Below are 72,089 nucleotides of genomic sequence, written 5' to 3' on the forward strand. Positions count from 1 at the left end.
CTGGCTGACTACCTGGTCCCACATTGTACAGTTCACTGGTCTTTGTAGTTTTTACTTGCATTTTCTGACTTAAAGCCATTCCCTTCTGTAATCATGAACTTAGATCTACACTCAAAAATCTTTTTAAAAAAACACTTAAATATAGTTGATTTATAGAATTTTGTTAGTTTCAGGTGTACAGCATAGTGATTCAGGTTTTTTTTTTCTTTTTGAAAATTATACATATTCAATTATAGGTTATTATAAGATTGAATATAATTACCTGTGCTATATGGTATGTCCTTGTTGCTTATCTATTTTATGTATAGTAGTTTATATCTCTTAAATCCATACCCCTAATTTGTCCCTCTCACCCTCTCTCTCCTCTTTGGTAATCATAAATTTATTTTCTATGTCTATGAGTCTGTTTCTGTTTTATTTATACATTCATTTGTATTATACTTTAGATTCCACGTATGAGTGATACAGTATTTGTCAGGGGTGGTCCTGAGGTGGTGGAGGACTAGGACGGGGAGACCACTTTCTCCTCCACAAATTCACTGAAAGAACATTTGAACGCTGAGAAAATTCCACAAAACAACTTCTGAATGCTGGCAGAGGACATCAGGCACCCAGAAAGGCAGCCCATTGTCTTTGAAAGGAGGTAGGAAAAAATATAAAAGATAAAAAGAGAGACAAAAGAGAGAGGGATGGAGATCCATCCCAGGAAGGAAGTCTTAAAGAAGTTTCCAAATACCAGGAAACACTCTCACCGGTGACTCTGTGGCGAGCCTTGGAACCTCAGAGGGCAACATAACTGGGAGGAAAAATAAATAAATAATTAAAACCCACAGATTACATGCCTAAAGGCAACTCCCAGCGGAGAAGCAGCTCAGACGCTTGCATCTGCCACTAGCAAGCGGGGACTGGACAGGAAGGTGGGGGCTGCATTGCTTAGGGTAAGGACTGGGCCTGAATGCCCCGAGGGCAATCTGAGGGAACTAACAACTAGAGATAGCAACCCAGATTTCTCCCCCCCCCACCCCTCCTCCCCCAAAAGCCCTAACCTAATACACGGCCAGGCCTGCTCACAGAACAAAGGACTGAGCAGAGCTAGCTGGCTGCAGAATGGGCCCATCCCCCGCCGGAGACAGGCAGGTGAGGGCAGCCAGAGCTGGAAGGGGGCAATCGCAGCCCCAGAGAGGCATCATCTACCAAACTGCAAGCAGGCTTCGTTCCTAACCAAGACTCCTTGGGATTCTGGACGGTTGACATCCGCCGGGAGGGTTGCAGCCAGAGATAATCTCCCCAGAGGAGACACATGGCACACAAGAGAAGGCATGCCTGTTGTACACCTAGAAAACCAAGCGGCAGGGACAGGGAGGTGATAAGTTGCAGCCCCAACTGAGGGCGACCATGCTTGCCAAGCACCTGGTCACCTGAGCTGCTCCGACTGGCAAAGGGCACAAAATGCAGGCCCAATCAAGTCTGCACCTTTGTGGAGTACCTGAGAACATGAACTTGAGTGGCTTAGACCTGGGAAGTGCATTCAACCCAGGGCCCACCTCAGACAGTTCCCGGCAGAGCAACCTAGAGCCTGAGCAGTGTAGACTGGGAAAGCACACACTCCAGTGAGCGGGGGCAAACCCAGTGTGGCCGAGACACTGGGAGCACTCCCCACAGACACCAGTGATATTTGTTTGCAGTGTTCCTTCCTCCCCACAGCGCGACTGAACAAGTGAGCCTAAAAAAAGTGACCACCACCACCCCGTTGTGTCAGGGTGGAAATTAGACACTGAAGAGGCCTGCAAACAAGCTGAAATAAACAGAGGGAACCGTTTTGGAAGTGACAGGTGAAATAGATTAAAACCCTGCAGTCAGCACTGACTATATAGGAATGGGCCTATCGATCTTGAGAAGTGTAAGCTGGATCAAGGAACTATCTGAAAATGAACTGACCCCACACTGTCCACAACAACACCAGAGAAAGTCCTAGATATATTGTTACTATTATCATTTTTTAAATTTCTTTAAATTTTTTAAAAATTTTAAGTCCTCTATTACTCCTTTAATTTTCATTTTAATAACCTATTACTTTGCCAAAAAAAGACCCTATTTTAAAAGCAAACTTCGTATATAATAATATTATTTATAATTTTTGTGACTTTGTTTTTTTCTTTAATATTGTATTTTTGAGAATCTAACCTCTACTCTAGATTTTTTAACCTTTGGTTTTTGGTATTTGTTATCAATTTTGTACCTTTAAGAACCCAATCTTCAGTACCCATTTTTACTTGGGAGCGAGATTACTGGCTGGATTGCTCTCTCCCCCTTTGGACACTTCTTTTTCTCCACCAGGTCGCCTCTATCTCCTCCCTCTCCCTTCTCTTCTCTACCCAACTCTGTGAAGGTTATTGGCTGGATCAGTCTCTCTCCTTTTGATTTCCCCCTTTATCCTCCTGGCCACCTCTGTCTCCTTCCTCCCTCTTCTCTTTTCTGTATAACTCTGTGAACATCTATGAGGGATCCAGACTGTGGAGAGCACATAGGGAAGTGATTACTGACTAGCTTGCTGTCTCCCCTTTTGATTCCCCCTCTTCTCCTGGCCTCTATCTCCTTCCTCCCTCTTCTCTTCTCCGTGTAACTCTGTGTACCTCTCCAGGTGTCTCTCACTGTGGAGAAACTTTACATCACTAACCTAGATGTTTTATCATCGGTGCTGTATAGACGGAGAAGTCTTGAGGCTACTGTAAGAATAAGACTGAAAACCAAAGGCAGGAGGCTTAAGTCTAAATCCTGAGAACACCAGAGAACTCCTGACTCCAGGGAACATTAATCAATAGGAGCTCATCAAATGTCTCCATACCTACACTGAAACCAAGCACCACCCAAGGGCCAACAAGTTCCAGAGAAAGACAGGCCATGCAAATTCTCCAGCAACACAGGAGCATAGTGCTGAGCTTCTATATACAGGTTGCCCAAAGTCACACCAAATGCATTGACATCTCAAAACTCATTACTGGACACTTCAGTGCAATCCAGAGAGAAGAAATCCAGCTCCACCCACCAGAATACCGACACAAGCTTCCCTAACCAGGATACCTTGACAAGCCACACATCCAATCCCCACCCACAGTAAGGAACCTCCACAATAAAAAGGAACCACAAACTTCCAGAATACGGAAAGGCCACCCCAAACACAGAAATATATACAAGATGAAAAGGCAGAGAAATACCCAGCAGGTAAAGGAACAGGATAAATGCCCACCAAACCAAACAAAAGAGGAAGAGATAGGGAATCTATCTGATAAAGAATTCCAAATAATGATAGTGAAGATGGTCCAAAATCTTGAAAACAAAATGGAGTTACAGATAAATAGCCTGGAGACAAAGATGGAGAAGATGCAAGAAATGTTTAACAAGGACCTAGAAGAAATAAAAAAGAGTCAATGTATAATGAATAACGCAATAAATGAGATAAAAAACACTGTGAAGGGAACCAACAGTAAAATAACGGCAGCAGAAGATAGGATTAGTGAGGTAAGAATATAGAATGGTAGAAATAAATGAAACAGGAAAAAAGAAAAAATAATTAAAAGAAATGAGGACAACCTCAGAGACCTCTGGGACAATGTTAAATGCCCCAATATTCGAATCATAGGAGTCCCAGAAGAAGAAGACAAAAAGAAAGGCCATGAGAAAATACTTGAGGAGATAATAGTTGAAAATTTCCCTAAAATGGGGAAGGAAATAGTCACCCAAGTCCAAGAAACCCAGAGTCCCAAACAGGATAAACCCAAGGCAAAACACCCCAAGACACATATTAATCAAATTAACAAAGATCAAACATGAAGAACAAATATTAAAAGCAGCAAGCGAAAACCGACAAATAGCACACAAGAGAATTCCCATAAAGACAACAGATGATCTTTCAATTGAAACGCTTCAGGCCAGGAGGGAATGGCAAGACATACTTAAAGTGATGAAAGAAAATAACCTACAGCCCAGATTATTGTACCCAGCAGGGATCTCATTCAAATATGAAGGAGAAATCAAAAGCTTTACAAACAAGCAAAAGCTGAGAATTCAGCACCACCAAACCAGCTCTCCAACAAATGCTAAAGGATCTTCTCTCGACAGGAAAAACAGAAAGGGTGTATAAACTCGAACCCGAAATAATAAAGTAAATGGCAATGGGATCATACTTATCAATAATTACCTTAAATGTAAATGGGTTGAATGCCCCAACCAAAAGACAAAGACTGGATGAATGGATACAAAAACAAGACCCCTATATATGTTGTCTACAAGAGACCCACCTCGAAACAAGGGACAGACTGAAAGTGAAGGGCTGGAAAAGGACATTCCACGCAAATAGAGACCAAAAGAAAGCAGGAGTAGCAATACTCATATCAGATAAAATAGACTTTAAAACAAAGGCTGTGAAAAGAGACAAAGGACACTACTTAATGATCAAAGGCTCAATCCAATAAAATACAACAATTATAAATATATATGCACCCAACTTAGGAGCACCTCAATAAGTAAGACAAATGCTAACAAGTATGAAAGGGGAAATTAATAATAACACAGTAATAGTGGGAGACTTTAATACCCCACTCACACCTATGAATAGATCAAATAAACAAAGTTAACAAGGACACACAACTTTAAATGATACAATAGACCAATTAGACCTAATTGATATCTATAGGACATTTCAGCCCAAAACAGTGAATTTCACCTTTTTCTCAAGTGCACATGGAACCTTCTCCAGGATAGATCACATCCTGGGCCATGAATCTAGCCTTGGTAAATTCAAAAAAACTGAAATCATGCCAAGCATCTTTTCTGACCACAATGCAGTAAGATTAGATGTTAATTACAGGAGAAAAGCTATTAAAAATTCCAACATATGGAGGCTGAACAACACGCTGCTGAATAAGCAACAAATCAGAGAAGAAATCAAAAAAGAAATAAAAATATGCATAGAAACAAATGAAAATGAAAACACAACAACCCCAAACCTATGGGACACTGTAAAAGCAGTGATAGGGGAAGGTTCATAGCAATACAGGCTTACCTCAAGAAACAAGAAAAAAGTCAAATAAATAACCTAACTCTACACCTAAAGCAACTAGAAAAGGAAGAAATGAAGAACCCCAGGGTTAGTAGAAGGAAAGAAATCTTAAAAATTAGGGCAGAAATAAATGCAAAAGAAACAAAAGAGACCATAGCAAAAATCAACACAGCCAAAAGCTGGTTCTTTGAGAAGTTAAATAAAATAGACAAACCATTAGCCAGACTCATCAAGAAACAAAGGGAGAAAAATCAAATCAACAAAATTAGAAATGAAAATGGAGAGATCACAACAGACAACACAGAAATACAAAGGATCATAAGACTACTATCAGCAACTATATGCCAATAAAATGGACAACTTGGAAGAAATGGACAACTTCTTAGAAAAGTACAACTTTCCAAAACTGAACCAGGAAGAAATGGAAAATCTTAACAGACTCATCACAAGCATGGAAATTGAAACTGTAATCAGAAATCTTCCAGCAAACAAAAGCCCAGGACCAGATGGCTTCACACCTGAATTCTACCAAAAATTTAGAGAAGAGCTAACACCTATCCTACTCAAACTCTTCCAGAAAATTGCAGAGGAAGGTAAACTTTCAACCTCATTCTATGAGGCCACCATCACCCTAAAACCAAAACCTGACAAAGATGCCACAAAAAAAGAAAACTACAGGCCAATATCACTGATGAACATAGCTGCAAAAATCCTTAACAAAATTCTAGCAAACAGAATTTAACAACATATTAAAAAGATCATAAATCATGACCAAGTGGGCTTTATCCCAGGGATGCAAGAATTCTTCAATATCTGCAAATCAATCAGTGTAACACACCACATTAACAAATTGAAAGATAAAAACCATATGATTATCTCAATAGATGGAGAGAAAGCCTTTGACAAAATTCAACATTTTATGTTGAACATTTATGTTGACAAAAACCAACATATTTATGATAAAAACCCTCCAGAAAGCAGGAATAGAGGGAACATACCTCAACATAATAAAAGCTATATATGACAAACTCACAGTGAACATTATCCTCAATGGTGAAAAATCAAAAGCATTTCCTCTAAAGTCAGGAACAAGACAAGGGTGCCTACTCTGACCACTACTATTCAACATAGTTTTGGAAGTTTTGGCCACAGCAATCAGAGCAGAAAAAGAAATAAAAGGAATCCAGATTGGAAAAGAAGAAGTAAAACTCTCACTGTTTGCAGATAACATGATCCTGTATATAGAAAACCCTAAACTCCACCAGAAAATTACTAGACCTAATCAATGAATATAGTAAAGTTGCAAGATATAAAATCAACACCCAGAAATCCCTTGCATTCCTATACACTAACAATGAGAAAGCAGAAAGAGAAATTAAGGAAACAATTCCATTCACCATTGCTATGAAAAGAATAAAATACTTAGGAATATATCTACCTGAAGAAACAAAAGACCTATATATAGAAAACTATAAAACACTGGTGAAAGAAATCAAAAAGGACACTAATAGATGGAGAAATATACCATGTTCATGGATTGGAAGAATCAATATAGTGAAAATGAGTATACTACCCAAAGCAATCTATAGATTCAATGCAATCCCTATCAAGCTACAAACGGTATTTTTCACAGAAATAGATCAAATAATTTCATAATTTGTATGAAAATACAAAAAAACCTCGAATAGCCAAAGCAATCTTGAGAAAGAAGAATGGAACTGGAAGAATCAAGCTACCTGACTTCAGGCTCTACTACAAAGCCACAGTCATCAAGACAGTATGGTACTGGCAAAAAAGACAGAAATATAGATCAATGAAACAAAATAGAAAGCCCAGAGATAAATCCACGCACCTATGGACACCTTATCTTCGACAAAGGAGGCAAGAATATACAATGGAGAAAAGACAATCTCTTTAACAAGTGGTGCTGGGACTGGTCAACCACTTGTAAAAGAATGAAACTAGATCACTTTCTAACACCATACACAAAAATAAACTCAAAATGGATTAAAGATCTAAACGTAAGACCAGGAACTATAAAACTCTTAGAGGAGAACATAGGCAAAACACTCTCCTCCATAAATCACAGCAGGAAGCCTGTCTTTTCACCTTGCTTCAGAATGAGAGAAAATAATAGCAAACGAAGCAACTGACAAAGAACTAATCTCAAAAATATACAAGCAGCTCATGCAGCTCAATTCTGGAAAAATAAACTACCCAATCAAAAAATGGGCCAAAGAACTAAATAGACATTTCTCCAAAGAAGACATACAGATGGCTAACAAACACATGAAAAGATGCTCAACATCACTCATTATCAGAGAAATGCAAATCAAAACCACAATGAAGTACCATTTTACGCCAGTCAGAATGGCTACTATCCAAAAGTCTACAAGCAATAAATGCTGGAGAGGGTGAGGAGAAAAGGGAACCCTCTTATACTGTTGGTGGGAATGCAAACTAGTACAAACACTATGGAGAACAGTGTGGAGATTCCTTAAAAAACTGGAAATAGAACTGCCATACGACCCAGCAATCCCATTGCTGGGCATACACATTGAGGAAACCAGAATTGAAAGAGACACATGTACCCCACTGTTCATCACAGCACTGTTTATAATAACAAGGACATGGAAGCAACCTAGATGTCCATTAGCAGATGAATGGATAAGAAAGCTGTGGTACATATACACAGTGGACTATTTCTTAGCCATTAAAAAGAATGCATTTGAATCAGTTCTAATGAGGTGGATGAAACTGGAGCCGATTATACAGAGTGAAGTAAGCCAGAAAGAAAAACACCAATACAGTATACTAACACATATATATGGAATTTAGAAAGATGGTAATGATAACTCTGTATGCAAGACATCAAAAGAGACACAGTTGTATAGAACACTCTTTTGGAGTCTGTGGGAGAGGGCGAGGGTGAGATGGTTTGGGAGAATGGCATTGAAACATGTATATTATTATATGTGAAATGAATCACCAGTCCAGGTTTGATGCATGACACAGGGTGCTCAAAGCTGGTGCACTGGGATGACCTAGAGGGATGGGATAGGGAGGGAGGTGGGAGGGGGGTTCAGGATGGGGAACACATGTATGTACACCTGTGGCAGATTCATGTCAATGTATGGCAAAACCAATACAATATTGTAAAGTAATTAGCCTCCCCAAAATAAATAAATTAAAAAAATATATAGTATTTGTCTTTCCCTGTCTTATTTCACTAAGCATAATATTCTCTAGGTCCATTCACATTGAAATGGCAATATTTCATTCCCTTAATGGCTGAGTATTATTCTATTGCATATTACACCCACACACATATAATATCTTCTTAATCCAGTCATCTTGGGTTGCTTTTGTGATGGGCACTTGGGTTGCTCTCATGTTTTGGCAATTGTAGATAATGCTTCTATAAACATTGTAGATAATACTTCTATAAACATCTTTTCAAATTAGAGTTTTCATTTTTTTCTGTACCTAACACAGGAGTAGGATTCCTGGATCATATAGTAGCTCTATTTTTGTTTTTGTTTTAAGGAATCTCTATACTGTTTTCTGGTGGCTCAGATGGTAAAGAATCTGCCTGCAATGTAGGAGACCTAGGTTTGATCCCTGGGTCAGGAAAACCCCCTGGAGAAGGGAATAGCAACCCACTCCAGTATTCTTGTCTGGAGATCCCATGGACAGAGGAGTCTGGTGGGCTACAGTCTATGCTATCACAAAGAGTTGGACATGACAGCGACTAACACACACACACACACACATACACACACGTACTGTTTTCCATAGTAGCTGCACCAGTTTACATTCCCACCAACAGTGTCAGAGGGTTCCCTTTTTGCCACACCCTCTCCAGCATTTATTATTTGTAGGCTTTTTGATGATGGACATTCTGACTTGTGTGAGGTGATACCTTGTTGTGGTTTTGATTTGAATTTCTTTTACAATTAGCAACATTGGACATCTTTTCATTCACTGTTGGCCATCTGTATGTCTTCTTTGGAGAAATGTCTATTTAAGTCTTCTGCATTTTTTGATCAGATTATTTGTTTTTTCAGTATTGAGTTGTATGAGCTGTTTGTAGGTTTTTAATATTAACCCCTAGTTGGTCTCATCATTTGCAAATATTTTCTCTTATTCCATAGATTGTCTTTTCATTTTGTTGATGGTTTCCTTTGCTGTGCAAAAGCTTGTAAGTTTGATTATGTCCCATTTGTTTGTTTTCGCTTTTAATTCTTTTGCCTTGGGAGACTGATCTAAGAAAATGTTGCTATAATTTATGTCAGATAATGTTTTGCCTATGTTCTCTTCTAGCAGTTTTATGATGTCATGTCTAATATTTAGGTCTTTAAACCATTCTGAGTTTTTGTATACAGTGTGAGGGAGTATTTCAATTTCATTGATTTACACATAGCTATCTAGTTTTCCCAACCCCACTTGTTGAAGAGATTGTCTTTTCTCCATTGTATATTCTTCTCCCCTTTGCTGTAGATTGACTGACTATGGGTACCTGGGTTTATTCTGGGCTGTCTGTTTTGTTCCATTGAACTATATGTCCGTTTATTGTGTCAATACCACACTACTTTGGTTACTGTAGCTTTGTAGCGTACTCTGAAATCTGGAAGGGATAGGCCTCCATCTTTGTTCTTTTTCATCAGGATTTCTTTGGCAATTCTGGGCTTTTAATGGTCCTATATAAAATTTCAGGATTATTTATTCTAGTGCTGTGAAAAATGTTATGGGTATATTAACAGGGATTACATTAAATCGGTAGATTGCTTTTAGTAATATGGCCATTTCAACAATATTAATTCTTCCAATCCAAGAGCATGGAATATTTTCCCATTTCTTTGAATCATCTTCAATTTTTTATAAGTGGTTTATCGGTTTTAGCCTGTAGGTCTTTCGCCTTCTTGGTTCGATTTATTCCTAGTGTTTTGGTTTTATTTTTAAGCTATTTGAAATGAGATTAAAAAAAAAAAAAGCCTTCTAACACAAAGGTCTTGAAGGGGTTCATTGATATGTCATCTCTCAGTCCATTTGGAAGTATTATTTCATTTAAATAATGAATAACTTCTCTTCTAAGAAACCTACAGTACAGAAATGTCCAGAGTGTCTTCCCTTCTGTGGTGCTCAGAATGTGAAATTTTGGAGCTAGAAGGATTCTTGGAGATTTTGTGCAATGGTCTGCTTTTACAGTTGAGGAAACTGAGGCCCAGAGAGGTGAAGTATTAAGAAATCACCAGGTATTGGGCAAGGTGAGACTCAACCTCCTGACTCATGGCTGATTTCATGTTCTATACTTTCTGCTGCCTATGAAAGCAGAAAAGAAAACCCAAAATATCCATCTTCCCAGCCTTCCCCATCCCAGACTCAACAATCTGTTTCTAAAGTCAAGTTGTAACTGTTTCTGAATCACAGAGCAGGGGCAGCCCCATCCCATCACTGAGGCAATGTGACCCTCTTGGCAGGGATGCTGTTGCTGTAAGGGGTGGGCGGAGCCCAATTACTCCCCAGGGAACAGCCCACAAGCTCTTGCTTCGCAAGTGAAGAGGGCTCTTCTCTCCCTCCATAATGTAGTCTAATTGCGGCTTCCCTGCTAGCCTCTTGCTCTGTGCCAAGCTCTGGCTCCTACCCAGCTCCTCTTAAGGCAGAGCCAAACCCCAGACTCCCTTGTCCCAGGAGCTGGTCCAGAAAAGTCTTATAGTCTTCAAGAAGGAGCTCTATACCACAGCCTGGGAGGGTCTGGCCGCCCAAGCTCTGGCTTCCTGGGTAAGTGTCCAGGACTCCTCCTCTGTACAGAGACCTGCCCCAGCTCAGCAAACAAAGGACAAGGTGGAGGAAGGATAGGTTAGTCGTGGCACTGAGGAATATAGGAATATTGACTGTACCACTATACCAGTATACTGAGAATATACCCCTGCTGGAGAGAGGTGTGAGAGCGCTTGCTCTGGCTTACCACTCTTTCTTCTGAGACTGGGAGGAATTCTGAGTGTCACGTGCCTTGGGTTCAGACAAGGAATAAGTCCCTGGGATCCTGGGACCATGTGTCTGATAGCTAGGCCTCTGCACACTGCAGGTACTGCTGGAACTGGGAGGATGTGAACAGGTGCAGGTGACTTCTCTTCTTCCCAAAGAGGCTTTGCAGGTTTTCTCCACTCTTCCCTTCCTTGGAAAGAGCAGTACCTAGTGTGTCCAGTGATGGCCTCTCTTGTGTCTTTGAGATTTATTATCAGAGTTGCCAGGATGGGTTGGTTAATTCTTTGATTATTTATGGTAGCTTTTTCTGGCCAGTTTTCAAAGGGCAGGCAGGACATGTGGGATCCCACCTTTTCCTGCAGAAGGCCTATGTATCCTCCAGACACAGGTTCACCTCTCAGTCTTTGAGCCTCCATCAAGGGTAGGGTAACATTCATTCATTCTCTGCAAGCCTATATTTTTGTAGGCTTTGGCAACATTTCTCAAAATGGAGAACCCATGGATGCCTAAGCTATGCCTGCAGACCCTTGGGGATGCTCAGGCCTAGTTAGAGAAACACATTAAGTTAAATTGTTTTCTTTCATTTGGGTTGATCAATCAGCATGAACATTGTAAACACAAAGAGAAACTCGGACCCTGAAGGAAGATGGTACTACCTGACTATAAGGTAGTTTTCCATGACTCAGAAGGTACTGGGGCTAATAGTGATTTTTTTTTTTAAGTTGTCAGAATGAGACAAAAATTTAAAAACCCCTTTTTAGGATTAATGGAACTTTACCCCCTCCAGACCACTCCTGCTTCCCCAGGACTTTCATGGGTTTCCAGATGCTATTTTAAGGAAAAGGATTGTGGAAGAGTCTTTCCCCTATCCAGCAAGACCTCCCTCTGCAGCAAGAGCAAGAGATGGCCTGGTTGGGGCTTTGATCCCATAGCAGGGTCAGACTAAACAAAGGTCACCCACTGACCACACAGTTCTGAGTTGAGAGGGCCTTGGAAACCCTTTCTCCCAAGGCCATCTGATTTGTGACTGTATTGTCAACATCCCATTCCATTACTAGACACAGTTCACAGTTCAGTTGCTCAGTGATGTCTGACTCTTTGTGACCCCATGGACTGCATCATGCCAGGCTTCCCTGTCCATCACCAACTCCTGGAGTTTGCTCAAATTCATGTCTGTTGAGTCAGTGATGCCATCTAACCATCTCATCCTTCGTCATCCCCTTCTCCTGCCTTCAATCTTTCCCAGCATCAGGGCCTTTTCCAAGGAGTCATTTATTTGCATCAGGTGGCCACAGTATTGGAGTTTCAACTTCAGCATCAGTCCTTCCAATGAATGTTCAGGACTGATTTCCTTTAGGATGGACAGGTTGGATCTCCTTGCAGTCCAAGCTAGACATTTCCTATTAATGCACAGTCTTTGCATCCCAGAGTTGGTCTAGAATTTTTACTAACTGGTTTTGCTCTTGACATCTAGGACCATGTTGATTTTTAAAAGCCCCCAGAATATTGGGGACCAGGGTATATAGGCCTTATCTGAGCTCCTTTTTTAATATATGGATGCAAGAAGTTCATTGTAGCAGACAGTGAATGTACCGATTTGCCCCTGAAAATGCACAGATGGGTGAAATGGGAATTTGGAGAAGAAGCACAGATGGAGAAATCTTTTCATTTTGATTTGTCACTGAGCAGAGACCTGGAGTTGCTGAGGGTGTCAAGACTCACAGATGCAAACACAGGGAGGAAGAGTGATACAGACACATTGCAGGCACAGCTGGCAGGGAATGTGTTTCTGTAGGGTTCAGACACATGAAGAAGGATACAAGCAGGTGTGGGATGGACACTTCAGCACAAATTCCTGGTGTCCTCCCGTGGGGACACAACTGAGTGCCATGAGATGGATAAAGACTCAGTGATGTCTCCAGATGAAAAACTGCTATTTCCTGTCTCTGCCCTTGATGTGCTGAGCCAGGCATTTCTCTCTGAATTTTGCATGAGACTTGATCAAGTGAGTGTTTTAGTACAGTTGCTTCTCTTGAAATCAGTTTTCTTTAGGGTGCCACCTAAATGTAGATATTATAACTTTGCTTTTGTGGGTTCTCGCTATTAAAAGTTTAATACAAAGTTCTGGGCACAAGGGCTTCCCTGATAGCTCAGTTGGTAAAGATCTGTCTGCAATGTAGACGACCCCGGTTCATATCATGGGTTGGGAAGATCTGCTGAAGAAAGGATAGCTACCACCCACTCAAGTATTCTTGGGGTGCGGTTGTGGCTCAGCTAATAAAGAATCTGCCTGCAATGTGGGAGACCTGTGTTTGATCTCTGGGTTGGGAAGATCCCCTGGAGAAGGGAAAGGCTACCACTCTAGTATTCTGGCCTAGAGAATTCCATCGACTATACAGTCCATGGGGTTGCAAAGAGTCGGACACGACTGAGTGACTTTCACTTTCTGAGCACAAAAGTTACATCTAAAGAGTCTTGTTTTTAAAATCATCTGCTGGTCTCTGTCACATTGTTTTCAACCAAAATGGCTTTCTAGGGGCACTAAGTGATGTGGTTAGAGTCGTCAGATAAACCAGTAATGAGATTCCTTGGCCACTAGATTGTTATGTAAAATATTGAAAATGTGTAGCTTTTTAGTTGGTTGATGAAATTCACTCATCACTTGAATTTACATGCCAGTGGTGTGTTTGAAAGGTACACTGGGGACGGAGGGTAGGCATTGACTATTTTTAGAGGTGTGGTGGGTTACTTATGCCTGGGTTGCTCAGCTCCCTGGGCTATTGTTGATAATGTAGAAACACACTCCACTGGCCTTGAGGTAGAGTGCCCCTTGCTTGGCTGCCTCAGTGGGGAAGCTGGAGGTGGTAGAATGTTTTGGTCCACACTGTACTGTGCTTGCTGAGATCTGGTTGTGGGACTGCTGATCCTTTTCTGACCAGCACAAGGAGGACCCCTCCTTCTGAAGCTGGTGGCTCAGAACCTGCTCAGCTCTGCTGTGCCCCCACCATGCTGTGACATATGGAGAGGGGAGAACCTGCAGTCCTCTGTGACTGGGGATCCTGCCTTCTTTCCCTGCTGTCTCAGATGAAGAGGAGACAGTTCTACCTATTCCTTTGGCAGGGTTGAGCTCTCTGGGTAGGTAGGTCCACCTACTTAGCGAAAAAGAACCTGCTTCTAGAATCACCCGTCATATTAGCATGCGTTGCTTAATCAGACGAGTACACCAAGGCAGTCATTGAGGGCAATATGTGAAAATTTGGCTAGTGCTGGGCTGCTTGCTGCCTAGTTGGCAGGTGGGCAGGAAGGAGCCTGTCATCTGCAGCTTCCATTGTGCTGTGCTTAGTTGCTCAGTCATGTCCGACTCTTTGTGACCCCATGGACTGTAGCCTGCCAAGGTCCTCTGTCCATGGGATTCTCCAGGCAAGAATACTGGAGTGGGTTGCCATGCCCTCCTCCAGGGGACCTTCCTGATGCAGGGATCGAACCCAGGTCTCCTGCATTGCAGGATTCTTTACCGACTGAGCCTCCAGGGAAGCCCTTCCACTGGCACTGCCTAAATGACCAATGGCCTCCCCAGCCCAAATGTGCACAGGCCATCACTGTTTGGTCCTTGGACTATGAAGAGGGGCTGAGCCACGTTTGTCAAACAGGAAGACAGGGGCTGACTTACCTATTCCCTATTACCCAGTAGACATCTTTTCTATGAACAAATTTTGAGTGCTGGTGGCTGAAGAACTTAACCGGATGCTTTATACTGATGTTGACATGGGAGCCAGTTGGGGTTGAATGGCCACAGTAGGTTCAGCTGCCATCTTTTCACACTCGCCCACAAACCATCTCTTGATGCTCTTGCCAGGGAGAGGCCATGGGGTGGGCATGAATCATGGGGCTTGAGCTAATGTAGTATTTTTGCATTATTTCAGATACCAGAGAAGCATAACAGGACAGAGGTGATGCTGGATGGGCAAGTCTCTTAAGGTGATGTCCTCCAGACAACATTATAAAGCATTAAATACTTTGTGTGAATGTGAGGATTTAAGCCACACGGGGAAGGAGGTCACAATGTGCATAACTAGCTCCCCACTGAGCAGGGGCACAGCTCTCAGCCTATACCTGCTCCCCCAGGGGCTACTTTCCCTTAGGGTCTGAGTGCAAAGCTCTTACTCTTTATTTTCTTCCTCCTTTCAATCCCATCATTCTTAACACTGTACCAAACTCCAAGGAATTTGATTTTTGAATCACAACTCAAAAACATCTTGTTTGAAGGATAATTCCAATTTATTAACAAACCAGAATAAACAGCACAAAATGACTGTGAAAGACTAAGAAAGACAGACAGGGGTTCATTCAGCCCAACTCTCCTGTGCATGCAGGGATAAACCTTCCCTGTGCCTCTTTGATGGTGCCCCTTAGATGGGGAAGGCCTGTCCTGCAGGAGCAGGGTGAACACAGTTCTTCTCTGCTTCTTCCTCATGGGTGGGAGACTCTCTCTCTACTCCCCTACCCCCCAGAAAGTTCCCCCCTGCAGGACCATAAACCTGCACATCTAAGACTTGAAAAACATTTTTCCACTTTGCTGCTATAATTTTTCACACCTTTGGATTCATTTTTATGAATGAAATTGTGTGTTTGAAATAGCACATCTCGACACAGATTGCAAACCCAGCCTGTTAGAAACTATTGTTCTTTCCTCCACTGCCTGATAGTCTAGATCCAGGTTGGTCTCCACAACATGCCAAAGAGAAACTAGTAAGACCGCACATTAGAGTTATTAAAAGCATGAACATAGTCTCACTTGATCCTCACAGCAACCCTGGGAGGTAGGCATGTAGGCACAGTGGTTCCAGGATCCAGAGAACAAAGTCATAACTGATGGAGTGGGAACCAAATCTGTGTACTCTGACCCCTGGTCCAGGGCTCCTTCCACTCCATAAGGTGAACTGGGCCCACCCTGGTGAGCAGGGTGGCTTTTCTGCTCAGGAGAGAGAAGACGTCCTTTGGGCTTGCAAACAAAGGAGATTTTAAGTACATACCTCAGCAGATAGCTCAGAGGATAAACACACCTGAGCTCAATCTAGCATCAACATCAGAGGGATGAACAAAACAGACATAGGCATCTTTGACAAGGGTTTCTTCTTGTTTCCTGATTCTCATGTGGAACACGCTGGGTGCCATGACATGAATGCAGTGAAGTCCAGGAGGAGAGAAGGCATTCAAAGGACTTTTTCATCTATCAGTTTATTGATTCCCTCGCAGATCTTCTTGAGGTTGGGCCTACAGTCTCCATCGAGGCTATAAAGGGTGGAGAGGAACTCTACATCGGCAAAGTGGTTAAAGACATGATTGATGCGCCCGTGGGTCCTGGGTGTGAGGTGTCGCTGCACCAGTTCATGCACCAGGTCCTTGCACTCATGTAGGAGCTTGGAGAGCACGTTTCGATCGAAGGTGTATTCCACCTCATAGAAGCTGACGATGGTCATGGCGGTCTGGTTCAGCTTCTTCCTAAACTTCTCCACTATCACAACTTCCTCTGGGCTGAACTGGTTGTTCCGGTAGAGGATCCCGATTTTGATTGCCACCTTGATTAAGTCTTTCATGATCTTGTGGGCTTCCTTTTTGTTATGTATGTGCTCTTTGGTGACTTTGTAGAGCTCATCAAAGATCTCGCTGCTGGTATCATCAATCAGCATGTTGGCCACAGTTTTGCTGGCTATTTTGCTCAGAATCTTCTTCTGGGCTTGGAGGGCAAGGTTCTTTGAACTAAAAACATCAGGACCTATGGTAAGAAAAGAAATAAAAGTTATATAAATAGGAGAACCTTTGATTAGGTTTCTACAAGTGAAATATACTAACTTGAACTTTACATTCTTAGGGCAAAAATTCATGCCTTCATAACCCATGACTCTTTTATGAAACCCTACCCTAGTCTGGTTACGTCACTGTCCTTGCCACATGATATGCCTGTTTACCTTCTTGAACCTTTTAAATTGTCCTTTTTCCTTTCTGGACATGGTCTTCTCATGCCCAGGCCAGATCTCATCCTTTTGACCTACTTCATGCAGAAAACCTCCTTGAATCTATTTGCTCATGGAGAACTCTCTACAATAATTATTGTAATGAAAACCATTCAATTTTGCAAATTTACTGGAGGAAATTATTGCTTAGTGATAAGAATGTAGCACCAGTGCCAACCCCATTCCTAGGACAGACCTGGGTGGTTGATCATGGGAGTGTTTTTTGACTGAGTCTTAGAATCCATATTCGTTGAGTCTAAGATGTATTTTTTTCATATTTGATATCTTGGAAGTAGTGATCTATCTTATAGTCACTGTTGCCAGGTGGTAGTTGTGTTGTGGTTGCATTACCTGTGTGTACATCAATTTACACAATAGGAGACAGGGATTTGAAATAAAAATCATGAGTACTCTTGAAAGAAATGTTGCCTCACCAATGCTCTTGATGACAGAGAACTACACTGTGTGGGAAACACAGACATCAATGCTCCGAGCAAAGATGCTTCTGCCAAGTAGTACCCTGAATGTGAGGAAATGTAGAAAAACCAAACCCAGTTTATTTCCCATACTTTCTACTTTATGAACGAATGAGAACAATATATGTTAAAAGAAATAACACTATGTATAAGTAAGTCTAAAAAGAATCTTCTAATAAGAAAGTGGACACAAAACTCTAAGCAGTAAGAAATGAATCATTTGTAATTTAATTGGAAACATTTTTTTCTTTCTTAAGAGTGTATAAAATGGCCTCTTATAATTGATGGGGTCTTAGACTGGATGGAATACTCCATGAAGTTACCAGTTAGCTGAAACTGGTATATGAAATGAAACCCATTGGCCATCTTCATTCAACAGTATGTATGTGTATCATTCTTATCCTCCCAAGGAGAGTCAGGTTGCCTGAGGACAGAGACAGCATCTCCCACAGCACCTAGCTAAGTCCTGGGCACAGGGATGGAATGGCATTTGTTAAGTTAAATGCTAGAGAAATTCTGCAGAATAAATTTCCCTTTGAGAACTGAGGGCCCTCTAGGATCCCAGGAATTCTTTTCCAGCACTCTGTGGCTACATGGAAGTGACAGGCAGCATGGACAGACAGATGGCCACACACACCAGCTTTTGCAATCCTCTCGGGCCCCTCCTCATCTCAATCCCACCCCCTCTGCTCACCCTGGATTCATCCCTCAATGGAATGCCATTAATCCCTGGGTGCATAAGCCTCACAAACACGGACTCAGTAAAAACTCAAACACGATTCAGACACAGGCTCCAGCTCTTCCTCCACCCGTATGCCCCCTCATGGACTGGCTCCTTCCCTCCCAGCTCAGCCCTGGGTTTTCCCAGGACAGCTACTCCTGCTCATGGAGCTCTTCCAGCTGTCAGCCCCAGGGGCATGGCCTGGAGTGGGGTCACTAAAGTGGGATCAGTAGAACTAAAGAAGCAGGCACCATGGGTCTCCCACGGCCCCAGGAGGCTCTCCTGAACGTCTGAGAACACAGATTCTTTAAGTAACTTCAGAGCAAGTGACCCTGACACAGCCAGGATTTTCCCTTCAGCCTCAGTATGAAAGGAAGAAACATAAATTTTTGACTTTTCCTTACTGTGAGATTAATGCCCTTTCAGAGCTGGAGACAAATAATATTCCTGCCCAGTCTGATCATCTACCATGGTCATCAGACCTTTGTGTAGATAACCTTTGTTCCCAAAACATCACATTCCTCCTCCCCATACAAATATTTACCAGCATTAAGGATATTTAAAAGATTGTGCTGCATGCTTTGAAGTCAATTCCACAGGAGAAACTTAAAGACTTTTAAGCTTTGGCTCTGTCACCGAAATAACTGTATGCCTCCCTAGGTGGTTATTCTGTTGGGAAACAATGGAATCCAGATTCATCTGTTCTGGAATATCAAAAAACGAGTCATTTCTTTGTAGACACAATTCCCCAAACTTGAGAAGATATTTGAAGAGGCACTCTAGAAATGCAGCACAGAAGCAACTGACCAACTAACTATGTGTCTGCTGAAATATAAGCTCTATGGGAACAGGAGTTTGTGTCCAAGCCCCACTGGACTCAGTGGGCCCACTGGACCCAGGTGGCCCTTGGCAGCTATTGTTGAATGAGGGAACACTGGCTCTGAGCCAGGCACTTCATGGCTTTACCCCTGAGAACTGTGGGAAGCTGATGTTTTTACCAAGGCTTTCTTGCTAGCCAGATTCCAAAGCGTCATCACACCTTTTGCTCTTCTATCCCCATAAGAATTTTGAAAAGCAAGTACCTCCTTGCATATTTTTTAACTTGACAGGAAGTATTTTTCACCTTATGATTAAACAGTTATAATTTCAAAATAGATTACATGTCTAGATATTTTAAATATTGATACTTTAAAATCAATGTGTTAAATTATTCTTTTAAAAGTATCCAGTGTACACAGCGCACACCACAGTGATATAACATCCATTATTGTCCATTTGAAAATGACAGGCGCAAGCTCTTCTTTAAAAATGAGAGCTGCTACATTGTTTTTTTTCTACTTAAAATTGTATATCTATGACATCTAGAGAACTTTAACTTAGTATCTGTTTTTATGTTTGAAAATGTTTTATTTGATCAAGCCATCCATAATTCTCTATAACCAAAGGATACATAAAAATTGAAATTGAAATTAAAAGATAATCCTAGTGATCGAAATCTCCAATCCTTAAAAAAATTCCTTAAAAAGTTATCATTCTAATTATTTTGGGTAGAAGTATTAAACTGTTATAAATACTAAATGTAAAAAGTAGTTTTATTGGGCATGTACCTTCAAGTGAGATTAGTAGAGGCATGTCATCACTTTGTTTGACCAGGTTTTGCACCCCAGTGAAAAGTATTCATATTTATTCCAATAAGATTCTTCATGGGTGGAAACTCCATGACTGAACCAGTGGAAGGTTCACTGCGCTTTGACCTCAGATTGTTGTTCTGACAGTTGAATTTAGAAGAGTACTGAAGTGAGAAAGAGGAGCTGGACTTAGATATCAATTCCCTCAAAACTCTCCTCTTGTGCTCATCGCATGGAAAGTTTCTGGACTCTCCATGGTGCACACACCAATTTGAATCCTGCTCTTTTATAAGAGCAGTGTTGTTCCATGAGATGTTAAGTGCTGTTCTTTTCAGAGGAATAGAGTTTCTTTTTTTTTTTTTTTTAAGGTTTTACTCCATAATTATAAAATATTGGTTAAATTTCCTGTGTTGTACAATATATCCTTGTAGCTTATTTTATACATGATAGTCTATATCTGTTAATCCCCCACTCCTATTTTGCCCCTCCTCCTTCCCTCTCCCAAGGAAGAAGGTTACTATGGTAACTGATTGTTTTCTATATCTGTGAGTCTGCTTCTCTTTTGTTATATTCACTAGTTTGTTGTATTTTTTAGATTCCATGTATAATGGGTATCATACAGTATTTGTCTTTTTCTGACTTATTTTACTTAGCATAATACTCCCTGAATAAAGAATTTCTTGATCAAAAAAGGTTTGGAAAACATTAGGTTAAGCAATATTAAACAGATTTCTTTCCTATGAGACTTTAAAAATATTTCTTTAATACATTTAGGTGTTTTATCAGCTGTCAGAGAGGGGTGGGTATAATTGGTAGGATAATGACCCCCTTCAAATGTCCACATCCTAGTCTTGGAATCTGTGCATGTACTACCTTACCGGGTAAAACAGACTTCATAGATATGACTAAGTTAAGAATTTGGAGATGGAGAAATTACCCCGGATTAGCCAGTAAGCCTGATGCAATTACAAGACTCTTTATAAGTGAAAGAGGGAGAGAGAGTCAAAAAAAGACTTGATGATGGGGGCAGAGGATCAAAGGGATGTAATGTCTGGCTTCAAAGATGGGAGAGAGAACTGCGTCAGTCAAGGAACACAGGCGGCCTCTAGAAGTTGAAATGGGCAAGGGAACAGATTACCCCCTAGAGTCTTCAGAAAAAATGCAGCCCTGCTGACACATTGGTTTTCAGAGCTGTAAAATTCATTCAGGATGTCTGATCTCCAAAGCTGTGTGACGATAAATTTATATAGTCTTCAATCACTAAGTTTGTGGTAATTTTTTACAGCAGCTGTAGAAACTAATTCAGGTGAGTAGAGTGTGGAAACGTTCTTGTTTAGTCACTAAGTTCTATCACTCTTTTCATCCCATGGATTCATTAGGCTCCTCTGTCCACTGGACTTTCCAGGCAAGAATACTGGAGTGGGTTGCCATTTCCTTCTCTAGGGCATCTTCCCAACCCAGTGATTGAACCCATGTCTCCTGCTTGGCAGGTGGATTCTTTATCACTTTAGCCACTAAGGAAGCCCAGAGTGTGATAAAGCATTTCCCAGTTTTATCTAGTTACCAAACTCTGTTTTTTGAGTAGAGTGACCAACTGCCCTGAGTTGTCAGGACTTAGGGGTTTCCTGTATGGTGGACTTCTGGTGTTAAATTTGAAAAGCCCAGGCAAATTGGGACAAGTTGGTTACCCTCTTCCTGAGCCACTAATGATACATAGATCATTGACCTAAAAAATGAAGAACAATGTTGAAGTTGCTATCATCTCAGCAGGGTAAGATGCTTACTCTTGTTGCCACACATACCACACTTCTCTACTTGCTTTTTAATTCTAGAGTCAATCTTGACCTTTTTTGGTCTCTTTTGGGCCAAAGTTTCTTTTGTTCCTTGGTTTCTCTGCAATTACTGAGCATTTACTCTTTGTTCAACTCTGTAGAAGTGCTGTGGGGGACGTCCTCCCCTCTTTCCCCAATATTTAATTGGGTCCTACTCTGAATATGGTCCTGCAGGGAGGCAGGGTAGAGACAAATGAAAGAAAATACTTTAACACATGAAACAGCCCAAATTGGCACAAGAGAGAACAGGTGGTCGAAGCTCTGGGCTCTGAAGGTGGACTTGAATGTGGATAGGTGGGGATGGCTACAATATCACGAGGTGGTTTCTAAAGCCATCGAAATAGGCCAGCAGTTTCCTCCAAATCACAAAGGCCTTGGGTGGTTTCCCACATATGTTCTCAGCAATTTCTCTTGTAAAAGAACATGTTATTTACCTACAAAGGGACTTGTGGTACAAGCTTCTATGCTGAGCCCTCAGGAGGGTCACAGGTATTGACTCTCTGAAGCCTAACAATCAAGAGGCTAGAGCAGAGGGATTACGGATCATCAAATTATGAGAGAAGCTTTAAGAAAAAACAGCAACCAAGCAGATTCCCACACTCTACTCCAAACTGTCAGTACTAAAATCTTTAGAAGGAGGGCCAGCAATCACAAGCTGTCTAACGTTTAGCATGATTCCAACCTACTGAAGATAGGACCCACCAATCACGGCACGCCCCAACATGTATCTTACTTCCAGAACACTGGTCCTGTCAGATGTTGCAGGGGAGAGGATTTCGTGGTCAGCTAAATGAGTTTGTAGATGACTATATATTGTGGCTGGCTTTTGATGTTGTGCCACACTAGACAGCTTATTAAAGGCTCTGAAAAGTCCTGAAGTAAAGATAACTGTGTAGTTTTATTATTTAGTTGATGAAATAGCATCAACACACCAATCTGGTCCACTCTAACAACTCCCAGGGGGAGGGCTGGAGAGCTAATACTCTTTCCAACGGGCACACGATTCAGGGGAGAGTGTGTGTACCAAGGGAGGGCTTGGGGGTGGGGGGCAGATTTTTTTTTCAATTTATTTTTAATTGGAGGATAATTGCTTTGGGACAGACATTTTGCATGTGGAAATCTTGGACTTGTTTCCTTCCACCCATCCTTCTGTCTTCATCTCTTGCAGAGGGACCATGTTGGCAACTCACCAGGGAGAAGCACTGCAGACTGAGAGGAAGAGCGTGAACTTTGGAAGCCAAGGTCAGGAGTGCCCTGGGAATACCTGGGAAAACAGGTCAAACTAGCGTGCATGTGTTTGTTTGGGGGAAACACCAAGAAGATCTAGGCTAGGTCATGGCAAAAACTATTCTCTTTTTCCTGCATACAAGCCTTAAAAAGGCTCTTTTAGCCAGTGACAATTCTCTTAAGTACATTTAAACAACAGTACCCATTCCCCAGCCATGAAAAGTAATGGATCGTTTACAGTACCTGAGAATCTCTGAGAATGGAAATAGAAAGGTGATTATGCAGCTTGTGTGACTAGCACAAGGAGATGAGACTGAGAAAGCTGCCACGTCCATCCTTGTAGAAAAGAACAAGAGCTTCCTTAAACCAAGATTGATGAAGGCACTCAAATAAAAAGATTATGAAGTCAGTGCTCTGAGAATAAGCAACCTTGGACCACTACAAGGAAAGGAAAAATACCAGAACTCTGTTGGGAGAATGGTGTGGCAATGGGAATGAACTAGTTTGAAGAGAGAATGCAAAAGGTAATTTGAGTGGACCCTTTACTGCATGGAAAAGTGTAGGGGCCAGTCTGAGCTGATGCTTCTATAAATGATGTTTAGCTGTAGCACAAGTGATGTTTCCATGTTTGTAGAAACACTAAGCTCTCCTGGATGGTGAAATGCCAAGCTGGTGGTGATAAACAGCAGGAAGGGTGAGTGGGCAGAAAAGAGGCAGATGAGCTTCAGCATGGTAAGAGCAAGGTGATACATTCTGGGAAAAATAAATGATGGTTATGAAAGATGACAGGCTCTCAGCTGTCAGCTACAGCCCAGAGAAGAACTCTTGAGCATCAACCCAGGATGTGCTGTGGCAGAGAGGGGCTGGGGGACAGACTCGGCTCTTTTCTTCTTACTCTCAGGACCTTGTAACTTCTCTACCTCTGATTAAAGAGTGTGTGTAAAACATATATGGCTGTGTGGATAGCTGTGTCAAAATTATAAAATTATCTGTAATAGCCAGCACTCACACGATCTCACTTCACTTCTGTAAATAGCTTAGGAAAATGGCAAGGAAGACAGTAGGCTAAAAATTGTTAAGTAGAAGTTAGGGGTGGAGAGGGGTACCATGAGAAAAACAATCTGTGGTGCTTAATAAGCACCATCTGTCAAAGTAGGAGGCCCAGAGTACAAGGAAGGGGGGAGGGGAGTCCCCAGGGCATGAGGAGGGGTAAGACCTGGGCAGAGGGTGATCTGTGATTGTCCAGGTTTCTGGTGCTTAATCACTTTCACTTCACTGGGTTTTTGTTTTGTTTTGTTTGCTTTATTTGAGTGTAGTTGATTTACAATGTTGTGTTAGTTTCAGGTGTACAGCAAAGTGAATCAGTTACCCATATACATATGGCCAATCTTTTTTTAGATTCTTTTCTCATATAGGTCATTACAGAGTACTGAGTAGAGTTCCTTGTGCTTTACAGTAGGTCCTTATTAGTTATATATTTTATATATAATAGTGTGTATATGTCAATCTCAAGCTCCTAATTTAGCTGTTGGAAATAAAGTTTGAGCAAGTCTCCTTGAGATGGAGCAGCCCGACAAACTACTCTGAATGTGAACTTTCATGATGAGCACCCATCTTCTGCTCACCTGCACAGGCACCCAGAAAAGCTGATTATACTAGTCATGTTCTCCTGCCTTGAGGACAGAGCCCCTGGGCTCACCCCTGCGTGCCTGCATGCTCAGTAGCTCAGTCATGTCCAACTCTTTGCTACCCCATGGACTGTGGCCCACCAAGCACTCCTGTCCATGGGATTTTCCAGGCAAGAATACTGGAGCAGGTTGTCATTTCCTCCTCCAGGGGATCTTCCTGACCCAGGGATCAAACCCACATCTCCTGCATCTCCTCTACTGGCAGGCAGATTCTTCACCACTTGAGCCACCTGGGAGGCCCATGAGAAGACCCAAGGTCTCCAAATTTCCACCACCTGCAATAAGAAGCAAGCAGCTTGTGGGTCCCGTGGGTGAGTCACCATGGCTTGGAAGGGCAGCAGCCTCCACCAGGCACCATGAAGGGGTGTGAAAAATGAGAACATTAGAATTTTATTTCTGATTCCTTGTTTTCTAATGAGATAGATTAAGCTTTACTAATGTTTAACATTCAGGCTGACCCTGGGACCCACTGGTGTGTGGCAGTCTAAGAAAAGAGGAGAAGATCCCCCTATTCCCCAGGGGGTGGGGAAGTATTTAGTGTGTATCTCTATTTCTTTGTTCCATTTCAGCAGTTTTGGCTTATTTTGGCATATGTTTATGTGTGCTTGGTTAAATAGACTTACTGCTTATATTATTTAGTTCTGACTAAACTAACCATTCAGAGAAGGCAATGGCGCCCCACTCCAGTACTCTTACCTGGAAAATCCCATGGACAGAGGAGCCTCGTAGGCTGCAGTCTGTGGGATCGCTAAGAGTAGGACACAACTGAGCGACTTCACTTTCACTTTTCACTTTCATGCATTGGAGAAGGAAATGGCAACCCACTCCAGTGTTCTTGCCTGGAGAATCCCAGGGACGGGGGAGCCTGGTGGGCTGCCGTCTATGGGGTCGCACAGAGTTGGACACGACTGAAGCAACTTAGCAGCAGCAGCAGCAAAGTAACCATTATGAAATGGACCAATGATTTCAAAAGATTCTTGCAAGAAACAAAACTGAGGCCTGAAGACAATACACTAATCATGCCAGCACAAGTGAGTAGCAAGAAAATGGCAGAGCTAATGATTATCTTCCTCATCAAAAGAGGTTTTCCACAGCCAAATTATAAGGTAAAAGTAATGATCTAATCAGATCAGACAAGAAATGAGCTATAAAAATTTCAAAAATTCTAATAAGATTATTTGAAGTATGGATTTCATACACTTGTACTTGCCTCAAGATATCCCCAAGGCAGTAGGAAGTTGTGGCAATTTGCAAGACACTGAGTGCTGAGTGCTAAGTCCCTTCAGTTATGTCCGACTCTGTGCAACCTTATGGACTGTAGCCCGCCAGGCTCCTCTGTCCATGGGGATTCTCCAGGCAAGAATACTGGAGTGGGTTGCCATGTCCGCCTCCAGGGGATCTTCCCGACCCAGAGATCAAACCTGCGTCTCTTAACATCTCCTCTCCTACCTTATATCATCAGGCAGGTTCTTTACCATCAGCGCCACCTGGGAAGCCCAGCAAGACAGACACATAGTGATTTTGATCTTAGCTTGTACTGTGGGTGAGGGTAATAAGGAACAGCCTGGGTTTCTAGCTTCTTCTAGCTTGGAAGTCATGAGGTGGGGGACATTAAGGGGCCACCAACTCAAACAAGCATCTGGGAGAGCGTGTGTGGGGAGGATGACTTCAGGCCTGAGCATGCTGAGTTCCAGGGGTCCCGGGGGCCTGTACAGCAGGCATCTCCAGCCTGACATGTTCTGCCCTGAGCTTCCCATTTCCCCATTCAGACCCAGTCCCTATCCATCAAGCAGTTGACAGTGAAAAGACCTAGCTTCCTTAAATAATTAGCCAATTAAAGATCCTGGGGGATAAATAGGTTCTTCCTTTAAAATGCAAATTCCTCATTAAAGTGTAGTCTCTACTCACTGCTTCCTGGGGATCACATCAGAGCCGCATTGCAGCCCTCCTAGGGCTCCTCTCCTACTTCATGGTCCACCTCCCCACCAAGAAAATGGATTATTTTAAAATGAGGGTAGGAAGTGACAGGTAGGTTTCAGTACAAAAGATTGAGGTGGAGGGTGGAAGGAGGAAGGACTGATTTGTCAGAGACAACCAAGTGCAGAGGAGAGGGTGTCGCAATAGCCCGTCTTCACCCACCCTGAGTCCTGCCTCTAGCTTGGGCTTGAAAGAAAGTGAAGTGTTATTTGCTCAGTCGGGTCACACTCTTTGAGACCCCATGGACTGTAGCCTGCCAGGTTTCTCTGTCCATGGAATTCTCCAGGCAAGAATACTGGTGTGGGTAGCCATTCCCCTCTCCAGGGGATCTTCCCAACCCAGGGATCAAACCTGGGTCTCCTGCATTACAGGCAGATTCTTTAACATCTGAGCCACCAGGGAAGGGGTGCCCTTAAAATCTTGCCCTTGGCTAAGGCCTAGAAACAGTCACAGACTTTTGCTTTGCCCTGGGTGGCTGCTCAGTCCTAGAGATTCATTCATCTAGCAATCAGGAATGAGGATTTGAGTGTTTTGTTGGGGAGGGGACCAGACATGATGAAATTTCCTAGCTGTATTGGAAGTTTTAGGGTGCTGAGAAAGAATATACGAAAGCAGTGGTAGACAAAACAAGGTGCCTTCATAGGAAAGCATATTCAGACTGTTGCAATGCCTCACACTGAAATAAGTACAGTTCAAAGGCAACATTTAATGACCTTCAAGATGAAGACTCTTTTTCATTTCCAAAAAAAAAAAAAAAATCCCTGGGCCTTGAAATAACCATTTCAGGTGAAGAAATCTGGCAGGGTCAGCTGTAAGCTCTTCTAGCTCATTATCTCACTTTATCTTAGGCGCCCCCAATCCACCCACCTCAGCACTGAGGAATTCGCAACTCAGTTAATAATCATGTCAGGGATAATGTTAACTACAAGCACAGATTATGTACCCCAGGTAGTGTATACTATGTATTTGATCCTCACAAAAGGGCTGCAAAAGGAAGACTGTTGAGTCCTATTTTATAGATGAGCAAACTGAGGAACAGCAGATTTAAGTAATTTGTTTAAAACTATGAGACTAGTTAACTAAGACAGCTGAAGTTGAGCCAAATCAACTCTAGACAAAGCCTGCAATCTTTGCCTCCCTGCATCTGCTTTTAGAAAATTGTCCCTGGTTCCCTAATGACTGTGATTTCTCACTTATTTGAGAAATTAAATAGGTCTCAATTAAAATCACCATCTAGCACTGAGATTTACATTTCATCATTTAAAAAAAATATTATCCCAAAAAAGCCAGTCTTATGATGTAACAGAACAATACCACCTATTCGTCAAAACTTAAAGGTAGATGTAGCTTTCATTTTGAGAGGCCATTCTATGTATTTGAACAGAGTTGCATACTGGCTTTGTTTTTCATATTGATTTTATGGCTAGCTCTGAAAAGTGAGTGAGTGACAATTTTACTTAACAGAACTAACTGAAGCAGATACTTGTGAAGTCACTGGGGTAGGGTGTGTGTGTGTGTGTGTGTGTGTGTGTGTGTGTGTGTGTGTGTGTGTGTGTGGTGAATCATCTCCAACTCAACAGGTTAATTTTGGAGATCTGAGAGATATTTTTGTCTCACTGCAGTAGAAGAGCAACTCTCACTAAAAACAACATCTATGATATATGGTTTCTTTAAGCAAAGCTTATTCACCCCTCCCCCAATCTCTCTTGCATCTAACAAATAACTAGTGTGTCTCCCTGAACAGCAGGTCACACTCAGGCATAATGAAATAATAAAAATAGAGTCTATGTAGGTAGCGCACTATGCACAGCAACTCATCGTATCCTTGCAACAATTCAACACGCAGGCACTGATCACCACCTTCATCATCATTTTACATACAAGGAAAGTGCAAAGTGAGGATCAGTAGCTATTTAAATGCACCATTTAGGAAGTGGCAGAGTTGGATTCGGGCTGCCCTAGAGTCTTGTGCTTCAACCCCCCACACTAACCTGCCATTCATGAGGTGATAAACACCAATTAGTTTAAAGGCTTTTTTGAATTACTGCTCACTTTAACATGGAGATTGAGCTGGTTTTCTCCTCAGAAGAATTAATTTTTTACAAACCCATGGAGCATTACAAATATATAGACAAAACAGAAGATAATATAACAAACCTTACTTGTATGGTCACCACACATATGGAACAAATCTTAATATTTTGCCCTCAAAGACATAGGGAGATGAAGCCCGCTTTGTTTTCAACTTTGTTTCCCTTCTGTCTCCTCAGATCTAATTGCAGCTTCAGAAGTCCGTGTGTCTTTTCTCATTCATGTTTTTATATGTTTACCTCATGAGTCTGCACACATCAGCATTATACTGTTCAGAGTGTTTTTAAACTTCAGACGAAGGTATAACATTACACAGATCCTTCTGCGTCTCTTCATTCAACCTCATTCTTGCAAGATTGATCTAATTAGTCATTTCATTGCTTACACGAATATATTCTATATCCATGTTTCATGTTGATGGACGTTTACATTATTTCCACTTTCTGTAAGAAAGTAAGTCCAAGTCGCATCTCCTTGTGCACACACACAATAGCCTCCTGGGTTCTAAACCTAGGCCAGCACTGCCAGATCCTGCACCACAGCTGCCAACTGCTTCCAGCGAGACTGCACTAATTTTCACTCCCAGCTGCAGCGTATGAATTTCCTGTGGATCCACTTCCCCGTCAACACTTCAGATCCAGATTTTAAATTTTTGCCAATTTGTTAAGAACAAAATGGTACCTGATTTTAATATGCATTTCCCTGACTGTCACTGAGAGTCAATATATTTTGTGTATATTGAGCATTTAGGCCTTTCTCATCTGTGAATTACTTATTCATATAGTCATTTCCCACTTCCCCGGTGGCTCAGCTGGTAAAGTATCCGCCTGCAATGTGGTAGACCTGGGTTCGATCCCTGGCTTGGGAAGATCCCTGGAGAAGGGAATGGCTACCCACTGCAGATTCTGGCCTGGAGGATTCCATACACGATACAGTCCATGGGGTTGCAAAGAGTCAGACACAACTGAGCAACTTTCACTTTCTTTTCATGGTCATTTCCCACCCAATTGGATTGTGTGTCTTTTTCCTGTTAATTTGTAGGAGTTTTTATGTATTATGGATTCTAAATCTCTGCTGCTCACATTACTTGTGAAAATCTCCTCCCAGTCTGTAGCATTACCCTTTAATTTTGTTTATGGTATCTTCAGCTATACAGAAATTCAAACTTTTATTATAGTTAAATTTATCAGTCTTTCCCTTTATGGTTAGTGGTTTTTGTGAAAGTGGAGTGAAAGTGTTAGTAGCTCAGTCATCTCCAACTCTTTGTGACCCCATGGACTGTAGCGCACCAGGCTCCTCTGTCCATGGAATTTTCCAGACAAGAATACTGGAGTGGGTTGCCATTCCTTTCTCCAGGGGATTTTCCTGACCCAGGGATAGAACCCAAGTCTCTTGTATTGCAGGCAGATTCTTTACCATCTGAGCCAACAGGGAAGTGGTTTTTTTTTGTGTTAAAAAAAATTATTTCCTGCCATGAGGCAATAAGTGAGTCTCATATATTTCCCAAAAGTTTTAAGGTTTTGTTTTTCACATTAAGGTCTTTAATCCATTTGGAATTTATTTGTGGGTACTGTAGAAGGTATATTTTTCTCCTCATAATTTATTCAATTTATTGAATAGCTCATCTGCCTGCTACTGATCTGCCTGGCCACCTTTCTCTTGTCAAGTTCCATATTGCAGAGGTCTGAGTATTTTACTCTCTTCTATTGATCATTTTGTCTATTTCAACACCAATGCCACACTGTCTTAATTACTGTTACTTATAGTAAGTCTTGATTGGCCATAGGGAAGTTCCCCCCATTTTATTTTTCTTAGAAATTGTTTTGATTATTCTTGCCTTTACTCTTCCAAATGAATTTTAGTGTCATTTGACCAAATGAACACCTTGTATTCATTTGAGGTAAACTGATATGTTTATGATAGTAAGCTTCCCATTCATTAGCGTGATATATCTCTCCATTTAATCAGAGTATCTTCTCTGTCTTTCAATAAGGTCTTATAGTCGCACCCATAAAGCTCTTGCATATCTTTCATTAGGTTTACTTCTAGGTATATATAGTTCTGGTTGCTACTCTAAGTGTAATTTTTTTCTACTATATTTTCTAAATGGTTATTGATAATGCATGGGAACCCAACTGATTCCTGTATTGTTGCTGTTGCTCAGTTGCTAAGTTGTGTCCCACTCTTTGTGACCCCTATGGACTGCAGCATGTCAGGCTCCTCTGTCCTTCACTACCTCTTGGAGTTGGCTCAAATTCATGTCTGTTGATCCCTGTATATTTGTTTCCAATTGAAAAACTTTGTTGAGTTCTGAGTCCTAATAGATTTTATGTAGCACTGCTTGTAATTTTTAATGTGGACAGCTACATTGCCTGCACAGAATGACTGTTTTCGTCTACCTCCTATTTCATTTTCTTGCCTTATCACCTTAGTAGGAAACTGAAGTACAATACTGAATAGTAAGGGTGGTATTTGGCATCCCTGTCTCATTTCTGACTTTAACAGGGTTGCTTCTAATAATATTTCCCACCACATATACTGTCTGCTGTAGATTTTTGATGGATACTGCTATGAAGTTAAGGAAACTTCCTTCTCTTCCTAGTTTGCTAAAGCTTTGTTTAAGGTAAAAATATGTATCTAATTTTATCAAACACTTTCTTTGTACCTACTGAGATGATTATATGGCTTGTCTCTCTTAATATGTTTATTTAACCAATTATTAAGAGACTTTTTAATTTGAATCATCACTGCATTCTTAGGATAAGCTGCTTTACTTGGTCATGTATTTAATATACTGTAGAAATCTATTAGTAAATATCACAGTCAGCATTTTGCAATTATGCTCAAAGGTGAGACTGGTCTATAACCTTCTTCTATTATAGTCTTTGTCTTATTTTGATGTCAGAGTAAACTAGCCTCATAAAATGGATTGGGTTGCTTTCTCTTTTTCTGTTTTCTGAGACTGTACATGTCAGACAAGGATGAATGGTCTTTTGAAGGGTTAGTAAAATGTGTCCATAAAAGCCACTTGTGACTAGTGTTTATTCTGAGAGTAGGGATGATTGAAGAATCAACTTCTTTAATGTTTCCTGGTGTAGAAGAGCAATAATTCCCTAAAACAGAACATTCTTATAATTTTTTATTTAACAACTACTTTAAGCTCTTGAGAGCTTAAAATCTAAAATCTTAATCCAAAATCTTTAGAGTTTTATTACTTTCCCTAGAGCATCCACAAAGTAGGTAGTCATTCTGAATGGTAGATCACTCTCAGGAGTAAAGAGACAAACACTACCCACTGGCATAATTTTTAATACTGTTCTTCTTGTTTTGTTTTAAGAGGGGAGGCTGAGGAGCTGTTTCTCAAAATATTTTCTTTCTTTAATACATTTATCATAAAAATGATACATGAGCACTGAGAACCATCAGAAAAGGCAGATAAGCTAAAAGAAGAAAGTAAGCACCCCATGATCCCATCGGCATAATGGTTAGCATGTATATATATTCTTCAAAACACTCTCCCAGGCATAAGCACTTTCATATTCACTAACATGGCAACAATGATTACTATTTTCTAATCTGCATTTTCACTTAACATTCTGAGGATATCTTTCTCTGTCAATAAGTAGATTATATATTTTTTGATGATATAATTTCCCCCTGCTCTGATTTTCCCATTTCCTCTCCCAATTCTCTCTTGAAAGACTTTAATTTGTTCACAGTTTTTGCTACAAAGGACCTGGAGACAGTAACAAATAACCTAGCACCAGGGAGCACTGTGGAGGAGCTGGAAGGCTTTAAGCAAATACTGAAAATGTATTTGCTCCACTCATGACGAAGGTTGGAAGCTAGAACGAGCATAACAAAGGGTTATGAGCGTTACCGAGTGCCCAAGGCTGGGAACGGATGATGAAGGGTCATACGCCCGGCCTTTAGGTGTTCGGAGGCTTCCTTCTGACCACCTGTTTCTGGGAGCAAGGACTGTTGTATCATGATAAGACTCCCTTTAGAGTTTCGCCAAAGCTATGTTATGGCTCGGAGAAGGTGATGGCACCCCACTCCAGTACTCTTGCCTGGAAAATCCCATGGACAGAGGAGCCTGGTAGGCTGCAGTCCATGGAGTCGCGAAGAGTCAGACACGACTGAGCGACTTCCCTTTCACTGTTCACTTTCATGCATTGGAGAAGGAAATGGCAACCCACTCCAGTGTTCTTGCCTGGAGAATCCCAGGGATGGGGGATCCTGGTGGGCTGCCGTCTATAGGGTCACACAGAGTTGGACACGACTGAAGTGACTTAGCATGTTATGGCTTGGGCGGTGGGAACTGTATTTTATGCTTGAATGCTTTGATGTTTTATCGAGAAAGGCTAAGTGCAAGTCTGCTTTATGCTCTGCTCCCTGAGGCCATATATCTGTGAAAGCTGGATAATAAAAATTTGTCAGTCCACTAGAGGCTGTCCCTGAGTGTTCCTTTCAGAGTGCGGCCCTCCAAGCCTTACAGAGCACGAAGACGGGGAGGATGTCCAAAGGTGTCTCTTGGCAAATGGCAGTATTCCCTCCTAATGCTTCTTCCTGAGCCAGGATATGGCAGGTGACAACCAGAGGTAGCCCCACAAGCAGACTCCTTGGCTCCACTTACCCCAATTCCAGCCCTCCCACTGGAGGCCTGCTTGTCCATGTCAGTCAGCAGTCATACTGAAATCAGAAGCCACAGGGTGGCTTCACTAGGACGGCTGTGCCCTAGCCCAGCTGGCTGAAGAAAGCCAGGTAGATGAGAACCAAACAGCACCAGCCACACAGCTAGCTCTCCATGAGGGTGGAGCCCGGGGCCCCGCGTGCGCACAGGTGAATCCAGTGGACCCCTGTCTGGGCGGAAGGGGCAGAGCCACAGCTTGTCTGTTCCAGCTGAAGGCCTCCTCCCAGCCAGGGACGGTGGCCCTCACGCCTGAGTGCAGCCCGCCTTTCCCTGTCCTTCCCTGTGCTGCTGTGCTGTGACTGGCGCTGGGCGCTGACAGGGCTGATGCTCAGGAGGGTGTGAACCTCACGCCTAGGGCAGTGTCAATCAAGCAGAAGCAGTCCAATAAATGTTACCTGAATGTCTGGGTGAATGGTTTAGCCTGTTCTTTTCTCACACTTGGAGGCCTAGATTCTATCTGTTCAAGATACATTCTGGAATAAGGTATGTATTCACAAAGTGCAGGCTGAACTGATCTCACTAAAAAAAAAAAAAGTACTGAATTCAGCTGAGGGACTGAGTTCCATCCCTTGCCTGTCACACAGAGGTGTCTGCCTGGTCCAGTCAGGCTCTGTCTGTGCCTCCACAAGCAACAGCAGCACCTGGGGGCCAAGATGCCTCACCCCATCATACCCTCAGTGCTCAATTCCAGCAGGAACCCTCTCTCCATGGCAGCAGCATCCACCCCTCCTGCCACCCCTGAGCCTTCCCTCATTCACGGCCCTTCACGCTCACAGGCTGTTTTAATACTCAGGAGCTGTTGGGGATCAGAATAGCGCAGGACATGTCTGTCTCTCTGGGTGATTCTCTTTCTCTGTTGGCAGCTCCCAAACTGTTCACCAAGGCAGGCGCTCAAACACTCAGGCTCAGGCCATCAGACTGCTAACAAGGATGCCAGTAGGATGCTACATTCAGAGCCGTGGGAGGATGCCAACTTGGTAATATGTGAAATTAGTAAACAGACCGATGCAATAAAAATGTCAATCTTTGGAAGTCTCCCATTTTTGGATAGCTATAAAGCCTAAAAAGTTTTTGTTTTTTTTTTTAAAGCAGGCAATAAAATGAAACAAACTCTTATCTATATTGGAAAAAAATGAACAAAATATGGGCTGAGACAGTGGGTACTTAAGCCCAAAGCACTGATGCTCTTAGAAGGTGCTATAATGAGATTAATACAGTAATATGTTAACCCTCAGTTTAGTGAGCTTAAAAAAGATGAACAATTTGCTGTACTAGGGACATCGAAACACCCGAGGGTGAAGAAACAGAAGGCACTTCTGGATGGGAGATGATTTGGCAGCCAGTGTTATGCCTTGCTTAATATTCTACTTAATTTTTTTTTTTAAGTGAAATAAGAATTTTGTACAATGACGTTTTTGGATTTCAGTCAATATGAACAGGAAATGGGCATATGTAATATGACTTATAGTACCCCCTAACGGTATTCTAGAGTAACTGGTTTTTTCTTGTTGTTCATGGATCTGAGGTATGAGACATGAGTTGAGACACATTTGGAAATCCATTGGTGCCATGGTCCTACTTGGCCCAGTTTGCTGAGGGGAGTTGGGATGGTGGATAGCTTGCTCTCCTGCCAGGTCCCTGGAGGTTGGGTGCCTTAGTTCTGCTGGTACCCCACCTCTGAAGGAACCATTCTGAACAAGAGAGTAGCTGTGGAGACTTGCCTTTCTGGAAGTTGCCTGTAAGCGTGTCTTTCTCGAGGCTTCTTTTCTAAATTAAACTTTCGCCATACTTGTCTCAAAGGCAGTAAAAGCCTCCAAAGAAAGTTATTTATACTTCATGGTAATATTGGAGAAGGCAATGGCACCCCACTCCAGTACTCTTGCCTGGAAAATCCCATGGATGGAGGAGCCTGGAAGGCTGCAGTCCATGGGGTCACTGAGGGTCTGACACGACTGAGCGACTTCACTTTCACTTTTCACTTTCATGCATTGGAGAAGGAAATGGCAACCCACTCCAGTGTTCTTGCCTGGAGAATCCCAGGGATGGGGGAGCCTGGTGGGCTGCCATCTATGGGGTCGCACAGAGTCGGACACGACTGAAGTGACTTAGCAGCATGGTAATATGACAGTACCACCAAAAAGTTTCACTGTTTCAAATTAAGTCACTAGGCACCAGTCACTCTAAGATGCTGATAACTGCTATCTTGGGGAGCCAGGATGCCAGGGCTGTGGCTATGAAATTGATCCCCGAGTCTGGGGAAAATCCCCAATACAGGGAAAACTGGGAGCTGACCTGGGTCCTGTCTCTCCATGAGCGCACAGCAGAGGAATGGAGGAAAGAGCCCCAGGGCACTCTCTGTGTACTGTGGGCCCAAGTCTTCACCTTCCTGGTTTATACGTCTGGGAGTTGGACTAGATGATTCTGCTCATTTGTTTTATATTCTCAATTTAATAATAACCTCATCAGAATCAGAAACTGAGTTTTAAAGTCCATTAAAAAACCCCACTGGGCATTGTTGAGATAGAGCCCCTGCCGGTGGGAGAGACTCTCAGCTTTCTCTCAGCTTTCCTTCTTTCACACTGGTTTCCCTCCAGCCTCTGAGCTCTCCCTCAGCTCTGCACTGCCAGTGGTTTCTGTAGTGGAATGCTTCCTGCTTTTCTGTCCTTCTGAAAACCTGGGGCATGGACCTCAGAGGCTCCAGCTTTCCTTTCCTGTGGCTTTCCTCCAAAATTACACCTCCCTCTTCCCCCCTCCCCCCCCAGCCCCAGGGCCCTTGACTTCTCTGTCAGATGTCAGCCTGTCCTCGCCACAAAGCAGACTTTCCCCCAGGCTTCTCCCAGTGCTGACCTCAGCGCCCGCAGACCAAGCCGCAGACAGCCAGCGCCTGCGGGCTGCCCTGTGCTGACGCAGCTGCACACGGGAGCTGTGTCCCACACGCCAGGTCCCGTTCCTGTCACCAGGCCCACAGCCCTGTCATCCCACCTCTCTGTCCCCAAGAGAGATTGGCTCATCCTTTTCGCGGTTTCACCCATGGCTCAGTGAATCTTCTCCCCAGATCCAAGCATCCCTTGCTGTCCTCCTTCCCCCTCTCCTCTGAGCCCTCCTCTCCAGAACAAACTCGGTTCTTGGGGCCTCTTCAGGGACCTTCCATTTGGCGTCACGTGTTCGTTCACTGCAAGTTCCAGGAGAGGGGGACCAGGACTGGTGTGTCCACCATGGTGTCCCCGGCACATAGAAGAAGCTCGATGATAGATTTAAGCCTCAATCCCCAACACTGACTGGTCAGCACAGGAAGTGATGTCATGGGGAAGAGGGTGAGCCCGGGGCCCCAGGAAGAGGCCTGAGGAGGGTCAGCTGCAAGAGGACAGAGGCGCTGCGGTCCTGTCCTACCCTGGCTTTCACCCCACACTCAATGGCATCAGCTCTCACGAGGTCACTTTCTAGTTGTTCCTGGGGAGTGACTGGACATGGGAGGACATTTTGTTGTCATAGCATGGGAGTAGGGGGTTCTATGGGGCATCAGTGGGTGCGGTCAGATATGTTACCTCTGCTGTAATTTCTGGGACAGGGAATGCCTGTGGCACCCTGCGACACACACTCGGGCCTTGGCTCACCTGACCTCCAACATCCTGCAACGCTTTTTCGGTCTCTGCTTTCTGGATTCCCCTGTCTTGGTTCTTCACAGCCTCTTCCAGGGCACGTCTTCCCTCTGCCCAGGCCTGAGGCCTAGGTGTTCTCCATTTGCTCAGGACCATTTTCTCTCTTGCCACACACTGTCTCAGAATGTGAGATGTCACCCCTTGCTCTTCCTGATACACCTCCCAGCCCAGGTGTCTCTGCTGAGACCCAGCCCCACATGTTACTGCTTGCCAGCCCTCTCCACCTCGCGCATCTAAGGGGGCATTATACTGTCGATTCAGCCTCCTTCACATCTTCAAATGTATCTGCCTTTCTCTGTCTCACTGACAACACCTTAATACCTCATCATTTCTCACCCAAATGATTGTCTGTCTCCTCACTCATCTCTCTGCCCCAGCTTCCTTTCTGTTTTCCACACTGGGCTTAAGAATTGGCTTTCATGATGCTCCTCCACCAGGGAGAACATCAACTGACTGGCTGGCTTCCATGGACTTGAAGACAGAGGCCAGACTCTTGAGCATGGGATGCTGGTTGCTGAGCTCACCTCTCCAGCTTCATCCTCCACAGACTCTGAGCTCCTGATTCCAGGCAACGCACAGGTGTCGCTTGTCCTGCTCTGTCATGTCTGGGTCCCCTCTGCACCTTTATATATTCAGTTCCCCTGTGCCTGAACTTTGGCTCTGCCCTCACCGCCAATTCCTATTCAATAACCTCCAGGGCTCCCCGAAGGATTTCTAACGTCTCAGCAACTTTTCTCTGCAACTACTCTTCCCTCTGTTATATTCTTATCACCATGGAGAGCAATCATCCATTGGTTGAATGAGTGACTTTATATCTCACCAGTCTGTGAACAACTTGAGGGCAGGAATCATCATTAGTTTAACACTGCAACTTTAGCCAGGGATTGAAACATAGAGACTGTTGTGTGAATGAATGGCTAACAGTCTTGACATTTTATTGAAATCCACTCATGCTCACATCAGGAACAATAGTGATAACTGGAGCGGGTGAGGTCTCAGGACTCTGATGCCTGCTTCCTCCACACAGGGGCCTGAGGTTGCCACACTGCCCCTTCCCCACCTGGGCATGGTCGCTCTGAGCTGACCAGTTACTTTTTTTATCATTTTATTTCTAAAAGTCTTTTTTCAAAGTAATACAGGTACATTATTTAAAAAGTTAAATCCTTCTATAAGGCTCATAGTGCTGTAGACTCTGGCCTACTTCTGATGCTGGCTTTCTGGAAGCAAAACACTTTATAACCGTTGCAACTAATAATTACTAGTTATTAGCAATTACTAATAATTATGTTTAACTTCCTTTCACAGAAGGTGAGAATTTAGCTGTCTTTTCCATTCATTTCTCTTTCCACCATCCAGTTTGGTTCTATTTCAATATTTGTTTAAATCAAACTTAAGTGCTTACATTTCTGTGATAGAGATACCATTCATAGCTGAGTCATATATATTCTGTCACTTCCATGACAGCATTTCCTTTCTTATTCATCTTGTTTTCCCAGGAGTTAAACACTGCCTTGTATTTCTTTTGGTTAGTTTTCTATCTACTGGGCAGTAATTCACTCTACTGGGTAGTAATTCACTCTTAAAGTTCTAAGCAGAATATAAAGTGTTTCACAACAGGTTCAAACAAATCAACTAATCTTTCTTGGAGACTCCTCTGGGAGCACTGTGTGCCCTGGCTCAAATCTGGGTGCAAAGGTCTCTTAGCCTGCTCCAGGCTCTCAGCCCAATTCTTCCTTCATTCTTCATTTCTTCTTTCCTGTATCCATCTCCTGTTTCTTGGTTCTCACAGCTTTCTCTTTCTTAACTTGCTCCCCATTTCAGTGTAACACTTTGTCCAGTATATGCATCAGCAAACTACCTTAAAGGGCCAGAGATTAAGGGCCAAAAGTACCAAAAAGTACCTATAAAACCATTTACAATGTAACCATTAAAAAAAGTAAAAATGCTTCTAGCTTGTGGGACACACAGAAACAGGTGACAGGCCCGTCTTGGCCTGGGGATGTCAGCTGGCTGACTCCTAGTCTAGCAGCTCCCTAAGGAAGGGAGCACAGTGAGGTGATTTTTTTGAGATCTACTTTATCATGCAATGATTTAGTCTACCTCACACACTTGACTGATAGTCTGACTGCGCTCAGAACTCTCTCACCAATCATTCGCCTTGAGAATTCAAAGATACTGCAACTCTGTCGCTTAGTCCTCAGCTATGTAGAAAACTAGTGCCTTGCTTTTCGTTTGTCTTTAACTTTTATTGCAGTATAATTGCTTTATAGTGTTGGGTTAGTTTCTACTCTACAGCAAAATGAACTAGTCATACGTAGACATGTGCCTTGTCCCTTTTGGACTTCTTTCCCACTCAGATCACCACAGTGCATTACATAGAGTTCCCCGTGCTATAGAGTATGTGCTCATTAGTTACATATTTTACACCTAGTATCAGTAGTGTATATGTGTCGATCCCAGGTATCCATAAATTTGTTCTCTACCTTTGTGTCTCTATTTCTGCCCTACAAATATGATCATCTATACTGTTTTTCTAGACTTTGCATATATGCATTACTATATGATATTAGTTTTCTCTTTTTGACTTACTTCACCCTGTATGAGACACTTTGGGACCATCCATGTCTCTGCAAATGACCCAGCTTTGTTCCTTTTTAGTGGCTGAGTAATAGTCCATTCTGTCTATGCGCCACATCTTCTCTGCCCCGTCCTCTGTGGATGGACATCTAGGTGGCTTCCATGTCCTGGCTATTGTAAACAGCGCTGCTATGAACCCTGGGGTGCATGTATCTTTTTGACTTATGGTTTTCTCTCACTAGTGCATTGTTAAGAGCCTGGTTTTTCTCTCTGGAAGCTTTTAATATCTTTGCTTCATAACAAGTCTCCAGTCACAGCCATTTATCTTGGTGTTTCCACTGCCATAGTCCCTCTTGCACTCTGGAGGGCTTGTGGGATGGGTGGGAGGATCAATGCAGAGGAAATGGAGAGGAACACCTAGGTGGGAGGGGCTGCAGGGAAGCAAAGCACTAAGGATGAAGCAGAGATCTGGGGCCAGGGAAACAGGCTGGAAGGGAGGTTAGAAGGACTTGCTCCTGGGGTGGAGGTAAGAGGTCAGAAGGCCCCAGCTGGAAGCCAGCTTTTCTCAAAGTTCTGGGCTCTTTAATATTAAAGGGGGCTACTCTCCAGGTGGAGAGGCTCAAGAAGGCTGGGGCAGCCATCTCTGGCTGCTGCAAGCCAAGTGGAATGGCTATCATCAAAAAATCCACAAACAGTAAATGCTGGAAAGGGTATATAGAGAAGGGAACTCTCCTACACTGTTGGTGGGAATGTAAACTGGTACAGCCACTATGGAGAAGAGTATAAAGGATTCTTAAAAAACTAAAAATAGAGCTACCGTATGACCCTGCAATCCCACTCCTGGGTATATATATGGAGAAAAACATGATCCAAAAGGAAACATTCATCCCAATATTTATGGCAGCACTGTCTACAATAGCCAAGACATGGGGCAATCTAAATGTCCATTGACAGAGGAATGGATAAGGATGATGTGGTACAAATATAAAATGGAATATTACTCAGCCATTAAAGAGAATGAAATAATGTCATTTGCAGCCATGTGGATGGACCTAGCGAGTGTTACACTGAGTGAAGTAAATCAGACAAAGAAGGAGGTATATGACATCCTTTATATAAAAAGGAATACAAATGCACTTACTTATAAAACAGAAAGAGACTCACAGACTTTGAGAACAAATTTATGGTTGCCGGGAGGAAGGCTGAGAAGAAGGGATAGTTAGGGCATTTGGGATGGACAATGTACACACTGCTATATTTAAAATGGATAACCAACAGGGTCCTACTGTATAGCACATGGAACTCTGCTCAATGTTATGTGGCAACCTGGAAAGGAGGGGAGTCTGTGGGGAGAATGGATACATGTATATGTATAGCTGAGTCCCTCCGTTGTTCACCTGAAACTATCACAACACTATTAATCAGCTATACTCCAATACAAAATAAAAAGCAAAAAAAAAAAAAAGAGAGAATCGGTCAGGCCTATGGCCCCTCTGACTTCCCTGCCACCTGACCAGCTGTGCTTAGTCCTCACCCCTGGTCTTTATTCTGCCGATATGACAGTCTCAGACCCTAGTGACCACTGACCTTCACCCCTCTTCAGACTTGGCTCAGACCTCAGCCACTCTTATTGGGTTGTAACAATCAGTTCAGTTCAGTTCAGTTCAGTCGCTCAGTTGTGTCTGACTTTTCACGACCCCATGAATCGCAGCATGCCAGGCCTCCCTGTCCATCACCATCTCCCAGAGCTCACTCAGACTCACGTCCATCGAGTCAGTGATGCCATCCAGCCATCTCATCCTGGGTTGTCCCCTTCTCCTTCTGCCCCCAGTCCCTCCCAGCATCAGAGTCGTTTCTAATGAGTCAACTCTTCGCATGAGGTGGCCAAAGTACTGGAGCTTCAGCTTTAGCATCATTCCTTCCAAAGAAATCCCAGGGCTGATCTCCTTCAGAATGGACTGGTTGGATCTCCTTGCAGTCCAAGGGACTCTCAGGAGTCTTCTCCAACACCACAGTTCAAACGCATCAATTCTTCCGTGCTCAGCCTTCTTCACAATCCAACTCTCACATCCATGCATGACCACAGGAAAAACCATAGCCTTGACTAGACGGACCTTAGTCGGCAAAGTAATGTCTCTGCTTTTGAATATCTAGGTTGGTCATAACTTTGCTTCCAAGGAGTAAGCGTCTTTTAATTTCATGGCTGCAATCACCATCTGCAGTGATTTTGGAGCACAAAAAAATAAAGTCTGACACTGTTTCTACTGTTTCCCCATCTATTTCCCATGAAATGATGGGACAAGATGCCATGATCTTAGTTTTCTGAATGTTGAGCTTTAAGCCAACTTTTTCACTCTCCTCTTTCACTTTCATCAAGAGGCTTTTTAGCTCCTCTTCACTTTCTGCCATAAGGGTGGTGTCATCTGCATATCTGAGGTTATTGATATTTCTGCCGGCAATCTGGATTCCAGCTTGTGTTTCTTCCAGTCCAGCATTTCTCATGATGTACTCTGCATATAAGTTAAATAAGCAAGGTGACAATATACAGCCTTGACGTACTCCTTTTCCTATTTGGAACCAGTCTGTTGTTCCATGTCCAGTTCGAACTGTTGCTTCCTGACCTGCATACAGATTTCTCAAGAGGCAGGTCAGGTGGTCTGGTATTCTCATCTCTTTCAGAATTTTCCACAGTTTATTGTGATCCACACAGTCAAGGGCTTTGGCATAGTCAATAAAGCAGAAATAGATGTTTTTCTGGAACTCTCTTGCTTTTTCCATGATCCAGCGGATATTGGCAATTTGTCTCTAGCAAAGCTATTTTTTAAAATAATTTTATTTTTGGCTTGAATTTATCTATTTTTGGCTGTGCTGAGTCTTCACTGCTGTGCGGGCTTTTCTCTCCTACTCTCTAGTTGTCGCTTGCAGGCTTCTCATTGTGGTGACTTCTCTTGCTTTGGAGCATGGGCTCTAGGTTGCTTGTGCTTCAGTAGATGCGGCTCCCAAGCTCTAGAGCACAGGCTCAGTAGTTTGTGGTGCACGAGCTTAGTTGTTTTTAAGGCATGTGGGATCTCCCTGGATCAGTATCAAACCTGTGTCTCCTGCATGGCAGGGAGATTCTTTACTACCAAGCCACCAGGAAGCCCCGAAGAGCTAATTTATGTGGAGAGGTTTTTTTTTTTTTTTTTTTAAATAGAAATGAAATAAAGAAAACCAAGAATGGTTGGATCCAAACTTCTTTACTCATGAGTGAGTGCCAGCTCATCACTGACTTCCCTCCTAGGGTGAAGGGAAAGACAGGTGATAGTCTCTAGAGATCCTGCTTGGGTGCTTATAGAACCTGCTGGTCTTAGGATGTACCAACCATCACTCTCGACATAAACACCTGCTTCCTCTAGGAATGTACTCCTATCTCTATTATTCTTCCTCTCATATTCTCTGATCTCTCCTTTAAAATCCACAGTCGTCATATTCCCCCACTTGCAATTAATAAGATATGGCTTTTCAATAAGGAAACTGATACTGCTTTCCACTTTAAGAAAGTGATTTTTTTAATGGAAGGAGGAACTTTTCTGGCAGGGTAAAAATGCTTAGTTACTATATGTTTTTATATCTGAGAATGAGTAAAATAATCATCAGTATCAATATAAATTCAGTTCAGTCGCTCAGCTGTGTCCAACTCTTTGTGACCTCATAAAATAATCATATTTTATAATATAAATCAAGAAAGTAAATATAGACAAAATCCTAGCTGATGGGGAATATCGGTTATTAAGGGTGAATGGAGCTAATTTAAAACTAGGTTAAAAAACTCTAATTAATGTGAGTGTAAAGGGTGAACACCTTTGTTTCCTATGAGTTTCCTGACTGGGCTATCCCTATTTGATGGACTAGAGTAAAATAAGATGGAGATAGGGAGGCAGCAAATAATACTGGGGCCATGATATCTCTTATTTTCAGCTCCAAGATACAAACAAAATTCAATACATTTCTTCTTTTTCTTTTATTAAAGTATAGTTAATTTACAGTGTTATGTTAGTTTCAAGTGTTCAGCAAAGTGATTCAGTTGTATAGATTCTTTTTCAGATTCTTTTCCATTATAGGTTATTACAAGACCTCAATAATTTCTAATTCCTTCAGAAATAGATACATATAATACTTAATACCATATTAACTTTTCAGTGGGCTTCCCAGGTGGTTCAGGGGTACAGAATCTGCCTGCCAATGCAGGAAATGTGGGTTTCAATCCCTGGGTTGGGAAGATCCCCGAGAGATGGGAATGGCAACCCATTCTAGTATTCTTGCCTGGGAAATTCCGTGGACAGAGGAGCCTGGTGGGCTGCAGTCCATGGGGCCACAAAGAGTTGGACATGACTGAGCGACTAAACATCAACAACAACATTTCAATAGTGAACTTTTTTGGAAAGACAGATCAAACTTAGGGGTGGAAGACCAATATCTCCGAAAAGCTAATAATCCTGTTAAAACAGAATTTTAAATGCCTCTTCTTTTTTTCAAATCGTGAAAGTAGTAAAGACAAAATCAATGTGAGGATGAACAAGTGGAAACTGAAAGTCACTCATGTTTGGGATGGGGGTCGGGAAGGAGCAGGGTCAGGGATAGAGGATGCACACACTGCTGGTCAGCAAGCAACAGCAAGGCCACAGTCTAGAGCCAAAACGGCTGAGTCAGCAAGCTCACCCAGCAGGTCCATTTGGCTTGCAAGGTCCTTGGCCTCAAATCTATAAGCTCGTTATCTACCCTGACTCTTCATGCTTCCCATACCTGGCATGGGGGCGCAGGCCAGGTGGGCTCAGAAGGGAGGGTGTGATAAGGTGGAGGTGCAGAGCTGAAGCCAGGGCAGTGGGCAAGTAGGAAGGGGGCTGAGGAGAGAAGTCCAGAATTGCCCCCACCAGTGAGCCAGCAGGAGCCCATGAAAAGAACCCATGGAGGCCTGGTCTGATGGGGTAGAGGATCATGGGGAACAGAGGGAAGAATGAGTGTCAAGGAAGAAAACAGAGGGACCTGTGACAAACCTGCAAGAAAGTCAGAAGGATGAGCAGTGGACAAGTCCACTGGATCTCATTTGGGGTGGTTTTTAAAATAAAAATCTGCTGAAAGTTATACATTCTCATTTAGTATGGAAGGAAAGCAAAAAAGATGGAAATTAAAATTGTCTACAAACTCATCATACAGAGTGGTTAATTCTGTTCCAGGATTAAAAAAAAATAGTTCATGAATGTGAATGGAGGGAGAGTTTCTTCCCCTTCTCTCTATTAAAAAAAAGGGGTATGTGATCTATGAAACAAAAACAGACTCACAGACATAGAGAATAGAACTGTGGTTGCCAAGGAGGAGCGGGGAGAGGGATGGATTGGGATTTTGAGATTAGCAGATGCAAATCATTATATACAGGATGGATGGACAACAAGGTCCTACTCTATAGCACAGGGAACTATATTCAATATCCTGTGATAAACTATAATGAAAAAGGATGAAAAATAATATATATACGTATATGTATAACCAAGTCATTTTGCTGTATAGCAGAAATTAAACAGGACATTGTAAATCAACTATATTTCAATACAAATTTTTAAAAAGGGATGGATTGATATGTATGTATAGGTATATGGGTGTACATGTATAAATAAATATACATGTATATATGTGTACATGTATGTATATATGTGTACATGTATGTATATAGCAAAATTATGATCATAGATTATCAAGCTTTCTTCATATATTATAGTACAAACACCTATATTTTTTCCAAATTAACTTTCCTTAACAGCTGAATAATATTCAGGTAAATAGGTAAATACATGCTTGGGTTGAATGGGGCTTCCCAGGTGACTCAGTAGTAGAGAATCTGCCTGCAATGCAGGAAAGGCAGGAGACTCCAGTCCAATTCCTGAATCAGGAAGATCCCCTGGAGGAGGAAATGGCAACCTACTCCAGTATTCGTGCCTGGAAAATTCCATGGATAGAGGAGCCTAGCGGGCTACAGTCTATAGGGTTGCAAAGAGTTGGATATGACTGAGCAACTGAGCACACATGGAACCTGATGGCCACCCCAGGGATATGAGGAAACAGATTCTGAAATGTTTCTAGGCAGTGCTTCAAGGTCATATGTGACTCCAAAGTCTGGGCTTATATATTTTTAGGTTGAACATTTAGATTTGTTTCTGCCCCTCCCATTTTTTTTTTTTGGGCGGGGGGAGAGGGATGTAGCTTTAAATAGTGGAAATCTACCACTTATTTTGTGATCTGGGGTAAATAATCTCTGTGGATGTGTTTCTTTATCTATAAACTGAGAATAATGCCTGCTTTCTCCATTTCCTGATTTTGCTATGAGAGCATGTGTATAGGAGATTTCACTCTTATGACTTCACAGTTTAATTTTGAATGACTTGGTGGCTGGTGAGGCCACCAGAAGAGCTGGGAGAGGGTGATGGAACGGTAACAGTCCAGGTACAGCTGTGCTGCCTTGGGGTGTCTCCTGGACAGGAAGGAGAAGAAGCCCAGATGACTTTGAAGGGCATGATTCTTGCTCTGGAGAGAGGCCCAGGTTAGACCACAGCTTTGGGAACCTTTAGCTTCATGCTGGAAAAATGGGAGGGCTTTTCCAAATGAAAAAGGGCTTCCCTGGTGGCTTAGAGGGTAAAGCGTCCGCCTGCAACGCGGACTCAGGGGTTGAATCAGGGATTCAATTGAACTCAGGGGTTCAATCCCTGAGTTGGGAAGATCCCCTGGAGAAAGAAATGGCAACCCCCTCCAGTACTCTTGCCTGGAAAATCCCATGGACAGTCACAAAGAGTTGTACACGACTGAGTGACTTCACTTTTCCACTTTCCAAATGAAAAGTGGGCAGGCTTTTCCAAATGAAAGTGTATTGTTAGAAAAGAACAAGGCCAAGAGCAAAGCCTTAGGAGACACAGGTAGAAAAAAAGTATTAATGAGGGATGGCAGAAGGGGAAATTGAGGAGGGATACAGGGAAAAGGAAGTGGAAGAGGAACCAGAGATCAAACTGCCAACATTCGCTGGATCATAGAGAAAGCAAGGGAATTCCAGAAAAACATCTACCTCTGCTTCATTGACTACGCTAAAGCCTTTGACTGTGTGGATCATAACAAACTGTGGAAAGCTCTTAAAGAAATGTGAATACACCATCTTACCTGTCTCCTGAGGAATCCGTATGCAGGTCAAGAAGCAACAGTTAGAATCCTGCATGAAACAACTGATTGGTTCAAGATCAAGAAAGAAGTATGACAGGGCTGTCTGCTGTCACCCTGTTTGTTTAACCTATACACTGAGCACATCATGAGAAATGCCAGGTTGGATGAGTTACAAGCTGGAATCAAGATAGGTGGGAGAAACATCAACAACCTCAGATATGCAGATGATGCCAGTGTAATGGCAGAAAGCAAAGAGGAACTAAAGAGCCTCTTGATGAGGGTGAAGGAGGAGAGTGAAAGAGCCAGCTTAAAACTAAACATTAAAAGATAAGATCATTGCATCCAGCTCCATTTCCTATTCTTGGGCTCTAAAATCACTGTGGATGGTGACTGCACACATGAAATCAGAAGATGATTGCATCTTGGCAGAAAAGCTATGACAAACCTAGACAGTGTGTTGAAAAGCAAGGTCCATAGAGTCAAGGCTGTGGTCTTCCCAGTGGTCATGTACAGCTGTGAGAGCTGAACTGTAAAGAAGGCAGAATGCCAAAGTATTGATGCCTTTGAACTGTGGTGCCAGAGAAGACTCTTGAAAGTCTCTTGGACAGCAAGGAGATCAAACCAGTCAATCTTAAGGGAAATCAACCCTGAATACTCATTGGAAGGACTGATTCTGAAGCTGAAGCTCCAGTATTTTGGTCATCTGATGTGAACAGTGGACTCATTGCAAAGTCTCTGATGCTGGGAAAGATTGAGGGTAGAAGGAGAAGAGGGCATCAGAGGATGAGGTGGCTGGATGGCATCACTGATGCAATGGACATGAACTTGGGCAAACTTCAGGAGATGGTCAGGGACAGGGAGGCCTGGCATGCTGCAGTCCATGGGGTCTCAAACAATTGGACATGACTGGGCAACTGAACAACAACAACAACAGGAAAAATCAGGATTACATACAATCAGAGAAACCAAAATTTTAAAAAAGTCAAGAAAATTCACATTTAATTCCCACCATGTACTGCTCTGGGCTGCTAAAAGTTGACTATTAACTTAGCTCTGCCTGCTTTGTTTGACTGAGATTGAATCAATGAATTAAATCTTAAGGGTGAGAGAGAGAGGCTAACACAGGTGAACAAATTTCCCTCTTATAAAGTAAAAAATCAATCTAAACAAAGAGTAAAAGCATATTTGGAGAACTAGAAATGAATAAATCTATTCCTGAAGCTGGAAGTTATTAAACTCAAAGTAAATTAACCTTTGCAATTGTCACCGTGCATCTATAAAACCTACCAAATTATTCTTGGGTATTAAGAAAATGTAAAAATATTCTAAGGGCTCCATGTAGGGCTCTCCTGACTGGTGAAGTGGGCCCTGTACATGGGAAGGGCCTGGTGTGGGCCTGTGGTGTCTGACTTCTGGGCAGCTGTGCTGGGAGGGAGAAAGCTCAGGAGAGGAAAAGGGGAAGGGGATGGCAAGAACACGGTGGACGGTGTCAAAAGGAAACAACATGGGAGTGGTCCTTTTGATATCCCAACACCCAGAATTACTCTGATCCTTTTTTAGAATTACATATGTTTGGGGGAACAATAGAGCCAGAATATCTGGCTTCCAGCTCTGGTGCTGATGCTGTCTGGCAGTGTAGCCAATGTTCTTACTAAACATTTCAGAAGTGGGGCTCTTGTTTTCTTACAAAACTTCCTTCCTCCCTAAATAAAGGTCTCTTGCATTTTTCAGGATGGCTTTTGGACTACACTCTTTTGGAAAAGCCCATCTATTCTTGGGGCTCAATCTCATTTTCTTCTTTGTACTGTTTTTGCATATTCTATCATGAGCTTGCATTCCTTTGGTTGGAAAATAATGCTACTGAAAGGCAGTAAGTAAGAAACCCAAACTCAAGTTGTTCAGCTCAGTGTCTCGTTATTGTGCTATAGTCTCAACTTCGAGTTTTCTCTTGCTCTTGAGTCCAACTGGTCACCATGTCCTGGTGATTCTATATCTAGAATGATTCTAAATACTGGAGTGGAAAAAATGCCTAAGTGCACTCTGATAGAGGCAATACTTGTTTGGCACCTCTCTTGACGCTGCTTTTCAACCCTCTCTCCTCTCCATCTCCTCCTCCACCACGATGCCAGGACCCTAGACATATACATGGCTGCAGGGTCCTTCCAGGACCTTCTCTCCCTGAAAGCTGCTTTGTGCTGCTCTCCTCTTCTTCCCTCCTAAACCAACTCTTACTAGCTCCTGTTTTGGAACCCATGACAGCTCCTCCTTGCCCATGTATTATTGGGCCACTGCAGGAAATGTCTGCAGCTTAAACAGGGCCTTCTGGAGGTAGAATGTCCTAAGCTACCAGTAGGAGCCTGAAGAAGGAACGTTATAGTCCAAGGGCGCTGTGGGAGCTGGTGGCGGATGTAAAGGAGCCTGGTGGCATCTACTGATCCAACAACAGAGTTTACCTGGTAAAGAGCACCGTGTTTCGAGTTTAGACTGGCTTCATATCCACTGAGAAACTGAACATCCCTGAGCAAGTTACTTAACCTCTCTGTGCCTCAGTTTCCTGGCCTATACAATGGGGCTATTTATAGTACCTAACCTATAAGGCCTGTGTAAGTCTTAAATACCATATAAATAGTTAACCTGGTCTCAAATACATTGTATGTGCTTAAATAATATAAAATTAAGTACAAACTCAAAACATCACTATTATTTTACATTCAGTAACCATCCCTCTGGGACTGGACTCTGGCTGGCAAAGACCATTTCTCATCTTGTTTGGTATATGCCACAACTTCTTAAATCTACTTTCTCTTCCCTGTGACCTGGACCCCAGTCTTCTCTCCCTGACTTTCTTAATGTCATTCCAAGCAAACCAAGGAACCAGACTCAAGTGCGGTAGGGAAGAGCTGCTGCAGAGGCCTGCCAGGCAGACAGCCCCCTTCACTTCCCTCCCATATTATTCCCCAAAAATCTGGTTATATCTTCCTAGCATAACCCTCAGGCCCCAAATTAGGAATGTGGGATGTGTGTGCTCACCAGAACAACCCTTTACAGAATTTCCTCCCGCACATGACCCTGGATGCCTCCACCATAAAAACATTAACTGTGAATTTCCATAAAGCTGTGTATCACCAAAATACTTCCTTTTCAGGCTAGAAAAGTTTCTCAGAAAGCATATTTTACTTTCAAGAAGACAATCTAGAAACTAGTGGCTGCTCCTGTGGTTTTTCAGCTGTTTAAACCAGCATTTGGATACCACCAATGTCTCTCTCTCTTTTTTTTTCCTGGAGAACTGAATTACAAAATACTGGTTTCTATTAGGGTGTGTCTAGCACTTTCTTTGAGGCCAAGCATTCCATTTTTATAGTCTGCACACTAGATTTTCCATGAACAAGCTCAATTTTATTCCTAGGCAATGATGTTTAGGAAATCCAATATGAACATGAAGACTGTTCTAAGGCAGTTTCAGAATTTGTGCTATGCAGTTGCCTAAAAAGAGCACTTCTGATGTATAAAAAATATGTTTTGGGGGCATGCGATAATATATGTTGGGGAAAAGGGTTCTCACTACTCTTTATGTTTTCTTAGACTGGGCTATCTCAAGAGAACTTATCTGCTAAATTCTTCTTCTCAAGCCTTCATATCTATACTTGTACACAGTACAGCCCAAACACCCACCTACACAGGCATTTTATAGTAAGAGTTGGAAGCCAAGTGACTGAAAAACAAAACAAAATTATGTATATAGTGTCTTTACAGAGATTTACATGTGAATTCAGATGGGAGCCAATGGTAACTCTGGAGGAAAATGAACCAATTAAAGAAAAGTGCTAATGGAAAGTGTAACTATAATTTGGTTTTGCTGACAAATAAAAAAGCAGGTGCCATATTTTTAGGGAAAAATAATGTAGAAAATAGCTTTATATTTACATACACATACACATTCTGTCTCCATCTCCAAAAATTTACACATTGGCCGCAACTACCACAACACCCAATTTGACATTCTAAATATGTCCACCCTCTCTTCCTTTTAGCCCTCTAAGGGGGCCCCCTGGGCTACGCCAGGCTTCCCATGGACTCCTGTCTGTCCCTTCTTCTCTGAGTCCCTTGGCTCATTCTCTTCCCCGTCGAAATCTTTCACTCCTTCAGCGCTGTCCTCAAGGCCCATCTCCGCCATGAGGCCTTCCCCCAGAACCCCAGACCATTATGCCCCATGCTCCAAACCTGACACTATTAAACAAATTTATTTCAACTAATTTATTTGGCTGCACTGGGTCTTAGTTGCAGCATGTAGGATCTAGTTTCCCAACCAGGGATTGAATCTGGGCCTCCTGCATTGGGAGTGCAGTCTTAGCTACTAGACCACCAGGGAAGTCCCTGAATCCTCCGCTATTTATTGCTGATGCTGTCAATTTTACAGATTCATTTTGGGTAGGCATTTTCTCTCCCTATGGGTGCAAGCCTCTTGAGGGCAGGGCCACATCTAATTCCATTTCTTTTTAAAAAAAGAAAAAAAAAAAACATTTTATTTGATTTTTGGCCACACCCTACGACATGTGGGATGGATCTTAGTTCCCCTACCAGGGATCCAACCCACACTTCCTCCATTGGAAAGTGGAGTTTTAACCACTGGACCACCAGGGAGGTCCCTAATACCATTTCTGTCTGCTACCATAGTACCCCCACATACTGAACACAAAACAGATGAACCAATATCTATTGGGTTGTATGGGTTGAACAGCTGGGTGCAGATCTGTGAGATCTAGAATGGCTAATTTCATCTGGCTATCTAAATTGCTCTAATTAGGTCCAGATAATGTTCATAGCTGCCCATAGGCAGGGCTGCCACCCCTCATGAAACATTCCTGGAGAACTGTGGAGGCCACCCGTGGTAGATGCCATGGTGTACGTTCCAGGTCCCCCTTCAGGAATGAAAGGCCTAGCGCTCCACAGCTGCTGGAAGTGCTGCCTGCAGACAGCTCTCAGCTGAAGGGGCAGGTTTGTCCAAGATGCAGGGATGGCCTGCATCTAACGACTGATCATTATGTCAGGGGATATAAAAGCCTAGTCCCTCACCTCAACTCAGTTCTGTAGGGCTTTCCACCTTCAACTTGTTGGGCCTGCTCTGCAGCTCAGCTTCTCCCTCTGCCCAGCCTGGCATCTCTCCCCTCTGTTTGTCTTCCCCAGGTATTAATCCCAAGACCCTCTCCCAGTAAACACATTGCATGCTAACCTCCATCTCAGGGTCTGCTTCCTGGAGAACCAACTTATAACAGCATTTGTAGATCCATCCATCTATCCAAGCAGCCAGCCAGCCAGGCAGTAACCTACCACTGTGTTTAGGGCACACAGGTGGTGTTGATGAGAGGTGATACAGAGGAAAAAGGCCCAGTCTTTACCCTTAGAGAGCTAAGACCAATACCAGAGATGAGACATGTACAGGAATAACTGTGAAACACACAATGGAAAGTGGCTGGTGTCAAGAGAAAACATATAAACAGAGACGTGGCAGGATCTAACCTCAGGGCAATGGTGTGAGAGTCTTCCTGTACTGGCTTAAGTTGTGGCCATCAGTACCTGTGTCCTATCTGCCCATTTGATCCCAAGCCCTCCTAGAGACAGAATGGACTGTATCCTTATATCTCTTTTCATGCCCCTATACTTTCCAACACAGAGTCCCAGATAGTGCAAGTGATCTTAAAACACTGAAGCAAAGCACTGAAGGAAAGCGTTGGCAGCCCTACTTTATAGGACAGGATTTTGGCTGTCCATCTGGCCTTTTAGTGCAGAGCTCTCAGGAGGCTCCTCAAATTTCTCATTCATTTATAATGTCCATAAAACCCTGGAAACATGAAAGCATGGGACAAAGTCCTGATCCTCACAGCAGCCCACGGTGTGGTTGGGGCCGAAGCCCCTGAAAGTGTCCAAAGTAAGGACGAGACCTGGGACTGTGACTGATAGCCAAGTAGTTCATCATCCCCAGGTGGTGTCCTTGCCCATGGTTGTTTGGTTGTTCAGTCCATCAATTGTTAATTTGTCAGGCGACAAATGTTACTGAATAGCCTCCACAAATAACCCAACAATAAGAATCAACAAACTCCAAAACCCCATGATCCTCCAAAACCAATGTCCCAGCATAATTTACTGTGGGTGGGGGGAGGTGCCTTTGAGCGAAACTTTGTTGTTATTCACTCGCTAAGTCATTTCTGACTCTGCGACCCCATGGACTGCAGCATGCCAGGCTTCCCTGTCCTCCACCATCTCCCGGAGCTTGTTCCAATTCATGTCCATTGAGTCGATGATGCCATCCAGCCATCCCGTCCTCTGTCATCCCCTTCTCCTCCTGCCTTCAATCTTTCCTGTCTTCAGGGTCTTTTCCTCGCTATTAAGTATCTGATGGAAAGAAAGGAAGCACTGGTTGGGTGGGGAAGTCTGTCTCCTGCATTTCCCTGCCTCGGCCCAACTCAACACGCCAGTCCCTTTGCACTGTCCCTCTGCTTTTACTGCTTTTGTACAATCTGTCACCAACTTCTGCTGTTTGTTTCTCTGAAATGGCATTTGCATCCTTCCTCTTCTGCCTCGCTTAGGGATACCATCCCCTCTGACTGTGTGGTCACACCCTGGTAGCCGAGGCTCCAAGCCTAGGCCATCCCCCTACTTCATGTCTGTCAGATGTGGCTTCTGAAAACACAGCTCTCAGTCAGGGACATCTCTGCTCTGCTATCAGCTCAGCTGGGGCTTCTTCAGCGCTGCCAGGACCAAGTTATTAAGACCCCCTCTAGTAAGTGGCTCTCCCTACATTCATCTAACTTTATTTCCCAGTACACCTTGGTATCCCAGAGGAGGGCATGGCAACCCAGTCCAGTATTCTTGCCTGGAGAATCCCACAGATGAGGAGCCTGGCAGGCTATAGTCCATGGGGTCACAAAGAGTCGGCATGACTGAAGCTACTGTTAGCACACACATGCACACCTTAGTATATGCCCTCCACTCCAACTGCTTCCCTGTTCATCTGTGCCTTTGCTCAATGGTGTCTGACTTCTGGAACACCTTATCTCTACTTGGCTAACTACTGAATCCTACCCACTCCTTTGCCACTCTGTCTTCCTGGACCAAGCTTAGAACCTAGGGAATGGGAAAGACAGGGAGGGCAAAGTCAGGAGCCTGCTGTTTTCCCACTTCCTTTATTATCTTGAGGTTTCCTTATCACATCCCAACTCCATCGCATAGAAATGCTTTTCTGTGGCACCTACGCAGCCACAGGGATGCTCCATCAGTGTGACTACTTCGCGCTAGCTCTGGGTAGAAGGAGCTTGTCTGTTTCAGCTGGGGTAGACGATCTCAGTTTTACAAGTCAGAAAGGAAAGAAACTGGCACTGCTAATGTTTACTCGCTTGTTGCTTCTTAGGAAAGAATCTGAATCAGTGCTGAGTTAATATACCAAGCTCTAAGATTTCTGAGATGGATGGTGGGTTTGTCAAAGGAGAGACTGCCAAGTTGGGTCTCTGGAAAGAATCCAGTGTTCCATAAACGCTGTCTCTTTCCTAATCATAGAGAGAACCATAAAACTACAGAGAGGCAAAGGAGAGCTGCAGGCAGCAGAATGACATAGAAGCACCATCCTGTGCTTCTTGAAAAACAGAAAATGCAGATTGGGACAAATCTTATCCACACTCCCCCTTTGACCTTCCTATGCAGGCACTGCTCCATGAGAGAGCAGTACGGCAGATACTGTGGAGATCTTTGGAAAAGGCTCTTGAAAGGGGTACAGTAAAGACATTTCCTCACTCCTCTGCCAGTTTTTGACCAGGAAGGTTATGAGATGGGCAAAAATGGACAGAAGAATAGTGACTATCTCCCCTGTCTCCTGTTACCTCGAAGGGAAAAGGTGAACCAGTGTGTGTGGGGATTAACCACTCTTCTATAGGAAGTGGCATAAAAATGGCTAACCTCCAGGTTAGAAGGTAGACTGGATAAGGTGTTCTCTACTTTGTGCAACTTTCTCTAAAGCCAGAAGAGATGGATGGTGAAAGCAGTAGTTTTGAAGGACCCCATCTTTATGCCTTGAACTAGAACATGAGGATGAGAAGGGGTAACTTAAAAATAACCTCTCCCAAACAAATACATCTGCATGTGTGTGTGCATGTGCACGTGCGCGCGCGTGCGCGCACACACACACACACACACACACACATACACAAGACAGAGTGAAAAGGAGAAAATTCAAAACAAATCTTCTCAGGCAATTACATTAATGTAATAATAATGACAATAATACTAATTGTTTTATACATGTTATAAATGTTTTATACATGTTTTATAAATGTTATTAAATGTTATCCCCATTTGACAGATGGGGAAGTTAACTTGCCCATCAGGTGGTGCTAGTGGTAAAGAACCCGCCGGCCAATGCAGGAGATGTAAGAGATGCTGGTTAGATCTCTGGGTTGGGAAGAACCCCTGGAGAAGGGAATGGCAACCCACACCAGTATTCTTGCCTGAGGAATCCCATAGACAGAGGAGCCTGGTGGGATATGGTCCATGGGGTCACAAAGAGTCGGACACAACTGAAGCAACTTAGAACACACGAGGGTAGAGATTAAGACCCAGGTCTTTCTGATTCCAGAGTCCAGACTCAGAACTTTAATACGGTCCATCTTACAGCAAGGCTTTTCTACAAGTTCAGGAAGGAGAGGGCATTGAGGAGGGAGCAGCCCTTCATCTCAGCTCCCTGTGAGGTGGGTACACACAAATACACACATTAATACTCCAAGACGCCCCACTTCCTCTGCTGTCCTCAGTTACAAACCCACTCAGCTTGCACAGATACAGGTCCACAGATGGATGTCATGTTACTTACAGGGACAAGAATCAGCCCTATGGGTAATTTAAACTGCGTCTGAAGCTGCAACAGGAGTTTCCTTTCGATAGGATGTAGCCACAGCTAGATGATGAATTAGCACTTAGTTTTGAAGGTGTGTCACGAAGACTTTAAGATTGAAAGTGATGAGTGAGACTGAATGCCATTTAGCAGAATGGCTTGTGACATTCAAATAAATGTTCAACTTGTGAGATTCAAGCACACAGAGGAAGAAGAAATGACTGTGGAAAACGGTAAGGCAGAAACAAATGGTGACAGCTCACAGAACCGGCTGCCCTTCTTCATGGGATCCATCCAACCTCGGTAGTCACGGCTCAGCTGCTGTTAGCCGTGTAGCGGTCTTCCACACAAACAGACATGAATCCCCAGGGATATTCCTTGCTGAGCAGGCTGCCGGGAGAAGCAACCAGACCCTTCAGAACTCTTTTCCTCACCTGTCATCCAAGTACCAACTCTTCTGAGTGTCTCCTGCTACGGCCCCTCGCCCCTCCACCACCTTCTCTTCCCCTCTTCTTTCTCAAAGCCTCCTATCCTCCCCTTCTCCATCAACTGACATAAAAGATCTGAGGGTGGGAGCTGGGAGAGCATGTTCCTGAGATTTTGAAAGAGTAAAGTTTCAGTGTCAATGTATCCACCTCCCCTCCTCCTCCTGAACTCTAGAGATATACTTAGATACACACAAACACCCACTGGAACTTTTAAATGATGGGAAGAGATCCACAAGCCACCTGTGAAACAAAAGCTTGGTGCTTCATAGTCATGGGAACATACAGGTTGGAGAAGAGCTCATGTTTATTAATTAGGTCCACACATACCTACAGAAAGCAGGTGGCCCTTGCACAGAGATAGGAGTCCTCACACACAGGCATCTTGACGATGCCACCTTGTTTCTCTGCCATCCTCCTCTCTTCCCACCCAGCTGTGGGTATTTACCACAGCTGCCCTGTGAGGTGCAACAGAAAGGCAGTCACTCCGCCCTTGGCTAGGCCCTGGCTATGGTTTATGGGTAAGCCACCTAACCCAGTTCTGGAATATGGAGATAATAACCACTAGGCTAGGTGCTGTGAGGATGAAGGAGAATAATATATGCAGGGCCTTTGGCACAGCTTCTGGCGCTGACCTGCCTGATTCCTGAGCCTGCCTTTCCACAGGCACGCCTGGGCCGACGGTGACTGCTGACACTTGGTCCCCACCCTGGGGACCCTGGTCTGAACTGGGAAGAGTGGGGACTAGTCTGGGACCTCGGATCTGTACCCGAGGACCCCAGCTCTCAGGTCACAGGTCTGCTGGCCAGGGGCAGCCTGCAGGGCGGTGTGATGCGAGGGGAGCCACGGGTACGTGTGAGTACCATAGGTCTTCTGCCCCTGGACCCGTGGGCGGCGGGCGGAGCGGGCCAGTGGAGGTAGGTGGGCAGAGCCCGGCGGTAAGTCGACTCAAGGCTGTGGGTGGCTTCCTCCTGTTGCTCAGTATCAGGGAGAGGCGGGGGAGGACATTCATTTTTTTCTTAAGTAAGCATCCACCCATCGTTTCGATTAACTATCGATTGTGACAAGCTGGCTGCGCCCCTTAAAGGCGAAGCTCGGCCCCCGCGCGCCAACGTGTCTGTCTCCCTGGACCCTTCGTGGGGGACCTCCTCCGCGTGTGCAGGGCAGCGATGGGCCAACGCTTCCGCACCGGCTCATCTAGCAACCTCGGGAACCGCAACCACGAGCTGTGGTTTGAGTCCTGCCTGGCCACCCGCGGGGGCATTTTCTTCCCCGAATGTCCTGTCACGCCCTCGGAGCCGGTCATCTGTTCCGCAGCGTCCCTGGAGCTCGGAGTTCGAGGACCCGGCCGGCTCTTGGAAAGTTATTTCAAAAAGCAGATGTGTTGCAACCCTCACTGCAGCAAACTACAGGACACGGATTTCCCAAACCTTGTCACCCGCCCCCCAACCCCAACCCCGGCCCAATACCTCCCCACCCCCTGCCCCGGCCCGACGACCCGAGCCCTGCAGCACGGAGAGCCACCCTCAAACGCACCTACGCTCCCTCCAGCGCCCAAATGCAATGGGGAGAAAACCCCAAAGCAAAGTCAGAGCGCAGAGCCGTCCCAGTCCCGGCCTGGAAAGGATCGGACTGTTGGGGATCGGCCTCCCGCCTGGCAGCTCCGAGAAATACTCGCGATTTCCCGCCCGGGCCTCCCCTCCTCGATGCCCCAGTCTTCCTGGCGGGGCTGCCCCGACCCCTCGTACCTGCGGCGGTCCCGGGCTCGCCCTCGCTTTGCTCGCCTGAATCTGAATCCATGCCGCCTGCTGGCGTCCACAGCCGCCCGTCCGTCCCCGGGGTGTCCGGGGCCGGCGTCCGGACTCGGGCAGCCGCGTCGCACTCCGGCCGGGCGATGCGCGGCGGCCGCGGCAGGGGGCGGCTCGGAAGAGGCCAGCGCGGCCCGCTCTCCGCTCCCGGCGCCCGCCGGCCGGTGCCTGTGCGCGAGGCGAGCGCGGGGCGGAGGGTGGGGCGCGCCGGGAGAGCCGGGAGGAGGGCGGGGAGGCGCGAGCTGGGAGGAGCAGGAGCGTCCGGCGCCCGCGGGCTCCAGACTGGGGTTAAATACCCAGGGGAGGCGCCGCTCCTCCACCCGCGACCCGCAGCCCTGGACTTGCGGAGCCCGGCTAGGTCGTGCGAGTTGGTGAGGCCGAGCCCCTTCCCTTGGGGGTGGCCAAGTTTGGAGAATTCTTAAATGAAAAAGCGCCTCTGCCCAAGTTGGAAAAGGAGAGGTTCCGAGTGGGAATGCTGGGGCTGCCCGGGTTCGAGTCTGACTTTACAGTTAGGAGATCTTGGGCGAGTGACTTAGCTTCTCTGTGCCTATTTCCTCACTTGGAAAATGGGGAAAATGAGAGTTCCCTTTTGTCCCGAATGGTGTGAGAGGAGTATGTAAGTCATGCATGTGAGGGGCCAAGAGCAGGGCCTGGCACCTAGCAAGGAAGTAAACAGCGTGCGGCAGGTGAAACTAACGCTGGTGGCTCTTCTGGCGTGGGTGCGGGGGGCCACGGTCTGGAGCCCTAGCTCCCGTCCAAGGCAGGACTCCCCCACCTGCTGGCCAAGGAGCCAAGCCATTTCCAGGCGCAGACTCGGGCAAGAATGGATTTTAAAACCTTTACTTTAACGCAGAGTGCTAAATTTCCTCAATACCCTCCTCCTTCCACTTTCTAAAAGAAAAAAATTTAAAAAAGAGAGAGAGAGAAAAAGAAGCAGTTGTGTACTGATTTAGTAATTAAGAGACTAAACTGGGGGGAAATGCACGGAGCACTAAGGCCTGAGGGGATCCTTTGTTGTTAATTCCTGATTATCCACGGAGTCTTATTTTCTTCCTGAAGTGTCAGCTCCAACACTTACATAACCTTAAGCCAGCTTCTCTACATGTAAAGTGTGGGCAGAGAACAGGGACACACTTTATTGACCCGAGCAAAATGAAATTGGAAAGAGAAAAGTCTGCTCAAAATAGCCATTTACTGTTTCCTCTGTGCACTCATTTTAACCTCTACAACGACCCAGTGAGGAATTTGAAAAAAATATTTTGTTTTGGAGGTCAAAAATGGTTGAAAGTTGGCAGTTTCGAAGATAACTTAAACTGTTATCTCCGTTTTGAGATGTGGAAACAGTCTCTGAGCCTATGGTCTCAGGCTCAGTATGTGGGTGAGTTGGGCCTTGAAATCTGATCTGATGTCTGGACTTTCTACTGACCATTAAGATAGCGTCACAAGTGAGTTTGGCCTCTTGACTGCCTGGAGTCTGCCTCTTTTGGAGGAGGTCTGGACTTTTCAGAGAGCAAATACAGTTCTCCTTTGGGTTCTCAGAAAACGTCTTCTGGATGGCAAAACTCATGGACTTAAGCTAGTAAGAGCTGGATGGATTTCGTTGGAAGAGTCTAAAGAACCCTTGCTAGACATAAGATCTTGGACAAATGGCTTAACCTCCCTTAGTTTTCTCAGGCGATGGCATCTCCTTCATAGGGTGGTTGTAAGGGAGTGAGTGAAATAATGAGTGTGGAAGCTAGTTAGTACCCAATGCCTGGCACACAGTTCATGTTTGATAAATGGAAAGAACATTCTTAGATTTAATGGATCCCATTTAGAAAAACAAAATATTTTAAAATCACAAATTTAAGTGAAAAGAAAAAAAGTCACAGCAACAGTTGGATAAAAGTTGACACTCAAAAAACAAATAGCTGGGTCATTAAAAAAAGTTTGGCATCATGGTTTTGTAGTCCTAAGGAAAAACAAGGATGATAGCATCAGAGAACAGAGCATATTGGATTGAAAAGTCATCCAGCTTCCTCTAAGGGCCATGCCTAAATTCAGCAACAGGAAATGTGAAACTTTCTCTGCCCCCTCTAGACCTACTTTTCTGGCACTTGGTGGAAGATTTTTTTTAATTTTTCTTTTTGTTTGTTTTAATGGACAAGTGATCTGGGTTGAAGACAGAAATATCACTGAAATATCTACACATCTTAGCGCAAACAGGGAAACTCACTACTGGAACTTGATCAACAGTAAACAAAGTACTGGGAGTGCAATTAACAACAGAGATATATCCGTCAGTCATCAGCTCTTTACTGAGTACGTAGTACATTTTAGACCAGAGATAAGATTCTGAGGGCAGAGGGTATGTGTGTACGTATGCTCAGTCATGTCTGACTCTTTGCTACTCCGGGGAGAGAGAGGGCTGGTCAGAGTGCTCCTGAGAAGTCTATGAGGTGAGTTGTCAATAAGCAACACCAACTCGTTTAGCCATCCCTGTATTTAACCGTAGTCGCTGCTAAGTCGCTTCAGTCGTGTCCGACTCTGTGCGACCCCATAGACAGCAGCCCACCAGGCTCCCCTGTCCCTGGGATTCTCCAGGCAAGAACACTGGAGTGGGCTGCCATTTCCTTCTCCAATGCATGAAAGTGAAAAGTGAAAGTGAAGTCGCTCAGTCGTGTCCGATTCTTAGCAACCCCATGGACTGCAGCCTACCAGGCTCCTCAGTCCATGGGATTTTCCAGGCAAGAGTACTGGAGTGGGGTGCCATTGCCTTCTCCGAGGTTTTAATCGTAGTATATGTCTGTAAAAGGAGGCAGATGTAGAATGAAAAACTGAATGTGGAATTAAACAATGGAGAAGAGAGATCCAAACCAAATAAAATCTCCATTCCAATTTCCTATGATACGCAATCTGTTGTCATGGGATAGCAAGACAAAGGGAAATGACTGCTGGCACGCAAATGGGTTTAATGAGGAACATTAGTGGAACATACCTTATCTGTCCTCCCAGTGTGGAAAAATCTGTATAAGAGAAGGAAGTCCTTAAAATAGTATCGCTTGATCATCATCTCGACAAAAAAGGGGAAATCTGAGGTGTTGAATCTCAGATTTGCAAACCAATCCTAGTATGTTTCTTTAAAAGAAAGAAAGAGAAAGCTCTTAGAAAAGGGGAAAGGACTTCCGTGGTTCCTCTGTATATTTTTAGAAGAATGGCCTCACTTTGCAGACTTGAATCTAGACTTATAAACCACTTTCCTCAGTGTTTCCACTACATCTTTTTGGCTTGGCTACTCTTCAGACATGAACATTTCTAACTCATATTGGTCATTTCTTAGCTTCAGCTAATGAAATTGGTGGCTTTTTAAGGAACTTTGTCTGGTGGAAAACCATATTTATTTGTAAGGCGACAAGAAACAGATAATAAAATAGATCCATTTCTTCTAACACGATAATACTCCTTTAATCCAAGCCAGTGCTATGACTCATCTGCCTGTCTCCTCTTGTGGGATGGAAAGGGAGCTGTCTGCAACCTTCGGCAGGCAGCCGGGAGGAGAGAGGGAGGGAGGTTCCTCTCCCAAGCTAGGGCTGCTGTTCTGCTTCGAAAATTCACAGGGTTCTGGAACTGCCATTTCTTTGGGCTGAAGTGGCCCTTGGTACTTTGGAACCAGATCTTGCCTGGGACGGCCTCATTTTAAATAACTCGTCTTGAGATGGTTGCTGGCACCAAGGAAGCTTCTGCCCAGAGCCAAGGTGACCTCTGTGGGGCTCTGGGCAAGCTGGACCAGTGGGGTTTGAGCTTGCTTCCTATCCATCTGGCAGAACAAGATGCTGGAAGACAGCCTTGAAAGAGGGGGATTTTCCTATTTTTTTTTTCCTGGCTAGCAAAATAATTTTTATTGTTACCCATCCCACCTTGCCTTATTTCAAAAACAATGCACATTACTGTAGAAAAAAATGGGAAAAACTTACAAGCAAAAGATTTTAAAATCCATTCATAATTCCACCAGTGGCAGTAATTATTAGCATATCTTTTGAAAAATTTCCTTCTTTGTGTGTATAGCAGTCTGCTTTTGTAACTTGCTTTTTCCTTTTAACAGTGGTGAACATCACTCCATCTACTGTCTGACAACATGATTTTTAAAAGCTGCACAGTGTTCTATTATACGGATGTACCATAGGTATTTAAACATCCTCTGTTGTTGGGCATATAGGTTGTTTCCAATTTTCTGCTAAAATAGCATCAGTGAATATCTTTCTGTCCAAATCTTTGCACATGTCTTTAATCAGTGTCTGTCAACCTTCAGCAGCCTCCATTGTTCTTGGGAGGAAAAAACAAGACAGAAAATTATAGCTAACAAAATAATAGCAGTATCTATCCTGAAACATTAAGGTTATCAAGAATTTTAATGAGCACGATCCCTCTTGGCAGAGGATGGGTTAGTTGAGTTCATTCTTGAATTTATCAAGCATTGATTGAGCTCAGAGGGCATTTTTATGGGTTGAGGCGAGGAATAGAAAATATCTTTCTGCATTTTTTGGTGGGCACTGTGTCCTCTGCACAGGCCCATCCACGTCCAGACCCCTGTGGGGAGACAGGGGTGGAAGAGGCTGGTCATTTGGGCTTCAGGCTGTTCTCCCAGGCTTTTAGTTCTGCCCTCATGAGCTGCCTACAGGACAGCTTCCTGAGCAGCAAATGCAATGATAGTGACTCTAAAGCACAGATTCAGAAGGAGAGGGAAGTTGAAAAAGAGGGACGAGGAAGAGAGATAAGGAGGAAAACTTCATGGCCCCGATCTCCGTTGTGTTTTGGCTCAGCTTCCTATGGGGCTGTTTGTAAGCCTTTTAAACAGAAGGACCAGGATCACAGGTTCAGCCTCTCTGGGAGTCCCCCTGATTACATATGGTATCTTGGGCCCCCTGTGGCATTCCGTCTGGGGGCTGCAGGATGTGAGAGTGCTGTATTGGAGCTGTTCTTATAACCATCCGCAAGGCTTGTATATGGGCACCCTAAATGACGGATTTTGCTGTGCCATATGTCTTCCCATCTTCCTGGATCCTTTCTTGTGTGGCAAGGATCAGTTTATTCCTACTGGGGAGAAGGGTGGTCTCAAGACCCATGAAACTCAAGCAGCAACTAGAATCCCTCCAGTTTAGGAAGATAAGAGAGTACCCAAAGACTGTATAGGGGCAATATTGCCCCAGCTTTCTAAAGTAAGAAAGGAGTAGATTTCAGGAATCACAGGTCCATAACAGGCCTTTTTGGCCACTCTTTAGAAAACATCTGGAACAAGTAGGTTCATATATGTTTAAAGAAGAAAGTGGTGATCCCCAGCAGCCAACATGGGTTCATTATGATATCCCATTAAGATGACCATGTTAACTTTCTTTAAACAGTATCATTAGGTGAATCAAGATAATTTTATTTAACTTTAAGGCAGCAAGTATTAGTTAAGCACTCTGTGCTTGAAGTGAAGAGAGCTGACTGCCATGGATATTATACATTGTGATATAAGTAAAGAATCTGATGAAGCCTTGCGTAATTCCTTTGCTGGTAGGTGGATCTAGAACTGGTTGAGCAGAACCACCCAGTGAGGCTTGATTCATAGTTCTGAGTTAACTTGAAGGGAGATCTCCGGTGGAGTGACACAGAGCTCGGTTCTTTGCTCTGGTCTACTCTATTCCTTTTCTTCCTCCTCCTCTTCTTTTTAAACCAGCGCTTTGGAGGATGAATTTGGTTGTGTTTATCAAATGTGTGGTTGCCCTGCTAAGACAGATCAGGAAAGACTTGAAATCACATAGGAAAAAAAGTACATGGGTCTTGATAGTCCGTAGACTCCACATGAGTGGGATGACTGCTGCATTGCTACAAGAAGGGCAGGATTAGTCCTCTGTTTCTGAGCTGGTGTTCGGGTCACCAGGGGTCTTGTGAACATCTGGTACCACATCCCAGGGAGCTCCCAGAAGGAGGGATACCAGAACAGTGAAGGAGGTTTGGGAAGTATTCTGTATAAGGAAGTTTGAATGTTAGGCTTGGGAAAGAAAGAAAACAAGACATGACAGGATGGACGTCCTCAGATGTGTAAGACCTAGACTCTAGGCCAAAAGGGAACTAGAGGTCAGTGTTATAAGTTATACACTGTTAGAAGTTACACACAGTATTATAAGTTGCATGCTGATCTGTAACACTATGGGTCAGTGTTACAGGAAAGCAGAATTTGTATTTAGGGCCATTCCTGGCCTGCTTGTCCTCAGAACCATCCTTGCACGTTCTCTGCTCTGTAGAGAGGAGGATGGGCTGGAGGAAGCGCTGACCATTGCAGGCTGCATTTGCCATCCTGTGATGTGAGCTAGTTGCTAGCTGGATGTAGCAATGTGAAGCTCTGGCAGAAGACTGGAGGACAGGGCAAGAAAGAGCTGGGATATTCTCTCCAGCCCTCCATCCTTCAGTCCTGGGACTGTTGCTGTATCTCTTCTGTGGCTCCAGCTCCCACTAATGGACCCACTGCGGTTTCAGCTTCCATCAGGTCACCATGGCCTCTGGGTTCCAGTAATAGCATATCCTCTCTTTTTTCCCCTCCAGCCCAGGATGGCAGTGGCTTCCTGCTGTTGCTAATATCTAGGGTTCCTTGGGGTTCCCCAGGTGGTGTTAGTGGTAAACAATCCATCTGCCAAGCAGGAGACACAAGAGATGCAGGTTTAATCCCTGGGTGGTGAAGATCCCCTGGAATAGGAAATGGCAACCTGCTCTTTCTGGGACAATATTATGGACAAAGGAGCCTGGTGGGCTACAGTTTATGGGGTTACAAAGAGTCGGACATGACTGAGCACAAACACTCCAGGTTGCCACACTGCCCTCTGGCTTCTCAGCTCTTCCATCCCCCTGTAACTGGTCGCCTACATTATTCTTTTAAAAATAACGTATTTTCAGAGTTGGGATTAGAACTCAAGGCTCCTGACCTGAGATCAGCACTCTTTTCATTTCATGTTGGCTCTCTCCTCCTGTATAGATTTTTATTAACCATCCACCCATGGTTTCTATTAGTCACTCTTTTGATCTATGGGAGGGAAAATTGAGTCTCCTAAATCCTTTTTTTTTTTTTTAAATTCTTTTGTGATTATGTGACAACCTAGTTCAATAACACTCGCTAATTATTTTACAGAACAAATACTGCTCGCCAAGGGTTGAGTAGAACCTTTTTTTTCCTTCCTTCAAAGCATTTTGTACTTAGAAAAGCTAAATACACATTCCAATCTGGAAGATTCCATTTATATAAGTCTCTGATTTCATAATGTCTATGTTGAATTGAGGGCTGTAGAAAAGGAAAGGAATGTTCAAGGCCACCTAGTCTAACCCTATCACTTTAGATGTAAAGAAACAGGTTCAGAAAGATGGAGTGGCTTTCCCAACTTTAGGGGCAGAGTAGGGCAAGAACCCAGGTCTCAGGTCTGAGTTCAAGGTACTTATACCGTCATACTTGTTTATGGGCTGTTTACTGTCATTCACTGCATCCAGTTTTCAATCTGCTTCTGCCTTCAGTTCCCAAATATCTTCCCAGTGCTGTCTTTCCCTTCTTTTGAACTCCTGCTTACCAGGGTTTCAGTAGCCCATCTCCACTTGGAATGGAATTATCAAAGTAGGAGTTGACTAAGCCCTTTTTAAAATTTCTTTATCTCATCAACAACTTCCTTTGGCTCCTTCCCCTTCCCTTCTTTCTCCTACACTCCCCTTCTTTCCTGGATTCTCAGATTTTCCGTTCTTCTCTCTTCTCTAGCCAACATTTTTCCTTCCCACTAAGTCTTCTCTTGGCCTGGCCCTTTAACTGGTCTCTCCCTTTTGTGTTCAGTCATCCCGGTTGAAGCCATCAACACTTCTAAGAGAGGAATCTTTCAAGCCCTGGGTCTGATTCCTGGTTGCCATAAACCTTTGATCATTCTCTGAGGAAAGCCATAAATTAATGCCATTCCTTGGCAGGCCCTCTGGGCCTGTCCAGATCACTTCTCTGGCCTCTCAGTTATGGATGTGATCATCTTAACACCTCAAACACTATAGCATAGATGGGAAATCCTCCGCTAGCCAAGAATGTAATATTTATTCTAGGTCAAGCTATTAAAATGTATCATCCCATGGGAATTTCCATTGTTTCAACTTTCTCTTTTGGCTGTCAGTATCAATCTTAGCTGGTTTTTAGATCTTTCCAAATTTATGTTATCTGGACAGTCATGAGTGATCAGATTTACTGAAGCTCTTTCAGGATAACATCATTACAATATAATATTTGAGTCACCGTGACCCTGTTCAAATGAACTAATCCTACCCCCAAACAGACACGTTGACAACATATTTCCAGTTGGCTTAATTATATTATTCTATCCTTCCAAATTTTGTGTTACTTTCTTCCAGTGTGGATTTTGTCAAGTCACATACTTATCAAGAATCCAGGAACTCACTTTACCCTTCACATTTCTATAATTCATACTTTAATTTCTCTTGAAGAAGTCGATAAGTCCAAGGATCAAATATTGGATTTCTGTCCGAGGAAACAAATGTAGGGAACACCCGTCTCCTTGCTTGGTCCAGGTGGTACTGCTATAAGAGTTACTGGGAACAGAGGAAAGAGGCAGCCTTGGACACTAGAATCCTAACCCCATCGTGCTCTCCTCTCCTAGAGAGGATTGGACGGTGGGTCAGAGCAACACTAACTCTCAGTTCCAGAAATCACATCTTTCCAAAATCTCCACAGTTACCTAAGGTGCCAACAGCCTCCCAGTTCCCCACATTTGTCTTCAAATTAGTTCTGTGATTTTTCTGGGAGGTCTTACTTCCACTTTGGTGTTCACAGTTCTATCAAATTCTAATGCTATTTCTTCCACAGATCTTTTTTTTTTAATTTAAATTTATTTATTTTAATTGGAGACTAATTACTTTATAATATTGTATTGGTTTTGCCATACATCAACATGAATCCGCCATAAGTGTACACGTGTTCCCAATCCTGAACCCTCCTCCCACCTCCCTCCCCATACCATCCCTCTGGGTCATATCAGATTTTATTCTTTCATTTCCAAATTCACAGTCTCTCTCCTCCCAGCTCTTTACCAGTGTCTTGAATGCTGCAACAACACACTTCCTCCAGCCTTGCCCAAATAAATCCCCCTGTACCCAAGCCAGAGCTCAGGCTCCCTCAACCATCACTCTTTTTCATCTGAGGGTTTGTGTCTTCACCATCCTGCTCTACTCCCTATGCCCAGGAGAGCCTTGAATATGTGTCAAAACAAAGAACTTGCCAGAGTATCAGCAATGATGGTTTGTCCCAGTGCACCCCATTTCAGTCTGTCTCTGCTTCCTGCCTTAATTTCTCTCTCTACTTGCTGATGTGTTGGCCCCTTTTCCTTCTTCCCCTAGCATAAGGCTTGCCTCCTTCCAGCCAGCCGGGATGCTTTGCTCTGACAGCTAGAGGTTTTGACTCTCTGGCTTGGCCTTAGGCCCTTGTCCCCAGAATTACCCTCATGGGAACTTTGGGCCAGCAATCCTTGGTGTTCCTGGAACCCACATCTTCTTGGCTTTGCTTCTGGACCACTAAGTGTTGGGTAATTTCTGGCATGTCAGAGTGAAGACACCTGGATTTTTGTCATGAACTTGATGTGCGAGTTTAAATAAGTCAGGGCTGCCTGCCTCAGCCCTCTTCAGATGCCAGTTCTGAGGACCTTCAGCTTGCCATCTTGCATGCCTTGAACATATCCACCACTTCCCTGCTAATGCCCAAACCTGTCCTAACCAAGCCCCTTTCTCCTGCCACAAGACAAGGAGGGGGATGAGTCTTGTCTGTAACTGGCACTCAGCATACCCTGGGTCCCTGTATATTCACTGATCCACAGTTTCTCCTTTGGCTCTGTCCCCCAGACTGTGTAAACAGTGTGCTTGGGTCTTACCTCAGTGTAAGAGGTAAGAGGTAAATGGTTTGATATTAAAACTCCAACTAAAAATCTTATTTTATCTGCTTAAAAAAATCATTGTAATATACAGTGGAACTATATGTAAACTTGTTCTGTATTTTCCAACTCTCCTGTAAGTGTGTTATCATAGTTTCATAATATAAAAAATTAAAATTAAAAAATCAAGTATGCCTTCCCACAGAAGCCCCTGCCCACCGCCTGGTCATTCTAATAGCCCTTCTTGTGTACCGTTATCTCCTTCTTGGGGTATGGGAATACTGTGTTCAGTATTCCAAGAGCTAGTGCACTGAGATTTGTACTTCTGTTTTGTTTCCAATCCAAATTGATTATTTTTTTCAGTTTTCATCCAGATGTTTGATATCATGTAAACACAGCTTGAAAGTGTTCCTGAACTGCTTACAGATGTACACCAGTGAAATCCTTTCCAAATTATATATAATGATGCTCTATTTATATCTGCCATAGTCTCTGGCTTGAGTTTTAACTATAAGACTAAACTGGGAAACAAGTGAAAACTTCACATATGTGGATGATTTGTCTACTTGATTAAAGACTCCAGATAATTGGACATATTCAGGAATTGACATCGTTTCCCACTAAATGCAGGCATATCTGTAGCCATGGTATTCTGAACTGAATGTTTGTGTCCCCATTCACATGTTGAAGCCTTAAATCCTAACGTGAAGGTATTTGGAGATGAGTTCTTTGGGAGGTGATTCAGGTTAGATGAGGTTATGAAGGTGAGGTCCTTATAATGGGATTAGTGTCTTTATAGGAACAGATAGAATTGAACTCTCTCCCTCTCTCCATGAGCTCACACAAAGAAAGGGTCATGTGAACACACAGTGAGAAGGTACTGTGCTGTGCTGTGCTTAGTCGCCCAGCTGTGTCTGACTGTTTGCAATCCCATGGACTGTCACCCGCCAGGCTCCTCTGTCCATGGGGGTTCTCCAGGCAAGAATACTGGAGTGGGTTGCCATGCCCTCCTCCAAGGGATTTTCCCAACCCAGGGATCAAGCCCAGGTCTCCCACATTGCAGGGGGATTCTTTACTGTCTGAGTCACCAGGGAAGCCCAAGAATACTGGAGTAGGTAGCTTATCCCTTCTCCAGGGGATCTTCCTGACCTAGGAATTGGACTGGGGTCTTCTGCATTGCAGGAGGATTCTTTACCAGCTGAGCTACCAGGGAAGTGAGAATTTGGCCATGTGCAACTCAAGAGAAAACCTCTCATCAGAACCTGGCTATGCTGGGACTTTGATCTTAGATTTCTAGCCTCCAGACTGTGAGTAAATAACATTTCTTTTGTTTAAGCACCTAGTCTATGGTATCTTGTTGTGGAGATTGAGCGGAATGATATACATGGGGACTGAGAATCTGCTGCTTCACTCAGTGTATGTTCACTGTGACTCTTGAACCTGCTGTATATAAGCCAAGACCTTCTTCCTTGATGTTTGGCACCAGAAGGACACCCTGTAAGCCCTTTAGATCTACTTAATTCTCATCAAGGCTTAGTTGCAGATAGAGTGTTTATGGGTGATTGCATAAAAGGTATTATAGCAGATTGTATTGCCCAAAGATGTTACAGTCTGGTCAAATTTCTGGCCCACAAAATTGTAAGGAAAATAAAATGGTAGTTGTAAGTCACTAAATTTGAGGGTAATTTGTTATGCATCTGTAGTAACTGTAAGAGATATACATTTCATCGATTCCTGTCAGTAAAATCCCACCCCTGAATCAAGCCCAACCAACAGAAAGCCTACCTTGGTTGGATTGTTTTTGAGTGGCCCTCAGGTGTGGTGCCCTAGTTTGTACCAACAGACAGGATCAGAGGCAGCTGCTCTGTGGAGATACTGTTGAGAGGGGATCGAGGTCACTTAGAGCTTAGGGTAGGAAAAGTTGTGTTTCTTGGGAGCAGTTGGTATCTTACAAACACTGTGAATCTTATTTTTGCTCAGCTTTTCCTCTTTGCTATGGCTTCTAGGAAGCTCAGAACTAATTCTGTGACCAACATGTAACAATTTTATTTCTTTATATCCTTCTCTATCCATTTTTGTAAGCCCCTTAAAAATACTTTTGGAACAAGTGTTTTGATGCAGTTGGGCTATAAATGAATTAATGCAGGAATGAATGTCCCTCAAATCACCTTAGAATTTGAGAATGTTATTAGATTGAGCTAGTTCCAACATAAAGCTTTATTATAACTTTATTAAAAACCAAACATATCTTGTGTGCATGCATGCTAAGTCACTTCAGTTGTATCCGACTCTTTGTGATCCCATGAATAGGCTCCTCTGACCATGGGATTCTCCAGGCAAGAATACTGGCATGGGTTCCCATGCCCTCTTCCAGGGGATCTTCCTGGCCCAGGGACTGAACCTGTATCTCTTACATCTCTTGCATTGGCTGGCAGGTTCTTTACCACTAGCACTACCTGGGAAGCCCACAAAATTGTAAGCAAAATAAAATGGTAAGATAAAACATATCTTACATTATCTAAAACAAAACTACCAGACGCTAAAAGGGACCATCTAGACTGGAAGTTAAAAGAAATAATAATCCACTGCAAAGTAATATAACATCATTTAGTAAGTTAAACAATGAGGCATTTCAACAGGAAAAATGTGTTTATTGAGCACCCATTAGCTCGTGGGCACTTTCTAGATCCTTTATGTATTTAATTGCATTTCATTTCAGTTCAGTTCAGTCACTCAGTTGTGTCTGACTCTTTGCAACCCCATGGACTACAGCACGCCAGGATTCCCTGTCCGTCACCAACTTCTGGAGCTTGCTCAAACTCATGTCCATTGAGTCGGTGATGCCATCCAGCCATCTCATTCTCTGTCATCCTCTTCTCCTGCCTTCAGTCTTTCCCAGCATCATGGTCTTTTTCAATGAGTCAGTTCTTTGCATCAGGTGGCCAAAGTATAGAACCAAAGTAATAGATTAAATTACATTTAATCATGTTTCATCCAGATGGCCCTATGGACATAAAGTTATCTTAAGTTCAAATGAAAAACTGATTAGAGAGGTTCAAAAGCTTGTCCTGATCACACAGCTAAGTGGGAGAACTAAGCTTCGGACTCCATGCCCTTTCCAATTACGGTGGGAATTGATAACCACCCTGAGGTGCACATAGGTTAGAGTACTTCTCCAGGCATAGGTCAAATCCTCTTCAAGTTCAGATGCATCTCTTTCATGGGAATGGGGTTTTGCTGCAACTAGTTCTGCTGGAGGAAGGAACCAGTGGCCGGGGGTGCAGCAGGCAGGGATGGATAAGAAGCAGAGACATGCCCCCAGGGGACAGCCTCTTACACAATCCTCACTTTCTGAGCTGTTTTCTTTTCCCCTTTCCATATTAATCACCACCACACCCCACCCTCCTCAGAAGAATATCATTGCTTCTTCAAAGAGACTCCTGAAAAACTCAGATGTTGGCCACCACTGTGGGTGAGGTTTCTGCTTGTTTCTGGGCACTGGCACATAGAGAGGCATTTGCCTTTTCTCTTCACATCTGGATGGAAGGGGCTTCCCTGCTGATTCAGAAGATAAAGAATCTGCCTGCAATGCAGGAGACCCGAGTTTGATCCCTGGGTCAGGAAGATCCTCTGGAGAAGGAAATTGCAACCTACTCCACTATTCTTTGGAGAAGGGAATGGCAATCCATTCCAGTATTCCTACCTGGAGAATTCCATGGACAGAGAAGGCTGGCAGGCTATAGTTCATGGGATCGCAAAAAGTCAGACATGACTGAGCAAATAACACACACCAGTATTCTTGCCTGAAGAATTCCACGGACAGAAGAGCCTGGCGGGCTACAGTCCATGGAGTCACAGAGCGCTGGACATGATTGAGTGACTAACACTTTCAATTTTGTGGATAGAAACTGGAAAAAGGTGTTCTTGGTACTGAAATAATTCCTTTCAATGGATTCAGCTAGGAGATCAGGCAAGCATCATGACCATGGGCTTCTAGGCAGTGCCTGGACATTCTTGCATTTCATATCAAGAAGGGTTCGGTAATGATCCCCTGCTGGCTGTGTCTTCTGCCAGGCAGTGATTTTAAGCACCAGAGAGAAGAAACCCAAACCTTTGGGCAAGAACTCCATCCAAGCCCTGACTGCATGCTGTCATTTATCTGGATGATGCCCCTGGAACTATGACCTAAATTCTC

General features: G+C 43.7%; 1 protein-coding gene across 1 annotated transcript; it reads right to left on the reverse strand.

Annotated features, from left to right (window-relative positions):
- Positions 1-15,402: 15,402 nt before the first annotated feature.
- On the reverse strand, positions 15,403-58,039 carry TNFAIP8L3 (TNF alpha induced protein 8 like 3). Its single transcript, XM_068965651.1, has 2 exons — positions 57,921-58,039; positions 15,403-16,823 (listed from the first exon to the last, which is right to left on the reverse strand). Exons 1-2 carry the CDS (start codon positions 57,970-57,972, stop codon positions 16,261-16,263), a joined length of 615 nt encoding a protein of 204 aa, XP_068821752.1. The 5' UTR covers positions 57,973-58,039; the 3' UTR covers positions 15,403-16,260.
- Between the last annotated feature and the right edge of the window lie 14,050 nt (positions 58,040-72,089).

The sequence above is a fragment of the Capricornis sumatraensis genome, chromosome 2 (assembly GCF_032405125.1).
Source record: "Capricornis sumatraensis isolate serow.1 chromosome 2, serow.2, whole genome shotgun sequence".
In the NCBI taxonomy this organism is placed as follows: Eukaryota; Metazoa; Chordata; class Mammalia; order Artiodactyla; family Bovidae; genus Capricornis; species Capricornis sumatraensis.

Coding starts and splice junctions, on each gene's coding strand:
- TNFAIP8L3 (XM_068965651.1), bottom strand. CDS start 57,972: ATGGATTCAGATTCAGGCGAGCAAAGCGAGGGCGAGCCCGGGACCGCC. Junction 16,824..57,920: donor CGAGCCCGGGACCGCCGCAG/GTACGAGGGGTC, acceptor TTCTTACCATAG/GTCCTGATGTTTTTAGTTCA.